We start from the raw sequence: 72089 nt of genomic DNA, 5'->3' as shown, positions 1-72089 counted from the left end.
CATGTATTCTATTTCTTGAACGGGATTTTTTCATCTGTTCGTAAATGATCCTACCGTTAGATGCTAGAATAGAAACCATGCTTATTTTCACTTCCGCAATATTCGCAAGCTATTGCCATTGCGATACTCGTGGTGTGGTATTGTTTTCTCTCCCCGATTGAACCGTGAAAATGTCCAGGCTACGTATTTCGAAACAGTATTGCGGTGGAGTGTTGTGTTAAGTATTTCGATTGTCACAACTTCTGCAAGTTTGCAAGCCGGTAATGATGTTATAACCGACACAATCTGTCAGTGTACTACGTCATAGCTAGCATTGTCATAGATTAGGAATAAAATCATATTGCAATCATTAGAACTTTCTTTTCCGTTCGATATTTGATATTTCATGGTTCTTGGAATACCATTTCTGTCTTTCTTGATTATTACTTATTCGAAGCTGGATTGTAGGTCCAGCTTATGTCCACCCATCCCAAACTGTCCAAACACTTCATCATATCCCCTTGTAGAATACTGTTCAAACTACATTGTTGTAATCTCGACATTTGCATCGTTGTTAGACTGAAATTGTTTTAAAATTTCCAATTCTAAATCCATACGGTTTAAGATCATCGCCACGAAATCGTTGATCTAAATTAAAAAAAAGAGCACGAAAAAAGATACTTGAAAAAATCAAGTATGCATTGATATAAAAACGATGTGTTCAGTGAAGAACCTATCATAGTAGTCGTACTAAAACATTGTCGTGCGTGCTGAAAGCGGTCTCGTTTTTTGCATTGAAAACTCAGTTTGTTTGAGAAAAATTAGTGAGAGCTTTGTGGTGTTGTAAACCTATAATTTGCTACTGACTATCAAATTGTGCATGAGGAGCACGTAGTGTATTTCATACTGATGTAAATGTGACGAAATGAACGCAAGTGTCTTCACAATGAGCGAAGAGATCGGCCCAGAAATTCTTGGATTTCTTGACGCACGGATAACCGACCTAAATTTGGAGCATCAAACTTCATACGCGAAGATCAAGCGAACGATCGAAATTCACATTAATATGTGCATGGCCACGAGAGTTGACAAATTTGTCCAATGACCAAATAAACTGGGCAACTGTGAAAACCACCATACCGTAGCCGCGCACACTATTGTTTTCAGATGTCCGATACCAGGGGAGCATGTTTTTTCAAAGGTGACATCTGCAGCTTGGGACAAATTCGCCCATCACAATTGCTAATGCATACTATCAAACACGTGAGAACGATCGCTAATAAGTAATATCAATAAAACTGAAAGCATCCTTCATCTCGCTCAAACTTTCCGTCGGCTGGTACGAAATTCCATACAAAACCAGCTGTTTTCCGATTTCCCATACCAGGAGAGCATCCACGGAAGAGGTAGCACCTTGTACAGCAATTTTGGTCGAAAACCGCCGAAAGGTATGCAATGTTTAAACATAAACTATCCCGTTGGTCGAGTAAAACTTTGCAGCAATTTTGCTCAAAAAGCGCCGAACGTTATGCAATGTTTAAACACTACCTTTCCCGATGGTCGTGAAAAATTTCTTCGAAAACTACCAGTTTTTGAATTTATAAAACCAGGAGAGCATCCACGAAAGAGGTAGCTCCTGGTACTGCGCCGGAAGGTATGCAATCAATTTGCAATGCAATGCGCCGTAAGGTATGCAATGTTTATACACTATCTTTGCAACCAATTTTCCGCCGTAAGGTATGCAATGTTTATACACTAACTTTTCATTCAAATCAGCTGTTTTCAGATTTCCGATACCAGGAGAGCATGTTGTTCAAGAGGTGGCATCTTCCATCCCCCTTCCCCCCCTTCCCCTCAAGAGGTCGACCAAGATGGCGGCCAGAGATGGCGGCCAAGATGGCGGCCAAGATGGCGGCCAAGATGGCGGCCAAGATGGCGGCCAAGATGGCGGACAAAATGGCGGACAAGATGGTGGACAAGATGGCGGACAAGATGGCGGACACAAGATGGCGGACAAGATGGCGGACAAAATGGCGGACACAAGATGGCGGCCAAGATGGCGGCCAAGATGGCGGACAAGATGGCGGACAAGATGGCGGACAAGATGGCGGACAAGATGGCGGACAAGATGGCGGCCAAGATGGTGGACAAGATGGCGGACAAGATGGCGGACAAGATGGCGGACAAATTGGCGGCCAAGATGGCAGCCAAGATGGCGGCAAAGATGGCGGACCCAAGATGGCGGACAAGATGGCGGACAAGATGGCGAACAAGATGGCGGCCAAGATGGCGGACACAAGATGGCGGCCAAGATGGCGGACAAGATGGCGGCCAAGATGGCGGACAAGATGGCGGACAAGATGGCGGCCAAGATGGCGGCCAAGATGGCGGACAAGATGGCGGACAAGATGGCGGACAAGATGGCGGACAAGATGGCGGACAAGATGGCGGCCAAGATGGTGGACAAGATGGCGGACAAGATGGCGGCCAAGATGGCGGACAAGATGGTGGCCAAGATGGCGGCCAAGATGGCGGCCAAGATGGCGGCCAAGATGGCGGACAAGATGGCATACAAGATGGCGGACAAGATGGCGGACAAGATGGCGGACAAGATGGCGGACAAGATGGCGGACAAGATGGCGGCCAAGATGGCGGACAAGATGGCGGCCAAGATGGCGGCCAAGATGGAGGACAAGATGGCGGACAAGATGGCGAACAAGATGGCGGACAAGATGGCGGACAAGATGGCGGCCAAGATGGTGGACAAGATGGCGGACAACATGGCGGACAAGATGGTGGACAAGATGGAGAACAAGATGGCGGACAAGATGGCGGACACAAGATGGCGGCCAAGATGGCGGACAAGATGGCGGCAACAAGATGGCGGCCAAGATGGCAGACAAGATGGCGGACAAGATGGCGGACAAGATGGCGGACAAGATGGTGACCAAGATGGCGGACAAGATGGCGGACAAGATGGCGGACACAAGATGGCGGACAAGATGGCGGACAAGATGGCGGCCAAGATGGTGGACAAGATGGCGGACAAGATGGCGGACAAGATGGCGGACAAGATGGCGGACAAGATGGCGGACAAGATGGTGGACAAGATGGCGAACAAGATGGCGGACAAGATGGCGGACACAAGATGGCGGCCAAGATGGCGGACAAGATGGCGGCAACAAGATGGCGGCCAAGATGGCGGACAAGATGGCGGCCAAGATGGCGGACACAAGATGGCGGCCAAGATGGCGGACAACATGGCGGACAAGATGGCGGACAAGATGGCGGACAAGATGGCGGACAAGATGGCGGACAAGATGGCGGACAAGATGGCGGCCAAGATGGCGGACAAGATGGCGGCCAAGATGGCGGACAAATTGGCGGCCAAGATGGCAGCCAAGATGGCGGCAAAGATGGCGGACCCAAGATGGCGGACAAGATGGCGGACAAAATGGCGAACAAGATGGCGAACAAGATGGCGGACACAAGATGGCGGACAAGATGGCGGCCAAGATGGCGGACAAGATGGCGGACAAGATGGCGGACAAGATGGCGGACAAGATGGCGGCCAAGATGGCGGCCAAGATGGCGGAAGAGATGGCGGACAAGATGGCGGCCAAGATGGCGGCCAAGATGGCAGACAAGATGGCGGACAAGATGGCGCACAAGATGGCGGACAAGATGGCGGACAAGATGGCGGACAAGATGGCGGACAAGATGGCGGACAAGATGGCGGCCAAGATGGTGGACAAGATGGCGGACAAGATGGCGGCCAAGATGGCGGACAAGATGGTGGCCAAGATGGCGGCCAAGATGGCGGCCAAGATGGCGGCCAAGATGGCGGACAAGATGGCATACAAGATGGCGGACAAGATGGCGGACAAGATGGCGGACAAGATGGCGGACAAGATGGCGGACAAGATGGCGAACAAGATGGCGGCCAAGATGGCGGCCAAGATGGCGGCCAAGATGGCGGACAAGATGGCGGACAAGATGGCGGACAAGATGGCGGACAAGATGGCGGCCAAGATGGCGGACAAGATGGCGGCCAAGATGGCGGACAAGATGGCGGCCAAGATGGCGGCCAAGATGGCGGACAAGATGGCGGACAAGATGGCATACAAGATGGCGGACAAGATGGCGGACAAGATGGCGGACAAGATGGCGGACAAGATGGCGGACAAGATGGCGGACAAGATGGCGGCCAAGATGGCGGACAAGATGGCGGACAAGATGGCGGACAAGATGGAGGACAAGATGGCGGACAAGATGGCGAACAAGATGGCGGACAAGATGGCGGACAAGATGGCGGCCAAGATGGTGGACAAGATGGCGGACAAGATGGCGGACAAGATGGCGGACAAGATGGCGGCCAGGATGGAGGACAAGATGGCGGACAAGATGGCGGACAAGATGGCGGCCAAGATGGCGGACAAGATGGCGGCAACAAGATGGCGGCAAAGATGGCAGACAAGATGGCGGACAAGATGGCGGACAAGATGGCGGACAAGATGGTGACCAAGATGGCGGACAAGATGGCGGACAAGATGGCGGACACAAGATGGCGGACAAGATGGCGGACAAGATGGCGGCCAAGATGGTGGACAAGATGGCGGACAAGATGGCGGACAAGATGGCGGACAAGATAGTGGACAAGATGGCGAGCAAGATGGCGGACAAGATGGCGGACACAAGATGGCGGCCAAGATGGCGGACAAGATGGCGGCAACAAGATGGCGGCCAAGATGGCGGCCAAGATGGCGGGCACAAGATGGCGGCCAAGATGGCGGACAAGATGGCGGACAAGATGGCGGACAAGATGGCGGACAAGATGGCGGACAAGATGGCGGACAAGATGGCGGACAAGATGGCGGACAAGATGGCGGCCAAGATGGCGGACAAGATGGCGGACAAATTGACGGCCAAGATGGCGACCAAGATGGCGGCAAAGATGGCGGACCCAAGATGGCGGCAAAGATGGCGGACCCAAGATGGCGGACAAGATGGCGGACAAGATGGCGAACAAGATGGCGAACAAGATGGCGGACACAAGATGGCGGCCAAGATGGCGGACAAGATGGCGGACAAGATGGCGGACAAGATGGCGGACAAGATGGCGGCCAAGATGGTGGACAAGATGGCGGACAAGATGGCGGACAAGATGGCGGACAAGATGGTGGACAAGATGGCGGACAAGATGGCGGCCAAGATGGCGGACAAGATGGCGGACAAGATGGCGGACAAGATGGCGGACAAGATGGCGGACAAGATGGCGGACAAGATGGCGGACAAGATGGCGGACAAGATGGCGGACAAGATGGCGGACAAGATGGCGGACAAGATGGCGGACAAGATGGCGGACAAGATGGCGGACAAGATGGCGGCCAAGATGGCGGACAAGATGGCGGCCAAGATGGCGGCCAAGATGGCGGCCAAGATGGCGGCCAAGATGGCGGACACAAGATGGCGGACAAGATGGCGGACAAGATGGCGGACAAGATGGCGGACAAGATGGTGGACAAGATGGCGGACAAGATGGCGGACACAAGATGGCGGACAAGATGGCGGCCAAGATGGCGGACAAGATGGCGGCCAAGATGGCGGACACAAGATGGCGGACAAGATGGCGGCCAAGATGGTGGACAAGATGGCGGACAAGATAGCGACCAAGATGGCGGACAAGACGGCGACCAAGATGGCGACCAAAAAGGCGGACAAGATGGCGGACAAGATGGCGGACAAGATGGCGAACAAGATGGCGGACAAGATGGCGGACACAAAATGGCGGACAAGATGGCGACCAAGATGGCGGACACAAGATGGCGGACAAGATGGCGGACAAGATGGCGGACAAGATGGCGGCCAAGATGGCGGACAAGATGGCGGCCAAGATGGCGGACAAGATGGCGGCCAAGATGGCGGACAAGATGGCGGCCAAGATGGCGGACACAAGATGGCGGACAAGATGGCGGACAAGATGGCGGACAAGATGGCGGACAAGATGGCGGACAAGATGGCGGACAAGATGGCGGCCAGGATGGAGGACAAGATGGCGGACAGGATGGCGGACAAGATGGCGGACAAGATGGCGGACAAGATGGCGGACAAGATGGCGGCCAAGATGGTGGACAAGATGGCGGACAAGATGGCGGACAAGATGGCGGACAAGATGGTGGACAAGATGGCGAACAAGATGGCGGCCAAGATGGCGGACACAAGATGGCGGCCAAGATGGCGGCCAAGATGGCGGACAAGATGGCGGCAACAAGATGGCGGCCAAGATGGCAGACAAGATGGCGGACAAGATGGCGCACAAGATGGCGGACAAGATGGTGACCAAGATGGCGGCCAAGATGGCGGACAAGATGGCAGACACAAGATGGCGGACAAGATGGCGGACAAGATGGCGGACAAGATGGCGGCCAAGATGGCGGACACAAGATGGCGGACAAGATGGCGGACAAGATGGCGGACACAAGATGGCGGCCAAGATGGTGGACAAGATGGCGAACAAGATGGCGGACAAGATGGCGGACAAGATGGCGGACAAGATGGCGGCCAAGATGGCGGACACAAGATGGCGGACAAGATGGCGGCCAAGATGGTGGACAAGATGGCGGACAAGATGGCGAACACAAGATGGCGGACAAGATGGCGGCCAAGATGGCGGACAAGATGGCGGCCAAGATGGCGGACACAAGATGGCGGACAAGATGGCGGCCAAGATGGTGGACAAGATGGCGGACAAGATAGCGACCAAGATGGCGGACAAGATGGCGACCAAGATGGCGGACAAGATGGCGGACAAGATAGCGACCAAAATGGCGGACAAGATGGCGGACAAGATGGCGGACAAGATGGCGAACAAGATGGCGGACAAGATGGCGGACAAGATGGCGGACACAAAATGGCGGACAAGATGGCGACCAAGATGGCAAACACAAGATGGCGGACAAGATGGCGGACAAGATGGCGGCCAAGATGGCGGACAAGATGGCGGCCAAGATGGCGGACAAGATGGCGGACAAGATGGCGGCCAAGATGGCGGACAAGATGGCGGCCAAGATGGCGGACACAAGATGGCGGACAAGATGGCGGACAAGATGGCGGACAAGATGGCGGACAAGATGGCGGCCAAGATGGCGGACAACATGGTGAACAAGATGGCGGACAAGATGGCGGCCAAGATGGTGGACAAGATGGCGGACAAGATGGCGGACAAGATGGCGGACACAAGATGGCGAACAAGATGGCGGACAAGATGGCGGCCAAGATGGTGGACAAGATGGCGGACAAGATGGCGAACAAGATGGCGGACAAGATGGCGGACAAGATGGCGGCCAAGATGGCGGCCAAGATGGCGGACAAGATGGCGGCCAAGATGGTGGACACGATGGCGGACAAGATGGCGGACACAAGATGGCAGACAAGATGGCGGCCAAGATGGCGGCCAAGATGGCGGACAAGATGGCGGCCAAGATGGCGGACACAAGATGGCGGACAAGATGGCGGACAACATGGTGGACAAGATGGCGGACAAGATGGCGACCAAGATGGCGTCCAAGATGGCGGACAAGATGGCGGCCAAGATGGCGGCCAAGATGGCGGCCAAGATGGTGGACAAGATGGCGGACAAGATGGCGGACAAGATGGCGACCAAGATGGTGGACAAGATGGCGAACAAGATGGCGGACAAGATGGCGGCCAAGATGGCGGACAAGATGGCGGACAAGATGGCGGACAAGATGGCGGACAAGATTGCGGCCAAGATGGCGGACAAGATGGCGGACACAAGATGGCGGCCAAGATGGTGGACAAGATGGCGGACAAGATGGCGGACAAGATGGCGGCCAAGATGGCGGACAAGATGGCGGCAGAAATGGCGGACACAAGATGGCGGACAAGATGTCGGACAAGATGGCGAACAAGATGGCGGCCAAGATGGCGGCCAAGATGGCGGACACAAGATGGCGGCCAAGATGGCGGACAAGATGGCGGACAAGATGGCGGACAAGATGGCGGCCAAGATGGTGGACAAGATGGCGGACAAGATGGCGGACAAGATGGCGGCCAAGATGGCGGACAAGATAGCGGCCAAGATGGCGGACACAAGATGGCGGCCAAGATGGTGGACAAGATGGCGGACAAGATGGCGGACAAGATGGCGGCCGAAAAGGCGGCCAAGATGGCGGACAAGATGGCGGCCAAGATGGCGGACACAAGATGGCGGACAAGATGGCGGACAAGATGGCGAACAAGATGGCGGCCAAGATGACGGACACAAGATGGCGGCCAAGATGGCGGACAAGATGGCTGCCAAGATGGCGGACAAGATGGCGGACAAGATGGCGAACAAGATGGTGGACAAGATGGCGGCCAAGATGGCGGACAAGATGGCGGACACAAGATGGAGGACAAGATGGCGGACAAGATGGCGGCCAAGATGGCGGCCAAGATGGCGGCCAAGATGGCGGACAAGATGGCGGACAAGATGGCGGACAAGATGGCGGACAAGATGGCGGACAAGATGGCGACCAAGATGGCGGACAAGATGGCGGACAAGATGGCGGACAAGATGGCGGACAAGATGGCGGACAAGATGGCGGACAAGATGGCGAACAAGATGGCGGACAAGATGGCGGACAAGATGGCGGACAAGATGGCGGCCAAGATGGCGGACAAGATGGCGGACAAGATGGCAAACGCAATATTTCGGCCAAGATGGCGGACAAGATGGCGGCCAAGATGGTGGACAAGATGGCGGACAAGATGGCGGCCAAGATGGCGGACAAGATGGCGGACAAGATGGCGGCCAAGATGGCGGCCAAGATGGCGGCCAAGATGGCGGACAAGATGACGGCCAAGATGGCGGACAAGATGGCGGACAAGATGGCGGACAAAGATGGCGGACAAGATGGTGGACAAGATGGCGGACACAAGATGGCGGACAAGATGGCGGACAAATTGGCGGCCAAGATGGCGGACAAATTGGCGGCCAAGATGGCGGCCAAGATGGCGGTCAAGATGGTGGCCAAGATGGCGGACATAAGATGGCGTACAAGATGGCGGACTAGATGGCGGACACAAGATGGCGGACAAGATGGCGGACAAGATGGCGGACACTAGATGACGGATAAGATGGCGGTTAAGAGGGCAAACAAGATGGCGGACAAAATGGCGGACACAAGATGGCGAACAAGATGGCGGACAAGATGGCGGACAAGATGGCGGACAAAATGGCGGACAAGATGGCGGCCAAGATGGCGGACACAAGATGGCGGCCAAGATGGCGGACAAGATGGCGGACAAGATGGCGGACAAGATGGCGGCCAAGATGGCGGACAAGATGGCGGACAAGATGGCGGACAAGATGGCGGACAAGATGGCGGCCAAGATGGCGGACAAGATGGCGGCCAAGATGGCGGACAAGATGGCGGCCAAGATGGCGGCCAAGATGGCGGACAAGATGGCGGACAAGATGGCGGACAAGATTGCGGCCAAGACGGCGGCCAAGATGGCGGCCAAGATGGCGGACAAGATGGCAGACAAGATGGCGGACACGATGGCGGACAAGATGGCGGCCAAGATGGCGGACAAGATGGCGGACAAGATGGCGGACAAGATGGCGGACAAGATGGCGGACAAGATGGCGGACAAGATGGCGGCCAAGATGGCGGACAAGATGGCGGACAAGATGGCGGACAAGATGGCGGACACAAGATGGTGGCCAAGATGGCGGACAAGATGGCGGCCAAGATGGCGGACAAGATGGCGGACAAGATGGCGGCCAAGATGGCGGACAAGATGGCGGACACAAAATGGCGGCCAAGATGGCGGACAAGATGGCGGACACAAGATGGCGGACAAGATGGCGGCCAAGATGGCGGACAAGATGGCGGACACAAAATGGCGGACAAGATGGCGGCCAAGATGGCGGCCAAGATGGTGGCCAAGATGGCGGCCAAGATGGCGGACAGGATGGCGGACACAAGATGGCGGACAAGATGGCGGACACAAGATGGCGGCCAAGATGGCGGACAAGATGGCGGCAACAAGATGGCGGCCAAGATGGCAGACAAGATGGCGGACAAGATGGCGGACAAGATGGCGGCCAAGATGGTGGCCAAGATGGCGGCCAAGATGGCGGACAGGATGGCGGACACAAGATGGCGGACAAGATGGCGGACAAGATGGCGGCCAAGATGGCGGACACAAGATGGCGGACAAGATGGCGGACAAGATGGCGGACAAGATAGCGACCAAGATGGCGGACAAGATGGCGACCAAGATGGCAAACACAAGATGGCGGACAAGATGGCGGACAAGATAGCGGACAAGATGGCGGCCAAGATGGCGGACAAGATGGCGGACAAGATGGCGGACAAGATGGCGGACAAGATGACGGCCAAGATGGCGGACACAAGATAGCGGCCAAGATGGCGGACAAGATGGCGGACAAAATGGCGGCCAAGATGGCGGACAAGATGGCGGACAAGATGGCGGACAAGATGGCGGACAAGATGGCAGACACAAGATGGCGGACAAGATGGCGACCAAGATGGCGTCCAAGACGGCGGACAAGATGGCGGCCAAGATGGCGGACAAGATGGCGACCAAGATGGCGGACAAGATGGCGACCAAGATGGCGACCAAGATGGCGACCAAGATGGCGACCAAGATGGCGGCCAAGATGGCGGCCAAGATGGCGGCCAAGATGGCGGACAAGATGGCGGACAAGATGGCGGACAAGATGGCGGACAAGATGGCGACCAAGATGGCGGACAAGATGGCGGACAAGATGGCGGACAAGATGGCGGACAAGATGGCGGACAAGATGGCGGACAAGATGGCGAACAAGATGGCGGACAAGATGGCGGACAAGATGGCGGACAAGATGGCGGCCAAGATGGAGGACAAGATGGCGGACAAGATGGCGGACACAAGATAGCGGCCAAGATGGCGGACAAGATGGCGGCCAAGATGGTGGACAAGATGGCGGACAAGATGGCGGCCAAGATGGCGGACAAGATGGCGGACAAGATGGCGGCCAAGATGGCGGCCAAGATGGCGGACAAGATGGCGGCCAAGATGGCGGACAAGATGGCGGCCAAGATGGCGGACAAGATGGCGGACAAGATGGTGGACAAGATGGCGGACAAGATGGCGGACAAGATGGCGGACAAGATGGCGGACAAATTGGCGGCCAAGATGGCGGACAAATTGGCGGCCAAGATGGCGGCCAAGATGGCGGTCAAGATGGTGGCCAAGATGGCGGACATAAGATGGCGTACAAGATGGCGGACAAGATGGCGGACACAAGATGGTGGACAAGATGGCGGACACTAGATGACGGATAAGATGGCGGTTAAGATGGCAAACAAGATGGCGGACAAGATGGCGGACACAAGATGGCGAACAAGATGGCGGACAAGATGGCGGACAAGATGGCGGACAATATGGCGGCCAAGATGGCGGACACAAGATGGCGGCCAAGATGGCGGACACAAGATGGCGGCCAAGATGGCGGACAAGATGGCGGACAAGATGGCGGACACAAGATGGCGGACAAGATGGCGGACAAGATGGCGGCCAAGATGGCGGCCAAGATGGCGGACAAGATGGCGGCCAAGATGGCGGACAAGATGGCGGCCAAGATGGCGGCCAAGATGGCGGACAAGATGGCGGACAAGATGGCGGACAAGATTGCGGCCAAGACGGCGGCCAAGATGGCGGCCAAGATGGCGGACAAGATGGCGGACAAGATGGCGGACAAGATGGCGGCCAAGATGGCGGACAAGATGGCGGACAAGATGGCGGACAAGATGGCGGACAAGATGGCGGACAAGATGGCGGACAAGATGGCGGACAAGATGGCGGACAAGATGGCGGACAAGATGGCGGACAAGATGGCGGACAAGATGGCGGCCAAGATGGCGGACAAGATGGCGGCCAAGATGGCGGACAAGATGGCGGACAAGATGGCGGACAAGATGGCGGACAAGATGGCGGACAAGATGGCGGACACAAGATGGCGGCCAAGATGGCGGACAAGATGGCGGACAAGATGGCGGACAAGATGGCGGCCAAGATGGCGGACAAGATGGCGGACAAATTGGCGGCCAAGATGGCGGACAAATTGGCGGCCAAGATGGCGGCCAAGATGGCGGTCAAGATGGTGGCCAAGATGGCGGACATAAGATGGCGTACAAGATGGCGGACAAGATGGCGGACAAGATGGCGGACAAGATGGCGGACAAGATGGTGGCCAAGATGGCGGCCAAGATGGCGGACAAGATGGCGGATACAAGATGGCGGACAAGATGGCGGACAAGATGGCGGACAAGATGGCGGACAAGATGGCGGACAAGATGGCGGCCAAGATGGCGGACACAAGATGGCGGCCAAGATGGCGGCCAAGATGGCGGCCAAGATGGAGGACAAGATGGCGGACAAGATGGCGTCCAAGATGGCGGACAAGATGGCGGCCAAGATGGCGGCCAAGATGGCGGACAAGATGGAGGACAAGATGGCGGACAAGATGGCTGACAAGATGGCGGACAAGATGGCGGACACAAGATGGTGGCCAAGATGGCGGACAAGATGGCGGACAAAATGGCGGCCAAGATGGCGGACAAGATGGCGGACAAGATGGCGGACAAGATGGCTGACAAGATGGCAGACACAAGATGCCGGACAAGATGGCGAACAAGATGGCGAACAAGATGGCGGACAAGATGGCGGCCAAGATGACGGACAATATTTCGGCCAAGATGGCGGACAAGATGGCGGCCAAGATGGTGGACAAGATGGCGGACAAGATGGCGGACAAGATGGCGGACACAAGATGGCGGACAAGATGGCGGACAAGATGGCGGACACAAGATGGCGGCCAAGATGGCGGACAAGATGGCGGCCAAGATGGCGGACACAAGATGGCGGACAAGATGGCGGCCAAGATGGTGGACAAGATGGCGGACAAGATGGCGGACAAGATGGCGGACACAAGATGGCGGACAAGATGGCGGACAAGATGGCGGACACAAGATGGCGGCCAAGATGGTGTACAAGATGGCGAACAAGATGGCGGACAAGATGGCGGACAAGATGGCGGCCAAGATGGCGGACACAAGATGGCGGACAAGATGGCGGACACAAGATAGCGGCCAAGATGGCGGACAAGATGGCGGACAAAATGGCGGCCAAGATGGCGGACAAGATGGCGGACAAGATGGCGGACAAGATGGCGGACAAGATGGCAGACACAAGATGCCGGACACAAGATGGCGGACAAGATGGCGGACAAGATGGCGACCAAGATGGCGTCCAAGATGGCGGACAAGATGGCGGCCAAGATGGCGGACAAGATGGCGGCCAAGATGGTGGACAAGATGGCGGACAAGATGGCGGACAAGATGGCGGATAAGATGGCGGACAAGATGGCGGACAAGATGGCGGACACAAGATGGCGGCCACGATGGTGGACAAGATGGCGAACAAGATGGCGGACAAGATGGCGGACAAGATGGCGGCCAAGATGGCGAACAAGATGGCGGACAAGATGGCGGACAAGATGGCGGCCAAGATGGTGGACAAGATGGCAAACACAAGATGGCGTCCAAGATGGTGGACAAGATGGCGAACAAGATGGCGGACAAGATGGCGGACAAGATGGCGGACAAGATGGCGGCCAAGATGGCGGACACAAGATGGCGGCCAAGATGGTGGACAAGATGGCGGACAAGATGGCGGCCAAGATGGCGGACACAAGATGGCGGCCAAGATGGCGGACAACATGGCGGACAAGATGGCGGACAAGATGGCGGACAAGATGGCGGACACAAGATGGCGGACAAGATGGCAAACACAAGATGGCGTCCAAGATGGCGGCCAAGATGGCGGCCAAGATGGCGGCCAAGATGGTGGACAAGATGGCGGACAAGATGGCGGACAAGATGGCGGACACAAGATGGCGGCCAAGATGGCGGCCAAGATGGCGGCCAAGATGGAGGACAAGATGGCGGACAAGATGGCGGCCAAGATGGCGGACACAAGATGGCGGCCAAGATGGTGGACAAGATGGCGGACAAAATGGCGGCCAAGATGGCGGACACAAGATGGCGGCCAAGATGGCGGACAACATGGCGGACAAGATGGCGGACAAGATGGCGGACAAGATGGCGGACACAAGATGGCGGACAAGATGGCAAACACAAGATGGCGTCCAAGATGGCGGCCAAGATGGCGGCCAAGATGGCGGCCAAGATGGTGGACAAGATGGCGGACAAGATGGCGGACAAGATGGCGGACACAAGATGGCGGCCAAGATGGCGGCCAAGATGGCGGCCAAGATGGTGGACAAGATGGCGAACAAGATGGCGGACAAGATGGCGGACAAGATGGCGGACAAGATGGCGGCCAAGATGGCGAACAAGATGGCGGACAAGATGGCGGACAAGATGGCGGCCAAGATGGTGGACAAGATGGCGGACAAGATGGCGGACAAGATGGCGGATAAGATGGCGGACAAGATGGCGGACAAGATGGCGGACACAAGATGGCGGCCACGATGGTGGACAAGATGGCGAACAAGATGGCGGACAAGATGGCGGACAAGATGGCGGACAAGATGGCGGCCAAGATGGCGAACAAGATGGCGGACAAGATGGCGGACAAGATGGCGGACAAGATGGCGGACAAGATGGCAGACACAAGATGCCGGACACAAGATGGCGGACAAGATGGCGGACAAGATGGCGACCAAGATGGCGTCCAAGATGGCGGACAAGATGGCGGCCAAGATGGCGGACAAGATGGCGGCCAAGATGGTGGACAAGATGGCGGACAAGATGGCGGACAAGATGGCGGATAAGATGGCGGACAAGATGGCGGACAAGATGGCGGACACAAGATGGCGGCCACGATGGTGGACAAGATGGCGAACAAGATGGCGGACAAGATGGCGGACAAGATGGCGGACAAGATGGCGGCCAAGATGGCGAACAAGATGGCGGACAAGATGGCGGACAAGATGGCGGCCAAGATGGTGGACAAGATGGCAAACACAAGATGGCGTCCAAGATGGTGGACAAGATGGCGGCCAAGATGGTGGACAAGATGGCGGACAAGATGGCGGACAAGATGGCGGACACAAGATGGCGGCCAAGATGGCGGCCAAGATGGCGGCCAAGATGGTGGACAAGATGGCGAACAAGATGGCGGACAAGATGGCGGACAAGATGGCGGACAAGATGGCGGCCAAGATGGCGAACAAGATGGCGGACAAGATGGCGGACAAGATGGCGGCCAAGATGGTGGACAAGATGGCGGACAAGATGGCGGACAAGATGGCGGATAAGATGGCGGACAAGATGGCGGACAAGATGGCGGACACAAGATGGCGGCCACGATGGTGGACAAGATGGCGAACAAGATGGCGGACAAGATGGCGGACAAGATGGCGGACAAGATGGCGGCCAAGATGGCAAACAAGATGGCGGACAAGATGGCGGCCAAGATGGCAAACAAGATGGCGGACAAGATGGCGGACAAGATGGCGGACAAGATGGCGGACAAGATGGCGGACAAGATGGCGACCAAGATGGCGTCCAAGATGGCGGACAAGATGGCGGCCAAGATGGCGGACAAGATGGCGGCCAAGATGGTGGACAAGATGGCGGACAAGATGGCGGACAAGATGGCGGATAAGATGGCGGACAAGATGGCGGACAAGATGGCGGACACAAGATGGCGGCCACGATGGTGGACAAGATGGCGAACAAGATGGCGGACAAGATGGCGGACAAGATGGCGGACAAGATGGCGGCCAAGATGGCGAACAAGATGGCGGACAAGATGGCGGACAAGATGGCGGCCAAGATGGTGGACAAGATGGCAAACACAAGATGGCGTCCAAGATGGTGGACAAGATGGCGAACAAGATGGCGGACAAGATGGCGGACAAGATGGCGGACAAGATGGCGGCCAAGATGGCGGACACAAGATGGCGGCCAAGATGGTGGACAAGATGGCGGACAAGATGGCGGCCAAGATGGCGGACACAAGATGGCGGCCAAGATGGCGGACAACATGGCGGACAAGATGGCGGACAAGATGGCGGACAAGATGGCGGACACAAGATGACGGACAAGATGGCAAACACAAGATGGCGTCCAAGATGGCGGCCAAGATGGCGGCCAAGATGGCGGCCAAGATGGTGGACAAGATGGCGGACAAGATGGCGGACAAGATGGCGGACACAAGATGGCGGCCAAGATGGCGGCCAAGATGGCGGCCAAGATGGAGGACAAGATGGCGGACAAGATGGCGGCCAAGATGGCGGACACAAGATGGCGGCCAAGATGGTGGACAAGATGGCGGACAAGATGGCGGACACAAGATGGCGGCCAAGATGGCGGACAACATGGCGGACAAGATGGCGGACAAGATGGCGGACAAGATGGCGGACACAAGATGGCGGACAAGATGGCAAACACAAGATGGCGTCCAAGATGGCGGCCAAGATGGCGGCCAAGATGGCGGCCAAGATGGTGGACAAGATGGCGGACAAGATGGCGGACAAGATGGCGGACACAAGATGGCGGCCAAGATGGCGGCCAAGATGGCGGCCAAGATGGCGAACAAGATGGCGGACAAGATGGCGGACAAGATGGCGGACAAGATGGCGGCCAAGATGGCGAACAAGATGGCGGACAAGATGGCGGACAAGATGGCGGCCAAGATGGTGGACAAGATGGCAAACACAAGATGGCGTCCAAGATGGTGGACAAGATGGCGAACAAGATGGCGGACAAGATGGCGGACAAGATGGCGGACAAGATGGCGGCCAAGATGGCGGCCAAGATGGAGGACAAGATGGCGGACAAGATGGCGGCCAAGATGGCGGCCAAGATGGAGGACAAGATGGCGGACAAGATGGCGTCCAAGATGGTGGACAAGATGGCGGACAAGATGGCGGCCAAGATGGCGGACACAAGATGGCGGCCAAGATGGCGGACAACATGGCGGACAAGATGGCGGACAAGATGGCGGACAAGATGGCGGACACAAGATGGTGGACAAGATGGCAAACACAAGATGGCGTCCAAGATGGTGGACAAGATGGCGGCCAAGATGGCGGCCAAGATGGAGGACAAGATGGCGGACAAGATGGCGGCCAAGATGGCGGACACAAGATGGCGGCCAAGATGGTGGACAAGATGGCGGACAAGATGGCGGACACAAGATGGCGGCCAAGATGGCGGACAACATGGCGGACAAGATGGCGGACAAGATGGCGGACAAGATGGCGGACACAAGATGGCGGACAAGATGGCAAACACAAGATGGCGTCCAAGATGGCGGCCAAGATGGCGGCCAAGATGGCGGCCAAGGTGGTGGACAAGATGGCGGACAAGATGGCGGACAAGATGGCGGACACAAGATGGCGGCCAAGATGGCGGCCAAGATGGCGGCCAAGATGGCGAACAAGATGGCGGACAAGATGGCGGACAAGATGGCGGACAAGATGGCGGCCAAGATGGCGAACAAGATGGCGGACAAGATGGCGGACAAGATGGCGGCCAAGATGGTGGACAAGATGGCAAACACAAGATGGCGTCCAAGATGGTGGACAAGATGGCGAACAAGATGGCGGACAAGATGGCGGACAAGATGGCGGACAAGATGGCGGCCAAGATGGCGGACACAAGATGGCGGCCAAGATGGCGGCCAAGATGGCGGCCAAGATGGAGGACAAGATGGCGGACAAGATGGCGTCCAAGATGGCGGACAAGATGGCGGCCAAGATGGCGGACAAGATGGCGGCCAAGATGGTGGACAAGATGGCGAACAAGATGGCGGACAAGATGGCGTCCAAGATGGCGGACAAGATGGCGGCCAAGATGGCGGACAAGATGGCGGCCAAGATGGTGGACAAGATGGCGAACAAGATGGCGGACAAGATGGCGGACAAGATGGCGAACAAGATGGCGGACAAGATGGCGGACAAGATGGCGGACAAGATGGCGGCCAAGATGGCGGCCAAGATGGAGGACAAGATGGCGGACAAGATGGCGTCCAAGATGGCGGACAAGATGGCGGCCAAGATGGCGGACAAGATGGCGGCCAAGATGGAGGACAAGATGGCGGACAAGATGGCGTCCAAGATGGCGGACAAGATGGCGGCCAAGATGGCGGACAAGATGGCGGCCAAGATGGTGGACAAGATGGCGAACAAGATGGCGGACAAGATGGCGGACAAGATGGCGGACAAGATGGCGGCCAAGATGGCGGACACAAGATGGCGGCCAAGATGGCGGACAACATGGCGGACAAGATGGCGGACAAGATGGCGGACAAGATGGCGGACACAAGATGGCGGCCAAGATGGCGGACAAGATGGCGGCCAAGATGGTGGACAAGATGGCGAACAAGATGGCGGACAAGATGGCGGACAAGATGGCGAACAAGATGGCGGACAAGATGGCGGACAAGATGGCGGACAAGATGGCGGCCAAGATGGCGGCCAAGATGGAGGACAAGATGGCGGACAAGATGGCGTCCAAGATGGCGGACAAGATGGTGGACAAGATGGCGAACAAGATGGCGGACAAGATGGCGGACAAGATGGCGGACAAGATGGCGGCCAAGATGGCGGACACAAGATGGCGGCCAAGATGGCGGACAACATGGCGGACAAGATGGCGGACAAGATGGTGGACAAGATGGCGGACAAGATGGCGGACAAGATGGCGGACACAAGATGGCGGCCAAGATGGCGGCCAAGATGGCGGCCAAGATGGAGGACAAGATGGCGGACAAGATGGCGGCCAAGATGGCGGACACAAGATGGCGGCCAAGATGGTGGACAAGATGGCGGACAAGATGGCGGACACAAGATGGCGGCCAAGATGGCGGACAACATGGCGGACAAGATGGCGGACAAGATGGCGGACAAGATGGCGGACACAAGATGGCGGACAAGATGGCAAACACAAGATGGCGTCCAAGATGGCGGCCAAGATGGCGGCCAAGATGGCGGCCAAGATGGTGGACAAGATGGCGGACAAGATGGCGGACAAGATGGCGGACACAAGATGGCGGCCAAGATGGCGGCCAAGATGGCGGCCAAGATGGCGAACAAGATGGCGGACAAGATGGCGGACAAGATGGCGGACAAGATGGCGGCCAAGATGGCGAACAAGATGGCGGACAAGATGGCGGACAAGATGGCGGCCAAGATGGTGGACAAGATGGCAAACACAAGATGGCGTCCAAGATGGTGGACAAGATGGCGAACAAGATGGCGGACAAGATGGCGGACAAGATGGCGGACAAGATGGCGGCCAAGATGGCGGCCAAGATGGAGGACAAGATGGCGGACAAGATGGCGTCCAAGATGGCGGACAAGATGGCGGCCAAGATGGCGGACAACATGGCGGACAAGATGGCGGACAAGATGGCGGACAACATGGCGAACAAGATGGCGGACAAGATGGCGGACAAGATGGCGGACACAAGATGGTGGACAAGATGGCAAACACAAGATGGCGTCCAAGATGGTGGACAAGATGGCGGCCAAGATGGCGGCCAAGATGGAGGACAAGATGGCGGACAAGATGGCGGCCAAGATGGCGGCCAAGATGGAGGACAAGATGGCGGACAAGATGGCGTCCAAGATGGTGGACAAGATGGCGGACAAGATGGCGGCCAAGATGGCGGACACAAGATGGCGGCCAAGATGGCGGACAACATGGCGGACAAGATGGCGGACAAGATGGCGGACAAGATGGCGGACACAAGATGGTGGACAAGATGGCAAACACAAGATGGCGTCCAAGATGGTGGACAAGATGGCGGCCAAGATGGCGGCCAAGATGGAGGACAAGATGGCGGCCAAGATGGTGGACAAGATGGCGAACAAGATGGCGGACAAGATGGCGTCCAAGATGGCGGACAAGATGGCGGCCAAGATGGCGGACAAGATGGCGGCCAAGATGGTGGACAAGATGGCGAACAAGATGGCGGACAAGATGGCGGACAAGATGGCGAACAAGATGGCGGACAAGATGGCGGACAAGATGGCGGACAAGATGGCGGCCAAGATGGCGGCCAAGATGGAGGACAAGATGGCGGACAAGATGGCGTCCAAGATGGCGGACAAGATGGCGGCCAAGATGGCGGACAAGATGGCGGCCAAGATGGAGGACAAGATGGCGGACAAGATGGCGTCCAAGATGGCGGACAAGATGGCGGCCAAGATGGCGGACAAGATGGCGGCCAAGATGGTGGACAAGATGGCGAACAAGATGGCGGACAAGATGGCGGACAAGATGGCGGACAAGATGGCGGCCAAGATGGCGGACACAAGATGGCGGCCAAGATGGCGGACAACATGGCGGACAAGATGGCGGACAAGATGGCGGACAAGATGGCGGACACAAGATGGCGGCCAAGATGGCGGACAAGATGGCGGCCAAGATGGTGGACAAGATGGCGAACAAGATGGCGGACAAGATGGCGGACAAGATGGCGAACAAGATGGCGGACAAGATGGCGGACAAGATGGCGGCCAAGATGGCGGCCAAGATGGAGGACAAGATGGCGGACAAGATGGCGTCCAAGATGGCGGACAAGATGGCGGCCAAGATGGCGGACAACATGGCGGACAAGATGGCGGACAAGATGGCGGACAACATGGCGGACAAGATGGCGGACAAGATGGCGGACAAGATGGCGGACACAAGATGGTGGACAAGATGGCAAACACAAGATGGCGTCCAAGATGGTGGACAAGATGGCGGCCAAGATGGCGGCCAAGATGGAGGACAAGATGGCGGACAAGATGGCGGCCAAGATGGCGGCCAAGATGGAGGACAAGATGGCGGACAAGATGGCGTCCAAGATGGTGGACAAGATGGCGGACAAGATGGCGGCCAAGATGGCGGACACAAGATGGCGGCCAAGATGGCGGACAACATGGCGGACAAGATGGCGGACAAGATGGCGGACAAGATGGCGGACACAAGATGGTGGACAAGATGGCAAACACAAGATGGCGTCCAAGATGGTGGACAAGATGGCGGCCAAGATGGCGGCCAAGATGGAGGACAAGATGGCGGCCAAGATGGTGGACAAGATGGCGAACAAGATGGCGGACAAGATGGCGTCCAAGATGGCGGACAAGATGGCGGCCAAGATGGCGGACAAGATGGCGGCCAAGATGGTGGACAAGATGGCGAACAAGATGGCGGACAAGATGGCGGACAAGATGGCGAACAAGATGGCGGACAAGATGGCGGACAAGATGGCGGACAAGATGGCGGCCAAGATGGCGGCCAAGATGGAGGACAAGATGGCGGACAAGATGGCGTCCAAGATGGCGGACAAGATGGCGGCCAAGATGGCGGACAAGATGGCGGCCAAGATGGAGGACAAGATGGCGGACAAGATGGCGTCCAAGATGGCGGACAAGATGGCGGCCAAGATGGCGGACAAGATGGCGGCCAAGATGGTGGACAAGATGGCGAACAAGATGGCGGACAAGATGGCGGACAAGATGGCGGACAAGATGGCGGCCAAGATGGCGGACACAAGATGGCGGCCAAGATGGCGGACAACATGGCGGACAAGATGGCGGACAAGATGGCGGACAAGATGGCGGACACAAGATGGCGGCCAAGATGGCGGACAAGATGGCGGCCAAGATGGTGGACAAGATGGCGAACAAGATGGCGGACAAGATGGCGGACAAGATGGCGAACAAGATGGCGGACAAGATGGCGGACAAGATGGCGGACAAGATGGCGGCCAAGATGGCGGCCAAGATGGAGGACAAGATGGCGGACAAGATGGCGTCCAAGATGGCGGACAAGATGGTGGACAAGATGGCGAACAAGATGGCGGACAAGATGGCGGACAAGATGGCGGACAAGATGGCGGCCAAGATGGCGGACACAAGATGGCGGCCAAGATGGCGGACAACATGGCGGACAAGATGGCGGACAAGATGGTGGACAAGATGGCGGACAAGATGGCGGACAAGATGGCGGACACAAGATGGCGGCCAAGATGGCGGCCAAGATGGCGGCCAAGATGGAGGACAAGATGGCGGACAAGATGGCGGCCAAGATGGCGGACACAAGATGGCGGCCAAGATGGTGGACAAGATGGCGGACAAGATGGCGGACACAAGATGGCGGCCAAGATGGCGGACAACATGGCGGACAAGATGGCGGACAAGATGGCGGACAAGATGGCGGACACAAGATGGCGGACAAGATGGCAAACACAAGATGGCGTCCAAGATGGCGGCCAAGATGGCGGCCAAGATGGCGGCCAAGATGGTGGACAAGATGGCGGACAAGATGGCGGACAAGATGGCGGACACAAGATGGCGGCCAAGATGGCGGCCAAGATGGCGGCCAAGATGGCGAACAAGATGGCGGACAAGATGGCGGACAAGATGGCGGACAAGATGGCGGCCAAGATGGCGAACAAGATGGCGGACAAGATGGCGGACAAGATGGCGGCCAAGATGGTGGACAAGATGGCAAACACAAGATGGCGTCCAAGATGGTGGACAAGATGGCGAACAAGATGGCGGACAAGATGGCGGACAAGATGGCGGACAAGATGGCGGCCAAGATGGCGGCCAAGATGGAGGACAAGATGGCGGACAAGATGGCGTCCAAGATGGCGGACAAGATGGCGGCCAAGATGGCGGACAACATGGCGGACAAGATGGCGGACAAGATGGCGGACAACATGGCGGACAAGATGGCGGACAAGATGGCGGACAAGATGGCGGACACAAGATGGTGGACAAGATGGCAAACACAAGATGGCGTCCAAGATGGTGGACAAGATGGCGGCCAAGATGGCGGCCAAGATGGAGGACAAGATGGCGGACAAGATGGCGGCCAAGATGGCGGCCAAGATGGAGGACAAGATGGCGGACAAGATGGCGTCCAAGATGGTGGACAAGATGGCGGACAAGATGGCGGCCAAGATGGCGGACACAAGATGGCGGCCAAGATGGCGGACAACATGGCGGACAAGATGGCGGACAAGATGGCGGACAAGATGGCGGACACAAGATGGTGGACAAGATGGCAAACACAAGATGGCGTCCAAGATGGTGGACAAGATGGCGGCCAAGATGGCGGCCAAGATGGAGGACAAGATGGCGGACAAGATGGCGGCCAAGATGGCGGACACAAGATGGCGGCCAAGATGGTGGACAAGATGGCGGACAAGATGGCGGACACAAGATGGCGGCCAAGATGGCGGACAACATGGCGGACAAGATGGCGGACAAGATGGCGGACAAGATGGCGGACACAAGATGGCGGACAAGATGGCAAACACAAGATGGCGTCCAAGATGGCGGCCAAGATGGCGGCCAAGATGGCGGCCAAGATGGTGGACAAGATGGCGGACAAGATGGCGGACAAGATGGCGGACACAAGATGGCGGCCAAGATGGCGGCCAAGATGGCGGCCAAGATGGCGAACAAGATGGCGGACAAGATGGCGGACAAGATGGCGGACAAGATGGCGGCCAAGATGGCGAACAAGATGGCGGACAAGATGGCGGACAAGATGGCGGCCAAGATGGTGGACAAGATGGCAAACACAAGATGGCGTCCAAGATGGTGGACAAGATGGCGAACAAGATGGCGGACAAGATGGCGGACAAGATGGCGGACAAGATGGCGGCCAAGATGGCGGACACAAGATGGCGGCCAAGATGGCGGCCAAGATGGCGGCCAAGATGGAGGACAAGATGGCGGACAAGATGGCGTCCAAGATGGCGGACAAGATGGCGGCCAAGATGGCGGACAAGATGGCGGCCAAGATGGTGGACAAGATGGCGAACAAGATGGCGGACAAGATGGTGTCCAAGATGGCGGACAAGATGGCGGCCAAGATGGCGGACAAGATGGCGGCCAAGATGGTGGACAAGATGGCGAACAAGATGGCGGACAAGATGGCGGACAAGATGGCGAACAAGATGGCGGACAAGATGGCGGACAAGATGGCGGACAAGATGGCGGCCAAGATGGAGGACAAGATGGCGGACAAGATGGCGTCCAAGATGGCGGACAAGATGGCGGCCAAGATGGCGGACAAGATGGCGGCCAAGATGGAGGACAAGATGGCGGACAAGATGGCGTCCAAGATGGCGGACAAGATGGCGGCCAAGATGGCGGACAAGATGGCGGCCAAGATGGTGGACAAGATGGCGAACAAGATGGCGGACAAGATGGCGGACAAGATGGCGGACAAGATGGCGGCCAAGATGGCGGACACAAGATGGCGGCCAAGATGGCGGACAACATGGCGGACAAGATGGCGGACAAGATGGCGGACAAGATGGCGGACACAAGATGGCGGCCAAGATGGCGGACAAGATGGCGGCCAAGATGGTGGACAAGATGGCGAACAAGATGGCGGACAAGATGGCGGACAAGATGGCGAACAAGATGGCGGACAAGATGGCGGACAAGATGGCGGACAAGATGGCGGCCAAGATGGCGGCCAAGATGGAGGACAAGATGGCGGACAAGATGGCGTCCAAGATGGCGGACAAGATGGTGGACAAGATGGCGAACAAGATGGCGGACAAGATGGCGGACAAGATGGCGGACAAGATGGCGGCCAAGATGGCGAACAAGATGGCGGACAAGATGGCGGACAAGATGGCGGCCAAGATGGTGGACAAGATGGCAAACACAAGATGGCGTCCAAGATGGTGGACAAGATGGCGAACAAGATGGCGGACAAGATGGCGGACAAGATGGCGGACAAGATGGCGGCCAAGATGGCGGCCAAGATGGAGGACAAGATGGCGGACAAGATGGCGTCCAAGATGGCGGACAAGATGGCGGCCAAGATGGCGGACAAGATGGCGGCCAAGATGGTGGACAAGATGGCGAACAAGATGGCGGACAAGATGGCGGACAAGATGGCGGACAAGATGGCGGCCAAGATGGCGGACACAAGATGGCGGCCAAGATGGCGGCCAAGATGGCGGCCAAGATGGAGGACAAGATGGCGGACAAGATGGCGTCCAAGATGGCGGCCAAGATGGCGGCCAAGATGGAGGACAAGATGGCGGACAAGATGGCGTCCAAGATGGCGGACAAGATGGCGGCCAAGATGGCGGACAAGATGGCGGCCAAGATGGAGGACAAGATGGCGGACAAGATGGCGTCCAAGATGGCGGACAAGATGGCGGCCAAGATGGCGGACAAGATGGCGGCCAAGATGGTGGACAAGATGGCGAACAAGATGGCGGCCAAGATGGCGTACAAGATGGCGGACAAGATGGCGGCCAAGATGGTGGACAAGATGGCGAACAAGATGGCGGACAAGATGGCGGACAAGATGGCGGACAAGATGGCGGCCAAGATGGCGGACACAAGATGGCGGACAAGATGGCGTCCAAGATGGCGGACAAGATGGCGGCCAAGATGGCGGACAAGATGGCGGCCAAGATGGTGGACAAGATGGCAAACAAGATGGCGGACAAGATGGCGGACAAGATGGCGGACAAGATGGCGGCCAAGATGGCGGACACAAGATGGCGGCCAAGATGGCGGACAACATGGCGGACAAGATGGCGGACAAGATGGCGGACAAGATGGCGGACACAAGATGGCGGACAAGATGGCAAACACAAGATGGCGTCCAAGATGGCGGCCAAGATGGCGGCCAAGATGGTGGACAAGATGGCGGACAAGATGGCGGACAAGATGGCGGACACAAGATGGCGGCCAAGATGGCGGCCAAGATGGCGAACAAGATGGCGGACAAGATGGCGGACAAGATGGCGGACAAGATGGCGGCCAAGATGGCGAACAAGATGGCGGACAAGATGGCGGACAAGATGGCGGCCAAGATGGTGGACAAGATGGCAAACACAAGATGGCGTCCAAGATGGTGGACAAGATGGCAAACACAAGATGGCGTCCAAGATGGTGGACAAGATGGCGAACAAGATGGCGGACAAGATGGCGGACAAGATGGCGGACAAGATGGCGGCCAAGATGGCGGCCAAGATGGAGGACAAGATGGCGGACAAGATGGCGTCCAAGATGGCGGACAAGATGGCGGCCAAGATGGCGGACAAGATGGCGGCCAAGATGGTGGACAAGATGGCGAACAAGATGGCGGACAAGATGGCGGACAAGATGGCGGACAAGATGGCGGCCAAGATGGCGGACACAAGATGGCGGCCAAGATGGCGGCCAAGATGGCGGCCAAGATGGCGGCCAAGATGGAGGACAAGATGGCGGACAAGATGGCGTCCAAGATGGCGGACAAGATGGCGGCCAAGATGGCGGACAAGATGGCGGCCAAGATGGCGGACACAAGATGGCGGCCAAGATGGCGGCCAAGATGGCGGCCAAGATGGAGGACAAGATAACGGACAAGATGGCGTCCAAGATGGCGGACAAGATGGCGGCCAAGATGGCGGACAAGATGGCGGCCAAGATGGTGGACAAGATGGCGAACAAGATGGCGGACAAGATGGCGGACAAGATGGCGGACAAGATGGCGGCCAAGATGGCGGACACAAGATGGCGGCCAAGATGGCGGCCAAGATGGCGGCCAAGATGGAGGACAAGATGGCGGACAAGATGGCGTCCAAGATGGCGGACAAGATGGCGGCCAAGATGGCGGACAAGATGGCGGCCAAGATGGTGGACAAGATGGCGAACAAGATGGCGGACAAGATGGCGTCCAAGATGGCGGACAAGATGGCGGCCAAGATGGCGGACAAGATGGCGGCCAAGATGGTGGACAAGATGGCGAACAAGATGGCGGACAAGATGGCGGACAAGATGGCGAACAAGATGGCGGACAAGATGGCGGACAAGATGGCGGACAAGATGGCGGCCAAGATGGCGGCCAAGATGGAGGACAAGATGGCGGACAAGATGGCGTCCAAGATGGCGGACAAGATGGCGGCCAAGATGGCGGACAAGATGGCGGCCAAGATGGAGGACAAGATGGCGGACAAGATGGCGTCCAAGATGGCGGACAAGATGGCGGCCAAGATGGCGGACAAGATGGCGGCCAAGATGGTGGACAAGATGGCGAACAAGATGGCGGACAAGATGGCGGACAAGATGGCGGACAAGATGGCGGCCAAGATGGCGGACACAAGATGGCGGCCAAGATGGCGGACAACATGGCGGACAAGATGGCGGACAAGATGGCGGACAAGATGGCGGACACAAGATGGCGGACAAGATGGCAAACACAAGATGGCGTCCAAGATGGCGGCCAAGATGGCGGCCAAGATGGTGGACAAGATGGCGGACAAGATGGCGGACAAGATGGCGGACACAAGATGGCGGCCAAGATGGCGGCCAAGATGGCGGCCAAGATGGTGGACAAGATGGCGGACAAGATGGCGGACAAGATGGCGGACAAGATGGCGGCCAAGATGGTGGACAAGATGGCGGACAAGATGGCGTCCAAGATGGCGGACAAGATGGCGGCCAAGATGGCGGACAAGATGGCGGACAAGATGGCGGACAAGATGGCGGCCAAGATGGCGGACACAAGATGGCGGCCAAGATGGCGGCCAAGATGGCGGCCAAGATGGAGGACAAGATGGCGGACAAGATGGCGTCCAAGATGGCGGACAAGATGGTGGACAAGATGGCGGACAAGATGGCGGACAAGATGGCGGACACAAGATGGCGGACACAAGATGGCGGCCAAGATGGCGGCCAAGATGGCGGCCAAGATGGCGAACAAGATGGCGGACAAGATGGCGGACAAGATGGCGGACAAGATGGCGGCCAAGATGGCGAACAAGATGGCGGACAAGATGGCGGACAAGATGGCGGCCAAGATGGTGGACAAGATGGCAAACACAAGATGGCGTCCAAGATGGCGGACAAGATGGCGAACAAGATGGCGGACAAGATGGCGGACAAGATGGCGGACAAGATGGCGGCCAAGATGGCGGCCAAGATGGAGGACAAGATGGCGGCCAAGATGGCGGACAAGATGGCGGCCAAGATGGTGGACAAGATGGCGGACAAGATGGCGGACAAGATGGCAAACACAAGATGGCGGCCAAGATGGCGGCCAAGATGGCGGCCAAGATGGAGGACAAGATGGCGGACAAGATGGCGTCCAAGATGGCGGACAAGATGGCGGCCAAGATGGCGGACAAGATGGCGGCCAAGATGGTGGACAAGATGGCGGACAAGATGGCGGACAAGATGGCAAACACAAGATGGCGTCCAAGATGGTGTACAAGATGGCGAACAAGATGGCGGACAAGATGGCGGACAAGATGGCGGACAAGATGGCGGCCAAGATGGCGGACACAAGATGGCGGCCAAGATGGCGGCCAAGATGGCGGCCAAGATGGAGGACAAGATGGCGGACAAGATGGCGGCCAAGATGGCGGACAAGATGGCGGCCAAGATGGCGGACAAGATGGCGGCCAAGATGGTGGACAAGATGGCGGACAAGATGGCGGACAAGATGGCAAACACAAGATGGCGTCCAAGATGGTGGACAAGATGGCGAACAAGATGGCGGACAAGATGGAGGACAAGATGGCGGCCAAGATGGCGGACAAGATGGCGGCCAAGATGGTGGACAAGATGGCGGACAAGATGGCGGACAAGATGGCGTCCAAGATGGCGGACAAGATGGCGGCCAAGATGGCGGACAAGATGGCGGCCAAGATGGTGGACAAGATGGCGGACAAGATGGCGGACAAGATGGCAAACACAAGATGGCGTCCAAGATGGTGGACAAGATGGCGAACAAGATGGCGGCCAAGATGGAGGACAAGATGGCGGACAAGATGGCGTCCAAGATGGCGGACAAGATGGCGGCCAAGATGGCGGACAAGATGGCGGCCAAGATGGTGGACAAGATGGCGGACAAGATGGCGGACAAGATGGCGGACAAGATGGCGGCCAAGATGGTGGACAAGATGGCGGACAAGATGGCGTCCAAGATGGCGGACAAGATGGCGGCCAAGATGGCGGACAAGATGGCGGACAAGATGGCGGACAAGATGGCGGCCAAGATGGCGGACACAAGATGGCGGCCAAGATGGCGGCCAAGATGGCGGCCAAGATGGAGGACAAGATGGCGGACAAGATGGCGTCCAAGATGGCGGACAAGATGGCGGCCAAGATGGCGGACAAGATGGCGGCCAAGATGGTGGACAAGATGGCGGACAAGATGGCGGCCAAGATGGCGGCCAAGATGGCGGCCAAGATGGCGGCCAAGATGGCGGCCAAGATGGCGGCCAAGATGGAGGACAAGATGGCGGACAAGATGGCGTCCAAGATGGCGGACAAGATGGCGGCCAAGATGGCGGACAAGATGGCGGCCAAGATGGTGGACAAGATGGCGGACAAGATGGCGGACAAGATGGCAAACACAAGATGGCGTCCAAGATGGTGGACAAGATGGCGAACAAGATGGCGGACAAGATGGCGGACAAGATGGCGGACAAGATGGCGGCCAAGATGGCGGACACAAGATGGCGGCCAAGATGGCGGCCAAGATGGCGGCCAAGATGGAGGACAAGATGGCGGACAAGATGGCGGCCAAGATGGCGGACAAGATGGCGTCCAAGATGGCGGACAAGATGGCGGCCAAGATGGCGGACAAGATGGCGGCCAAGATGGTGGACAAGATGGCGGACAAGATGGCGGACAAGATGGCAAACACAAGATGGCGTCCAAGATGGCGGCCAAGATGGCGGCCAAGATGGCGGCCAAGATGGTGGACAAGACGGCGGACAAGATGGCGGACAAGATGGCGGACACAAGATGGCGGCCAAGATGGCGGCCAAGATGGCGGCCAAGATGGCGGACAAGATGGCGGACAAGATGGCGTCCAAGATGGCGGACAAGATGGCGGCCAAGATGGCGGACAAGATGGCGGCCAAGATGGTGGACAAGATGGCGGACAAGATGGCGTCCAAGATGGCGGACAAGATGGCGGCCAAGATGGCGGACAAGATGGCGGCCAAGATGGTGGACAAGATGGCGGACAAGATGGCGGACAAGATGGCAAACACAAGATGGCGTCCAAGATGGTGGACAAGATGGCGGACAAGATGGCGGCCAAGATGGCGGCCAAGATGGAGGACAAGATGGCGGACAAGATGGCGTCCAAGATGGCGGACAAGATGGCGGCCAAGATGGCGGACACAAGATGGCGGCCAAGATGGCGGCCAAGATGGCGGCCAAGATGGAGGACAAGATGGCGGACAAGATGGCGGACAAGATGGCGGCCAAGATGGCGGACACAAGATGGCGGCCAAGATGGCGGACAACATGGCGGACAAGATGGCGGACAAGATGGCGGACAAGATGGCGGACACAAGATGGCGGACAAGATGGCAAACACAAGATGGCGTCCAAGATGGCGGCCGAGATGGCGGCCAAGATGGCGGCCAAGATGGTGGACAAGATGGCGGACAAGATGGCGGACAAGATGGCGGACACAAGATGGCGGCCAAGATGGCGGCCAAGATGGCGGCCAAGATGGAGGACAAGATGGCGGACAAGATGGCGTCCAAGATGGCGGACAAGATGGCGGCCAAGATGGCGGACAAGATGGCGGCCAAGATGGTGGACAAGATGGCGGACAAGATGGCGGACAAGATGGCAAACACAAGATGGCGTCCAAGATGGTGGACAAGATGGCGAACAAGATGGCGGACAAGATGGCGGACAAGATGGCGGACAAGATGGCGGCCAAGATGGCGGACAAGATGGCAAACACAAGATGGCGTCCAAGATGGCGGCCAAGATGGCGGCCTAGATGGAGGACAAGATGGCGGACAAGATGGCGTCCAAGATGGCGGACAAGATGGCGGCCAAGATGGTGGACAAGATGGCGGACAAGATGGCGGACAAGATGGCAAACACAAGATGGCGGCCAAGATGGCGGCCAAGATGGCGGCCAAGATGGAGGACAAGATGGCGGACAAGATGGCGTCCAAGATGGCGGACAAGATGGCGGCCAAGATGGCGGACAAGATGGCGGCCAAGATGGTGGACAAGATGGCGGACAAGATGGCGGACAAGATGGCAAACACAAGATGGCGTCCAAGATGGTGGACAAGATGGCGAACAAGATGGCGGACAAGATGGCGGACAAGATGGCGGACAAGATGGCGGCCAAGATGGCGGACACAAGATGGCGGCCAAGATGGCGGACAAGATGGCGGCCAAGATGGTGGACAAGATGGCGGACAAGATGGCGGACAAGATGGCAAACACAAGATGGCGGACAAGATGGCGGCCAAGATGGCGGACACAAGATGGCGGCCAAGATGGCGGCCAAGATGGCGGCCAAGATGGAGGACAAGATGGCGGACAAGATGGCGGACAAGATGGCGGACAAGATGGCGGCCAAGATGGCGGACAAGATGGCGGCCAAGATGGTGGACAAGATGGCGGACAAGATGGCGGACAAGATGGCGGACAAGATGGCTGCCAAGATGGCGGACAAGATGGCGGACAAGATGGCGGCCAAGATGGCGGCCAAGATGGCGGCCAAGATGGTGGACAAGATGGCGGACAAGATGGCGGACAAGATGGCGGACAAGATGGCGGACAAGATGGCGTACACAAAACGGCGGACAAGATGGCGACCAAGATGGCGGACAAGATGGCGAACAAGATGGCGACCAAGATGGCGGACAAGATGGTGGACACAAAATGGCGGACAAGATGGCGACCAAGATGGCGGACAAGATGGTGGACAAGATGGCGGACAAGATGGCGGACAAGATGGCTTACAAGATGGCGGACAAGATGGCGGACAAGATGGCGGCCAAGATGGCGGACAAGATGGCGGACAAGATGGCGAACAAGATGGCGGCCAAGATGGCGAACAAGAAGGCGGCCAAGATGGCGGACAAGATGGCGGACAAGATGGCGGACAAGATGGCGGCCAAGATGGCGGACACAAATTGGCGGACAAGATGGCGGACAAGATGGAGGACAAGATGGCGGACAAGATGGCGGCCAAGATGGCGGACAAGATGGCGGCCAAGATGGCGGACAAGATGGAGGACAAGATGGCGGACAAGATGGCGGCCAAGATGGCGGACAAGATGGCGGACAAGATGGCGGACAAGATGGCGGACTAGATGGCGGCCAAGATGGTGGACAAGATGGCGGACAAGATGGCGGACAAGATGGCGGACACAAGATGGCGGCCAAGATGGCGGCCAAGATGGCGGCCAAGATGGCGGCCAAGATGGAGGACAAGATGGCGGACAAGATGGCGTCCAAGATAGCGGACAAGATGGCGGACAAGATGGCGGCCAAGATGGCGGACAAGATGGCGGCCAAGATGGTGGACAAGATGGCAAACACAAGATGGCGTCCAAGATGGTGGACAAGATGGCGAACAAGATGGCGGACAAGATGGCGGACAAGATGGCGGACAAGATGGCGGCCAAGATGGCGGACACAAGATGGCGGCCAAGATGGTGGACAAGATGGCGGACAAGATGGCGGACAAGATGGCAAACACAAGATGGCGGCCAAGATGGCGGACAACATGGCGGACAAGATGGCGGACAAGATGGCGGACAAGATGGCGGACAAGATGGCGTCCAAGATGGCGGACAAGATGGCGGCCAAGATGGCGGACAAGATGGCGGCCAAGATGGTGGACAAGATGGCAAACACAAGATGGCGTCCAAGATGGTGGACAAGATGGCGAACAAGATGGCGTCCAAGATGGCGGCCAAGATGGCGGACAAGATGGCGGCCAAGATGGTGGACAAGATGGCAAACACAAGATGGCGTCCAAGATGGTGGACAAGATGGCGAACAAGATGGCGGACAAGATGGCGGACAAGATGGCGGACAAGATGGCGGCCAAGATGGCGGACAAGATGGTGGACAAGATGGCGGACAAGATGGCGGACAAGATGGCGGACACAAGATGGCGGCCAAGATGGCGGCCAAGATGGCGGCCAAGATGGAGGACAAGATGGCGGACAAGATGGCGTCCAAGATGGCGGACAAGATGGCGGCCAAGATGGCGGACAAGATGGCGGACAAGATGGCGGACAAGATGGCGGCCAAGATGGTGGACAAGATGGCGGACAAGATGGCGGACAAGATGGCGGACACAAGATGGCGGCCAAGATGGCGGCCAAGATGGAGGACAAGATGGCGGACAAGATGGCGTCCAAGATGGCGGACAAGATGGCGGCCAAGATGGCGGACAAGATGGCGGCCAAGATGGTGGACAAGATGGCGGACAAGATGGCGGACAAGATGGCAAACACAAGATGGCGTCCAAGATGGTGGACAAGATGGCGAACAAGATGGCGGACAAGATGGCGGACAAGATGGCGGCCAAGATGGCGGACACAAGATGGCGGACAAGATGGCGGCCAAGATGGTGGAGAAGATGGCGGACAAGATGGCGGCCAAGATGGCGGACACAAGATGGCGGCCAAGATGGCGGACAACATGGCGGACAAGATGGCGGACAAGATGGCGGACAAGATGGCGGACAAAAGATGGCGGACAAGATGGCAAACACAAGATGGCGTCCAAGATGGCGGCCAAGTTGGCGGCCAAGATGGCGGCCAAGATGGTGGACAAGATGGCGGACAAGATGGCGGACAAGATGGCGGACACAAGATGGCGGCCAAGATGGCGGCCAAGATGGCGGCCAAGATGGAGGACAAGATGGCGGACAAGATGGCGTCCAAGATGGCGGACAAGATGGCGGCCAAGATGGCGGACAAGATGGCGGCCAAGATGGTGGACAAGATGGCGGACAAGATGGCGGACAAGATGGCAAACACAAGATGGCGTCCAAGATGGTGGACAAGATGGCGAACAAGATGGCGGACAAGATGGCGGACAAGATGGCGGACAAGATGGCGGCCAAGATGGCGGACAAGATGGCAAACACAAGATGGCGTCCAAGATGGTGGACAAGATGGCGAACAAGATGGCGGACAAGATGGCGGACAAGATGGCGGACAAGATGGCGGCCAAGATGGCAAACACAAGATGGCGGACAAGATGGCGGCCAAGATGGTGGACAAGATGGCGGACAAGATGGCGGCCAAGATGGCGGACACAAGATGGCGGCCAAGATGGCGGACAACATGGCGGACAAGATGGCGGACAAGATGGCGGACAAGATGGCGGACAAGATGGCGGACAAGATGGCAAACACAAGATGGCGTCCAAGATGGCGGCCAAGATGGCGGCCAAGATGGCGGCCAAGATGGTGGACAAGATGGCGGACAAGATGGCGGACAAGATGGTGGACACAAGATGGCGGCCAAGATGGCGGCCAAGATGGCGGCCAAGATGGAGGACAAGATGGCGGACAAGATGGCGGACAAGATGGTAAACACAAGATGGCGTCCAAGATGGCGGCCAAGATGGCGGCCAAGATGGCGGCCAAGATGGTGGACAAGATGGCGGACAAGATGGCGGACAAGATGGCGGACACAAGATGGCGGCCAAGATGGCGGCCAAGATGGCGGCCAAGATGGAGGACAAGATGGCGGACAAGATGGCGTCCAAGATGGCGGACAAGATGGCGGCCAAGATGGCGGACAAGATGGCGGCCAAGATGGTGGACAAGATGGCGGACAAGATGGCGTCCAAGATGGCGGACAAGATGGCGGACAAGATGGCGGACAAGATGGCGGACAAGATGGCGGACAAGATGGCGGACAAGATGGCGGCCAAGATGGCGGACACAAGATGGCGGCCAAGATGGCGGCCAAGATGGCGGCCAAGATGGAGGACAAGATGGCGGACAAGATGGCGTCCAAGATGGCGGACAAGATGGCGGCCAAGATGGCGGACAAGATGGCGGCCAAGATGGTGGACAAGATGGCGGACAAGATGGCGGACAAGATGGCAAACACAAGATGGCGTCCAAGATGGTGGACAAGATGGCGAACAAGATGGCGGACAAGATGGCGGACAAGATGGCGGACAAGATGGCGGCCAAGATGGCGGACACAAGATGGCGGCCAAGATGGCGGCCAAGATGGCGGCCAAGATGGAGGACAAGATGGCGGACAAGATGGCGTCCAAGATGGCGGACAAGATGGCGGCCAAGATGGCGGACAAGATGGCGGCCAAGATGGGGGACAAGATGGCGGACAAGATGGCGGACAAGATGGCAAACACAAGATGGCGTCCAAGATGGTGGACAAGATGGCGAACAAGATGGCGGACAAGATGGCGGACAAGATGGCGGACAAGATGGCGGCCAAGATGGCGGACACAAGATGGCGGCCAAGATGGCGGCCAAGATGGCGGCCAAGATGGCGGCCAAGATGGAGGACAAGATGGCGGACAAGATGGCGTCCAAGATGGCGGACAAGATGGCGGCCAAGATGGCGGACAAGATGGCGGCCAAGATGGTGGACAAGATGGCGGACAAGATGGCGGACAAGATGGCAAACACAAGATGGCGTCCAAGATGGCGGCCAAGATGGCGGCCAAGATGGCGGCCAAGATGGTGGACAAGATGGCGGACAAGATGGCGGACAAGATGGCGGACACAAGATGGCGGCCAAGATGGCGGCCAAGATGGCGGCCAAGATGGAGGACAAGATGGCGGACAAGATGGCGTCCAAGATGGCGGACAAGATGGCGGCCAAGATGGCGGACAATATGGCGGCCAAGATGGTGGACAAGATGGCGGACAAGATGGCGGACAAGATGGCAAACACAAGATGGCGTCCAAGATGGTGGACAAGATGGCGAACAAGATGGCGGACAAGATGGCGGACAAGATGGCGGACAAGATGGCGGCCAAGATGGCGGACACAAGATGGCGGCCAAGATGGCGGCCAAGATGGCGGCCAAGATGGAGGACAAGATGGCGGACAAGATGGCGTCCAAGATGGCGGACAAGATGGCGGACAAGATGGCGGCCAAGATGGCGGCCAAGATGGTGGACAAGATGGCGGACAAGATGGCGGACAAGATGGCAAACACAAGATGGCGTCCAATATGGTGGACAAGATGGCGGACAAGATGGCGGCCAAGATGGCGGACACAAGATGGCGGCCAAGATGGCGGACAACATGGCGGACAAGATGGCGGACAAGATGGCGGACAAGATGGCGGACACAAGATGGCGGACAAGATGGCAAACACAAGATGGCGTCCAAGATGGCGGCCAAGATGGCGGCCAAGATGGCGGCCAAGATGGTGGACAAGATGGCGGACAAGATGGCGGACAAGATGGCGGACACAAGATGGCGGCCAAGATGGCGGCCAAGATGGCGGCCAAGATGGTGGACAAGATGGCGGACAAGATGGCGGACAAGATGGCGGACACAAGATGGCGGCCAAGATGGCGGCCAAGATGGCGGCCAAGATGGCGGCCAAGATGGAGGACAAGATGGCGGACAAGATGGCGTCCAAGATGGCGGACAAGATGGCGGCCAAGATGGCGGACAAGATGGCGGCCAAGATGGTGGACAAGATGGCGGACAAGATGGCAAACACAAGATGGCGTCCAAGATGGTGGACAAGATGGCGAACAAGATGGCGGACAAGATGGCGGACAAGATGGCGGCCAAGATGGCGGACACAAGAAGGCGGCCAAGATGGCGGCCAAGATGGCGGCCAAGATGGAGGACAAGATGGCGGACAAGATGGCGTCCAAGATGGCGGACAAGATGGCGGCCAAGATGGCGGACAAGATGGCGGCCAAGATGGTGGACAAGATGGCGGACAAGATGGCGGACAAGATGGCAAACACAAGATGGCGTCCAAGATGGTGGACAAGATGGCGGACACAAGATGGCGGCCAAGATGGCGGACACAAGATGGCGGCCAAGATGGCGGACAAGATGGCGGCCAAGATGGCGGACACAAGATGGCGGCCAAGATGGCGGACAAGATGGCGGCCAAGATGGCGGACACATGATGGCGGACAAGATGGCGAACAAGATGGCGGACACAAGATGGCGAACAAGATGGCGGACAAGATGGCGGACAAGATGGCGGACAAGATGGCGGCCAAGATGGTGAACAAGATGGCGGACAAGATGGCGGACAAGATGGCGGATTGTCCGCCATCTTGTCCGCCATCTTGACCGCCATCTTGGCCGCCATCTTGGCCGCCATCTTGTCCGCCATCTTGTTTCCGCCATCTTGTCCGCCATCTTGTCCGCCATCTTGTCCGCCAATTTGTGTCCGCCACCTTGGCCGCCATCTTGTCCGCCATCTTGTCCGCCATCTTGTCCGCCATCTTGGCCGCCTTCTTGTTCGCCATCTTGGCCGCCATCTTGTTCGCCATCTTGTCCGCCATCTTGTCCGCCATCTTGGCCGCCATCTTGTCCGCCATCTTGTCCACCATCTTGTCCGCCATCTTGTCCGCCATCTTGTCCGCCATCTTGTCCACCATCTTGTCCGCCATCTTGGTCGCCATCTTGTCCGCCATTTTGTGTCCACCATCTTGTCCGCCATCTTGGTCGCCATCTTGTTCGCCATCTTGTCCGCCATCTTGGTCGCCATCTTGTCCGCCGTTTTGTGTACGCCATCTTGTCCGCCATCTTGTCCGCCATCTTGTCCGCCATCTTGTCCGCCATCTTGTCCACCATCTTGGCCGCCATCTTGTCCGCCATCTTGGCCGCCATCTTGTCCGCCATCTTGTCCGCCATCTTGGCAGCCATCTTGTCCGCCATCTTGTCCGCCATCTTGTCCGCCATCTTGTCCACCATCTTGGCCGCCATCTTGTCCGCCATCTTGTCCGCCATCTTGTCCGCCATCTTGTCCACCATCTTGTCCACCATCTTGGCCGCCAATTTGTCCGCCATCTTGTCCGCCATCTTGGTCGTCATCTTGTCCGCCATCTTGTCCGCCATCTTGGCCGCCATCTTGGTCGCCATCTTGGTCGCCATCTTGTCCGCCATCTTGGTCGCCATCTTGTCCGCCGTTTTGTGTACGCCATCTTGTTCGCCATCTTGTCCGCCATCTTGTCCGCCATCTTGGCAGCCATCTTGTCCGCCATCTTGGCCGCCATCTTGTGTCCGCCATCTTGTCCGCCATCTTGTTCGCCATCTTGTCCACCATCTTGTCCGCCATCTTGTCCGCCATCTTGTCCGCCATCTTGTCCGCCATCTTGTCCGCCATCTTGTCCACCATCTTGGCCGCCATCTTGTCCGCCATCTTGGCCGCCATCTTGTCCGCCATCTTGTCCGCCATCTTGTCCGCCATCTTGTTCGCCATCTTGTGTCCGCCATCTTGTTCGCCATCTTGTCCGCCATCTTGTCCGCCATCATGTGTCCGCCATCTTGGCCGCCATCTTGTCCGCCATCTTGGCCGCCATCTTGTGTCCGCCATCTTGGCCGCCATCTTGACCGCCATCTTGGCCGCCATCTTGTCCACCATCTTGGCCGCTATCTTGGCCGCCATCTTGGCCGCCATCTAGGCCACCATCTTGTGTCCGCCATCTTGGCCGCCATCTTGTGTCCGCCATCTTGTCCGCCATCTTGTACGCCATCTTGGCCGCCATCTTGTCCGATATCTTGTCCGCCATCTTGGCCGCCATCTTGTCCGCCATCTTGTCCGCCATCTTGTCCGCCATCTTGTCCGCCATCTTGTCCACCATCTTGGCCGCCATCTTGGCCGCCATCTTGGCCGCCATCTTGGCCACCATCTTGTGTCCGCCATCTTGTATGCCATCTTGTTCACCATCTTGGCCGCCATCTTGACCGCCATCTTGGCCGCCATCTTGTCCGCCATCTTGTGTCCGCCATCTTGTCCGCCATCTTGTCCGCCATCTTGGTCGCCATCTTGTCCGCCATCTTGTTCGCCATCTTGTCCGCCATCTTGTCCGCCATCTTGTCCGCCATCTTGGCCGCCATCTTGACCGCCATCTTGGCCGCCATCTTGTCCACCATCTTGTCCGCCATCTTGTCCGCCATCTTGGCCGCCATCTTGACCGCCATCTTGGCCGCCATCTTGTGTCCGCCATCTTGGCCGCCATCTTGTGTCCGCCATCTTGGCCGCCATCTTGTCCGCCATCTTGTTCACCATCTTGGCCGCCATCTTGTCCGCCATCTTGTCCGCCATCTTGTCCGCCATCTTGTCCGCCATCTTGTCCGCCATCTTGTCCACCATCTTGGCCGCCATCTTGGCCGCCATCTTGGCCGCCATCTTGGCCGCCATCTTGTGTCCGCCATCTTGTATGCCATCTTGTTCACCATCTTGGCCGCCATCTTGACCGCCATCTTGGCCGCCATCTTGTCCGCCATCTTGTGTCCGCCATCTTGTCCGCCATCTTGTCCGCCATCTTGTCCGCCATCTTGTTCGCCATCTTGTCCGCCATCTTGTCCGCCATCTTGTCCGCCATCTTGTCCGCCATCTTGGCCGCCATCTTGTCCGCCATCTTGGCCGCCATCTTGTCCACCATCTTGTCCGCCATCTTGTCCGCCATCTTGTCCGCCATCTTGTCCGCCATCTTGGCCGCCATCTTGTCCGCCATCTTGTCCGCCATCTTGTCCGCCATCTTGTCCGCCATCTTGTCCGCCATCTTGTGTCCGCCATCTTGTCCGCCATCTTGTCCGCCTTCTTGTCCGCCATCTTGTTCGCCATCTTGTCCGCCATCTTGTCCGCCATCTTGTCCGCCATCTTGGCCGCCATCTTGTCCGCCATCTTGGCCACCATATTGTGTCCGCCATCTTTTCCGCCATCTTGTCCGCCATCTTGTTCACCATCTTGGCCGCCATCTTGTCCGCCATCTTGTTCACCATCTTGGCCGCCATCTTGGCCGCCATCTTGTCCGCCATCTTGTATGCCATCTTGTTCACCATCTTGGCCGCCATCTTGTCCGCCATCTTGTCCGCCATCTTGTCCGCCATCTTGTCCGCCATCTTGTCCGCCATCTTGTCCGCCATCTTGTCCGCCATCTTGTTCGCCATCTTGTCCGCCATCTTGTCCGCCATCTTGTCCGCCATCTTGTCCGCCATCTTGGCCGCCATCTTGTTCACCATCTTGTCCGCCATCTTGGCCGCCATCTTGTCCGCCATCTTGTCCGCCATCTTGTCCGCCATCTTGTTCACCATCTTGTCCGCCATCTTGGCCGCCATCTTGTCCGCCATCTTGGCCACCATCTTGTGTCCGCCATCTTGTCCGCCATCTTGTCCGCCATCTTGTTCACCATCTTGGCCGCCATCTTGTCCGCCATCTTGTCCGCCATCTTGTCCGCCATCTTGTCCGCCATCTTGTCCGCCATCTTGTTCGCCATCTTGTCCGCCATCTTGTCCGCCATCTTGTCCGCCATCTTGTCCGCCATCTTGGCCGCCATCTTGTCCGCCATCTTGTCCGCCATCTTGTTCACCATCTTGTCCGCCATCTTGGCCGCCATCTTGTCCGCCATCTTGGCCACCATCTTGTGTCCGCCATCTTGTCCGCCATCTTGTCCGCCATCTTGTTCACCATCTTGGCCGCCATCTTGTCCGCCATCTTGTTCACCATCTTGGCCGCCATCTTGGCCGCCATCTTGGCCGCCATCTTGTCCGCCATCTGGGCCGCCATCTTGTCCGCCATCTTGGCCGCCATCTTGTGTTCGCCATCTTGTCCGCCATCTTGGCCGCCATCTTGTCCGCCATCTTGTCCGCCATCTTGTCCGCCATCTTGTCCGCCATCTTGTCCGCCATCTTGGCCGCCATCTTGTCCGCCATCTTGGCCACCATCTTGTCCGCCATCTTGTCCGCCATCTTGTCCGCCATCTTGGCCGCCATCTTGTCCGCCATCTTGTCCGCCATCTTGTTCACCATCTTGTCCGCCATCTTGGCCGCCATCTTGTCCGCCATCTTGGCCACCATCTTGTGTCCGCCATCTTGTCCGCCATCTTGTCCGCCATCTTGTTCACCATCTTGGCCGCCATCTTGTCCGCCATCTTGTTCACCATCTTGGCCGCCATCTGGGCCGCCATCTTGGCCGCCATCTTGTCCGCCATCTGGGCCGCCATCTTGTCCGCCATCTTGGCCGCCATCTTGTGTCCGCCATCTTGTCCGCCATCTTGTCCGCCTTCTTGTCCGCCATCTTGTTCGCCATCTTGTCCGCCATCTTGTCCGCCATCTTGTCCGCCATCTTGGCCGCCATCTTGTCCGCCATCTTGGCCACCATATTGTGTCCGCCATCTTTTCCGCCATCTTGTCCGCCATCTTGTTCACCATCTTGGCCGCCATCTTGTCCGCCATCTTGTTCACCATCTTGGCCGCCATCTTGGCCGCCATCTTGTCCGCCATCTTGTATGCCATCTTGTTCACCATCTTGGCCGCCATCTTGTCCGCCATCTTGTCCGCCATCTTGTCCGCCATCTTGTCCGCCATCTTGTCCGCCATCTTGTCCGCCATCTTGTCCGCCATCTTGTCCGCCATCTTGTTCGCCTCTTGTCCGCCATCTTGTCCGCCATCTTGTCCGCCATCTTGTCCGCCATCGTGGCCGCCATCTTGTTCACCATCTTGTCCGCCATCTTGGCCGCCATCTTGTCCGCCATCTTGTCCGCCATCTTGTCCGCCATCTTGTTCACCATCTTGTCCGCCATCTTGGCCGCCATCTTGTCCGCCATCTTGGCCACCATCTTGTGTCCGCCATCTTGTCCGCCATCTTGTCCGCCATCTTGTTCACCATCTTGGCCGCCATCTTGTCCGCCATCTTGTCCGCCATCTTGTCCGCCATCTTGTCCGCCATCTTGGCCGCCATCTTGTTCGCCATCTTGTCCGCCATCTTGTCCGCCATCTTGTCCGCCATCTTGTCCGCCATCTTGGCCGCCATCTTGTCCGCCATCTTGGACGCCATCTTGTCCGCCATCTTGTTCACCATCTTGTCCGCCATCTTGGCCGCCATCTTGTCCGCCATCTTGGCCACCATCTTGTGTCCGCCATCTTGTCCGCCATCTTGTCCGCCATCTTGTTCACCATCTTGGCCGCCATCTTGTCCGCCATCTTGTTCACCATCTTGGCCGCCATCTTGACCGCCATCTTGGCCGCCATCTTGTCCGCCATCTGGGCCGCCATCTTGTCCGCCATCTTGGCCGCCATCTTGTGTTCGCCATCTTGTCCGCCATCTTGGCCGCCATCTTGTCCGCCATCTTGTCCGCCATCTTGTCCGCCATCTTGTCCGCCATGTTGGCCGCCATCTTGTCCGCCATCTCGTCCGCCATCTTGTCCACCATCTTGTCCGCCATCTTGTCCGCCATCTTGTCCGCCATCTTGTCCGCCATCTTGTCCGCCATCTTGTCCGCCATCTTGGCCGCCATCTTGGCCGCCATCTTGTCCGCCATCTTGTCCGCCATCTTGTCCGCCATCTTGTCCGCCATCTTGTCCGCCATCTTGTGTCCGCCATCTTGTCCGCCATCTTGTCCGCCATCTTGTCCGCCATCTTGTCCGCCATCTTGTTCGCCATCTTGGCCGCCATCTTGTGTCCGCCATCTTGGCCGCCATCTTGTCCGCCATCTTGTTCACCATCTTGTCCGCCATCTTGTTCACCATCTTGGCCGCCATCTTGGCCGCCATCTTGTCCGCCATCTTGTCCGCCATCTTGTCCGCCATCTTGGCCGCCATCTTGTCCGCCATCTTGGCCACCATCTTGTGTCCGCCATCTTGTCCGCCATCTTGTCCGCCATCTTGTTCACCATCTTGGCCGCCATCTTGTCCGCCATCTTGTTCACCATCTTGTCCGCCATCTTGTCCGCCATCTTGTCCGCCATCTTGTCCGCCATCTTGGCCGCCATCTTGTCCGCCATCTTGTCCGCCATCTTGTCCGCCATCTTGGCCGCCATCTTGTCCGCCATCTTGTCCGCCATCTTGTCCGCCATCTTGTCCGCCATCTTGTTTGCCATCTTAACCGCCATCTTGTCCGCCATCTTGTCCGCCATCTTGTCCGCCATCTTGTCCGCCATCTTGTTCGCCATCTTGGCCGCCATCTTGTGTCCGCCATCTTGGCCGCCATCTTGTCCGCCATCTTGTTCACCATCTTGTCCGCCATCTTGTTCACCATCTTGGCCGCCATCTTGGCCGCCATCTTGTCCGCCATCTTGTCCGCCATCTTGTCCGCCATCTTGGCCGCCATCTTGTCCGCCATCTTGGCCACCATCTTGTGTCCGCCATCTTGTCCGCCATCTTGTCCGCCATCTTGTTCACCATCTTGGCCGCCATCTTGTCCGCCATCTTGTTCACCATCTTGTCCGCCATCTTGTCCGCCATCTTGTCCGCCATCTTGTCCGCCATCTTGGCCGCCATCTTGTCCGCCATCTTGTCCGCCATCTTGTCCGCCATCTTGTTCGCCATCTTGTCCGCCATCTTGTTCGCCATCTTGTCCGCCATCTTGTCCGCCATCTTGTTTGCCATCTTAACCGCCATCTTATCCGTCATCTAGTGTCCGCCATCTTGTCCGCCATCTTGTCCGCCTTCTTGTCCGCCATCTTGTTCGCCATCTTGTCCGCCATCTTGTCCGCCATCTTGTCCGCCATCTTGGCCGCCATCTTGTCCGCCATCTTGGCCACCATCTTGTGTCCGCCATCTTGTCCGCCATCTTGTCCGCCATCTTGTTCACCATCTTGGCCGCCATCTTGTCCACCATCTTGTTCACCATCTTGTCCGCCATCTTGTCCGCCATCTTGTCCGCCATCTTGTCCGCCATCTTGTCCGCCATCTTGTTCACCATCTTGGCCGCCATCTTGTCCGCCATCTTGGCCGCCATCTTGTCCGCCATCTTGTCCGCCATCTTGGCAGCCATCTTGTCCGCCATCTTGTCCGCCATCTTGTCCGCCATCTTGTTCACCATCTTGGCCGCCATCTTGTCCGCCATCTTGTCCGCCATCTTGTCCGCCATCTTGTCCACCATCTTGTCCACCATCTTGGCCGCCAATTTGTCCGCCATCTTGTCCGCCATCTTGGTCGTCATCTTGTCCGCCATCTTGTCCGCCATCTTGGCCGCCATCTTGGTCGCCATCTTGGTCGCCATCTTGTCCGCCATCTTGGTCGCCATCTTGTCCGCCGTTTTGTTTACGCCATCTTGTTCGCCATCTTGTCCGCCATCTTGGCCGCCATCTTGTGTCCGCCATCTTGTCCGCCATCTTGTTCGCCATCTTGTCCACCATCTTGTCCGCCATCTTGTCCGCCATCTTGTCCGCCATCTTGTCCGCCATCTTGTCCGCCATCTTGTCCGCCATCTTGTCCGCCATCTTGTCCACCATCTTGGCCGCCATCTTGTCCGCCATCTTGGCCGCCATCTTGTCCGCCATCTTGTCCGCCATCTTGTCCGCCATCTTGTTCGCCATCTTGTGTCCGCCATCTTGTTCGCCATCTTGTCCGCCATCTTGTCCGCCATCATGTGTCCGCCATCTTGGCCGCCATCTTGTCCGCCATCTTGGCCGCCATCTTGTGTCCGCCATCTTGGCCGCCATCTTGACCGCCATCTTGGCCGCCATCTTGTCCACCATCTTGGCCGCCATCTTGGCCGCCATCTTGGCCGCCATCTTGGCCACCATCTTGTGTCCGCCATCTTGGCCGCCATCTTGTGTCCGCCATCTTGTCCGCCATCTTGTACGCCATCTTGGCCGCCATCTTGTCCGCCATCTTGTCCGCCATCTTGTCCGCCATCTTGGCCGCCATCTTGTCCGCCATCTTGTCCGCCATCTTGTCCGCCATCTTGTCCGCCATCTTGTCCACCATCTTGGCCGCCATCTTGGCCGCCATCTTGGCCGCCATCTTGGCCACCATCTTGTGTCCGCCATCTTGTATGCCATCTTGTTCACCATCTTGGCCGCCATCTTGACCGCCATCTTGGCCGCCATCTTGTCCGCCATCTTGTGTCCGCCATCTTGTCCGCCATCTTTTCCGCCATCTTGGTCGCCATCTTGTCCGCCATCTTGTTCGCCATCTTGTCCGCCATCTTGTCCGCCATCTTGTCCGCCATCTTGTCCGCCATCTTGTCCGCCATCTTGGCCGCCATCTTGTCCGCCATCTCGTCCGCCATCTTGTCCACCATCTTGGCCGCCATCTTGTCCGCCATCTTGTCCGCCATCTTGTCCGCCATCTTGGCCGCCATCTTGACCGCCATCTTGGCCGCCATCTTGTGTCCGCCATCTTGGCCGCCATCTTGTGTCCGCCATCTTGGCCGCCATCTTGTCCGCCATCTTGTTCACCATCTTGGCCGCCATCTTGTCCGCCATCTTGTCCACCATCTAGTGTCCGCCATCTTGTCCGCCATCTTGTCCGCCATCTTGTCCACCATCTTGGCCGCCATCTTGGCCGCCATCTTGGCCGCCATCTTGGCCGCCATCTTGTGTCCGCCATCTTGTATGCCATCTTGTTCACCATCTTGGCCGCCATCTTGACCGCCATCTTGGCCGCCATCTTGTCCGCCATCTTGTGTCCGCCATCTTGTCCGCCATCTTGTCCGCCATCTTGTCCGCCATCTTGTCCGCCATCTTGTCCGCCATCTTGGCCGCCATCTTGTCCGCCATCTTGTCCGCCATCTTGGCCGCCATCTTGTCCGCCATCTTGGCCGCCATCTTGTCCGCCATCTTGTCCGCCATCTTGGACGCCATCTTGTCCGCCATCTTGTCCGCCATCTTGTCCGCCATCTTGTCCGCCATCTTGTCCGCCATCTTGTGTCCGCCATCTTGTCCGCCATCTTGTCCGCCTTCTTGTCCGCCATCTTGTTCGCCATCTTGTCCGCCATCTTGTCCGCCATCTTGTCCGCCATCTTGGCCGCCATCTTGTCCGCCATCTTGGCCACCATATTGTGTCCGCCATCTTGTCCGCCATCTTGTCCGCCATCTTGTTCACCATCTTGGCCGCCATCTTGTCCGCCATCTTGTTCACCATCTTGGCCGCCATCTTGGCCGCCATCTTGTCCGCCATCTTGTCCGCCATCTTGTCCGCCATCTTGGCCGCCATCTTGTCCGCCATCTTGGCCACCATCTTGTGTCCGCCATCTTGTCCGCCATCTTGTCCGCCATCTTGTTCACCATCTTGGCCGCCATCTTGTCCGCCATCTTGTTCACCATCTTGGCCGCCATCTTGGCCGCCATCTTGGCCGCCATCTTGTCCGCCATCTGGGCCGCCATCTTGTCCGCCATCTTGTGTTCGCCATCTTGTCCGCCATCTTGGCCGCCATCTTGTCCGCCATCTTGTCCGCCATCTTGTCCGCCATCTTGTCCGCCATCTTGTCCGCCATCTTGCCCGCCATCTTGTCCGCCATCTCGTCCGCCATCTTGTCCACCATCTTGTCCGCCATCTTGTCCGCCATCTTGTCCGCCATCTTGTCCGCCATCTTGTCCGCCATCTTGTCCGCCATCTTGTTCGCCATCTTGTCCGCCATCTTGTCCGCCATCTTGTCCGCCATCTTGTCCGCCATCTTGGCCGCCATCTTGTCCGCCATCTCGTCCGCCATCTTGTCCACCATCTTGTCCGCCATCTTGTCCGCCATCTTGTCCGCCATCTTGTCCGTCATCTTGGCCGCCATCTTGTCCGCCATCTTGTCCGCCATCTTGTCCGCCATCTTGTCCGCCATCTTGTCCGCCATCTTGTGTCCGCCATCTTGTCCGCCATCTTGTCCGCCATCTTGTCCGCCATCTTGTCCGCCATCTTGTCCGCCATCTTGGCCGCCATCTTGTGTCCGCCATCTTGGCCGCCATCTTGTCCGCCATCTTGTTCACCATCTTGGCCGCCATCTTGTCCGCCATCTTGTTCACCATCTTGGCCGCCATCTTGGCCGCCATCTTGTCCGCCATCTTGTCCGCCATCTTGGCCGCCATCTTGTCCGCCATCTTGGCCACCATCTTGTGTCCGCCATCTTGTCCGCCATCTTGTTCACCATCTTGGCCGCCATCTTGTCCGCCATCTTGTTCACCATCTTGGCCGCCATCTTGGCCGCCATCTTGGCCGCCATCTTGTCCGCCATCTTGGCCGCCATCTTGTGTTCGCCATCTTGTCCGCCATCTTGGCCGCCATCTTGTCCGCCATCTTGTCCGCCATCTTGGCCGCCATCTTGTCCGCCATCTTGGCCGCCATCTTGTCCGCCATCTTAACCGCCATCTTGTCCGCCATCTTGTCCGCCATCTTGTCCGCCATCTTGTCCGCCATCTTGGCCGCCATCTTGTCCGCCATCTCGTCCGCCATCTTGTCCACCATCTTGTCCGCCATCTTGTCCGCCATCTTGTCCGCCATCTTGTCCGCCATCTTGGCCGCCATCTTGTCCGCCATCTTGTCCGCCATCTTGTCCGCCATCTTGTCCGCCATCTTGTCCGCCATCTTGTGTCCGCCATCTTGTCCGCCATCTTGTCCGCCATCTTGTCCGCCATCTTGTCCGCCATCTTGTTCGCCATCTTGGCCGCCATCTTGTGTCCGCCATCTTGGCCGCCATCTTGTCCGCCATCTTGTTCACCATCTTGGCCGCCATCTTGTCCGCCATCTTGTTCACCATCTTGGCCGCCATCTTGTCCGCCATCTTGTCCGCCATCTTGTTCACCATCTTGGCCGCCATCTTGTCCGCCATCTTGTTCACCATCTTGGCCGCCATCTTGGCCGCCATCTTGTCCGCCATCTTGTCCGCCATCTTGGCCGCCATCTTGTCCGCCATCTTGGCCACCATCTTGTGTCCGCCATCTTGTCCGCCATCTTGTCCGCCATCTTGTTCACCATCTTGGCCGCCATCTTGTCCGCCATCTTGTTCACCATCTTGTCCGCCATCTTGTCCGCCATCTTGTCCGCCATCTTGTCCGCCATCTTGGCCGCCATCTTGTCCGACATCTTGTCCGCCATCTTGTCCGCCATCTTGGCCGCCATCTTGTCCGCCATCTTGGCCACCATCTTGTCCGCCATCTTGTCCGCCATCTTGTCCGCCATCTTGTTCACCATCTTGTCCGCCATCTCGTCCGCCATCTTGTCCACCATCTTGTCCGCCATCTTGTCCGCCATCTTGTCCGCCATCTTGTTCGCCATCTTGTCCGCCATCTTGTCCGCCATCTTGTCCGCCATCTTGTCCGCCATCTTGGCCGCCATCTTGTCCGCCATCTCGTCCGCCATCTTGTCCACCATCTTGTCCGCCATCTTGTCCGCCATCTTGTCCGCCATCTTGTCCGCCATCTTGGCCGCCATCTTGTCCGCCATCTTGTCCGCCATCTTGTCCGCCATCTTGTCCGCCATCTTGTCCGCCATCTTGTGTCCGCCATCTTGTCCGCCATCTTGTCCGCCTTCTTGTCCGCCATCTTGTTCGCCATCTTGTCCGCCATCTTGTCCGCCATCTTGTCCGCCATCTTGGCCGCCATCTTGTCCGCCATCTTGTCCGCCATCTTGGCCGCCATCTTGTCCGCCATCTTGTCCGCCATCTTGTCCGCCATCTTGGCCGCCATCTTGTCCGCCATCTTAGCCGCCATCTTGTCCGCCATCTTGTCCACCAACTTGGCCACCATCTTGGCCGCCATCTTGTGTCCGCCATCTTGGTCGCCATCTTGTCCGCCATCTTGGCCGCCATCTTGGCCACCATCTTGTGTCCGCCATCTTGTCCGTCATCTTGATCACCATCTTGGCCGCCATCTTGTCCGCCATCTTGTTCACCATCTTGGCCGCCATCTTGTCCGCCATCTTGGCCGCCATCTTGGCCGCCATCTTGTCCGCCATCTTGTCCGCCATCTTGTCCGCCATCTTGTCCGCCATCTTGTCCGCCATCTTGTGTCCGCCATCTTGTCCGCCTTCTTGTCCGCCATCTTGTTCGCCATCTTGTCCGCCATCTTGTCCGCCATCTTGTCCGCCATCTTGGCCGCCATCTTGTCCGCCATCTTGGCCACCATCTTGTGTCCGCCATCTTGTCCGCCATCTTGTCCGCCATCTTGTTCACCATCTAGGCCGCCATCTTGTCCGCCATCTTGTTCACCATCTTGGCCGCCATCTTGGCCGCCATCTTGTCCGCCATCTTGTCCGCCATCTTGTTCGCCATCTTGGCCGCCATCTTGTCCGCCATCTTGGCCACCATCTTGTGTCCGCCATCTTGTCCGCCATCTTGTTCACCATCTTGGCCGCCATCTTGTCCGCCATCTTGTTCACCATCTTGGCCGCCATCTTGGCCGCCATCTTGGCCACCATCTTGTCCGCCATCTTGGCCGCCATCTTGTGTTCGCCATCTTGTCCGCCATCTTGGCCGCCATCTTGTCCGCCATCTTGTCCGCCATCTTGTCCGCCATCTTGTCCGCCATCTTGGCCGCCATCTTGTCCGCCATCTCGTCCGCCATCTTGTCCGCCATCTTGTCCGCCATCTTGTCCGCCATCTTGTCCGCCATCTTGTCCGCCATCTTGTCCGCCATCTTGTCCGCCATCTTGTTCGCCATCTTGTCCACCATCTTGTCCGCCATCTTGTCCGCCATCTTGTCCGCCATCTTGGCCGCCATCTTGTCCGCCATCTCGTCCGCCATCTTGTCCACCATCTTGTCCGCCATCTTGTCCGCCATCTTGTCCGCCATCTTGTCCGCCATCTTGGCCGCCATCTTGTCCGCCATCTTGTCCGCCATCTTGTCCGCCATCTTGTCCGCCATCTTGTCCGCCATCTAGTGTCCGCCATCTTGTCCGCCATCTTGTCCGCCTTCTTGTCCGCCATCTTGTTCGCCATCTTGCCCGCCATCTTGTCCGCCATCTTGTCCGCCATCTTGGCCGCCATCTTGTCCGCCATCTTGGCCACCATCTTGTGTCCGCCATCTTGTCCGCCATCTTGTCCGCCATCTTGTTCACCATCTTGGCCGCCATCTTGTCCGCCATCTTGTTCACCATCTTGGCCGCCATCTTGGCCGCCATCTTGTCCGCCATCTTGTCCGCCATCTTGTCCGCCATCTTGGCCGCCATCTTGTCCGCCATCTTGGCCACCATCTTGTGTCCGCCATCTTGTCCGCCATCTTGTCCGCCATCTTGTTCACCATCTTGGCCGCCATCTTGTCCGCCATCTTGTTCACCATCTTGGCCGCCATCTTGGCCGCCATCTTGTCCGCCATCTTGTCCGCCATCTTGTCCGCCATCTTGTCCGCCATCTTGGCCGCCATCTTGTCCGCCATCTTGTCCGCCATCTTGTCCGCCATCTTGGCCGCCATCTTGTCCGCCATCTTAGCCGCCATCTTGTCCGCCATCTTGTCCACCAACTTGGCCACCATCTTGGCCGCCATCTTGTGTCCGCCATCTTGGTCGCCATCTTGTCCGCCATCTTGGCCGCCATCTTGGCCACCATCTTGTGTCCGCCATCTTGTCCGTCATCTTGATCACCATCTTGGCCGCCATCTTGTCCGCCATCTTGGCCGCCATCTTGTGTTCGCCATCTTGTCCGCCATCTTGGCCGCCATCTTGTCCGCCATCTTGTCCGCCATCTTGGCCGCCATCTTGGCCGCCATCTTGTCCGCCATCTTGTCCACCATCTTGGCCGCCATCTTGGCCGCCATCTTGTCCGCCATCTTGACCGCCATCTTGTGTCCGCCATCTTGGTCGCCATCTTGTCCGCCATCTTGGCCGCCATCTTGGCCACCATCTTGTGTCTGCCATCTTGTCCGCCATCTTGTTCACCATCTTGGCCGCCATCTTGCCCGCCATCTTGCCCGCCATCTTGTCCGCCATCTTGTCCGCCATCTTGTCCGCCATCTTGGCCGCCATCTTGTCCGCCATCTTGTCCACCATCTTGGCCACCATCTTGGCCGCCATCTTGGCCGCCATCTTGTCCGCCATCTTGGCCGCCATCTTGGCCGCCATCTTGTCCGCCATCTTGTCCGCCATCTTGGCCGCCATCTTGGTCGTCAATTTTGAGGGGAAGAGGGGAGGGGGATGGAAGATGTTACCTCTTGAACAACATGCTCTCCTGGTATCGGAAATCTGAAAACAGCTGGTTTGTATGAAAAGTTAATGTATAAACATTGCATACCTTACGGCGCATTGCATTGCAAGTTGATTGCATACCTTTCGGCGCAGTACCAGGAGCTACCTCTTCCGGTATTATACATTCCTCTTCCTGGTATTATACATTCAAAAACTGGTAGTTTTCGAAGAAATTTTTCACGACCAACGGGAAAGGTAGTGTTTAAACATTGCATAACTTTCGGCGCTTTTTGAGCAAAATTGCTGCAAAGTTTTACTCGACCAACGGGAAAGTTAGTGTTTAAATATTGCATACCTTTCGGCTGTTTTTGACCAAAATTGCTGTACAAGGTGCTACCTCTTCCGTGGATGCTCTCCTGGTATGGGAAATCGGAAAACAGCTGGTTTTGTATGGAATTTCGTACCAGCCGACGGAAAGTTTGAGCGAGATGAAGGATTCTTTCAGTTTTATTGATAGTACTTATTAGCGATCGTTCTCACGTGTTTGATAGTATGCATTAGCAATTGTGATGGGCGAATTTGTCCCAAGCTGCAGATGTCACCTCTGGAAAAACATGCTCTCCTGGTATCGGAAATCTGAAAACAATAGTGTGCGCGGCTACGGTATAGTGGTTTTCACAGTTGCCCAGTTTATTTGGTCATTGGACAAATTTGTCAACTCTCGTGGCCATGCACATATTAATGTGAATTTCGATCGTTCGCTTGATCTTCGCGTATGAAGTTTGATGCTCCAAATTTAGGTCGGTTATCCGTGCGTCAAGAAATCCAAGAATTTCTGGGCCGATCTCTTCGCTCATTGTGAAGACACTTGCGTTCATTTCGTCACATTTACATCAGTATGAAATACACTACGTGCTCCTCATGCACAATTTGATAGTCAGTAGCAAATTATAGGTTTACAACACCACAAAGCTCTCACTAATTTTTCTCAAACAAACTGAGTTTTCAATGCAAAAAACGAGACCGCTTTCAGCACGCACGACAATGTTTTAGTACGACTACTATGATAGGTTCTTCACTGAACACATCGTTTTTATATCAATGCATACTTGATTTTTTCAAGTATCTTTTTTCGTGCTCTTTTTTTTAATTTAGATCAACGATTTCGTGGCGATGATCTTAAACCGTATGGATTTAGAATTGGAAATTTTAAAACAATTTCAGTCTAACAACGATGCAAATGTCGAGATTACAACAATGTAGTTTGAACAGTATTCTACAAGGGGATATGATGAAGTGTTTGGACAGTTTGGGATGGGTGGACATAAGCTGGACCTACAATCCAGCTTCGAATAAGTAATAATCAAGAAAGACAGAAATGGTATTCCAAGAACCATGAAATATCAAATATCGAACGGAAAAGAAAGTTCTAATGATTGCAATATGATTTTATTCCTAATCTATGACAATGCTAGCTATGACGTAGTACACTGACAGATTGTGTCGGTTATAACATCATTACCGGCTTGCAAACTTGCAGAAATTGTGACAATCGAAATACTAAACACAACACTCCACCGCAATACTGTTTCGAAACACGAAGGCTGGACATTTTCACGGTTCAATCGGGGAGAGAAAACAATACCACACCACGAGTATCGCAATGGCAATAGCTTGCGAATATTGCGGAAGTGAAAATAAGCATGGTTTCTATTCTAGCATCTAACGGTAGGATCATTTACGAACAGATGAAAAAATCCCGTTCAAGAAATAGAATACATGAATAGCTTGAAGTTATAGGGCATATAAGGGTTCACGGGGCGGCCAGACGGTGTATTGGTAGCGCAGTCGATCTGTACAAGACAGAACCACGGAAAAATTTCATTTGGACCACCAAACCTCCGTACGCAGCACTGACTATCCTACGGGTAAATAAAGTAAAAAAAAATAGAAATGGTAGGCTTAAACATCCTGAAGATGTCGTGCCGATAAAGAAGAAGGAGTTTGAGTACACTGCATACTTCTCTTGCGTAGCTGTGTAACCGGGCCGATATAGCTAATCAAACAAAAAAAAAATATCTATCAAGGATAATAAATTTTCTACCTTTTTAATTAGATTTTGTGCTATAAATTAACTCTGCTGCAAAATTTCCAAAAAATCGCACAATCGGCAAAAGTTGTTTGGGGCCCCCAACACGGCGAGGCCCTAGGCGACCGCCTATTCCCTCCTGCATCGTTTTTAAAATTAGAGGCCCCAACTATAATTCCGCCCTGGGCCTCCAAGGGGATTGATCCTCCACTGGAGTAAAGTACTTGTTTAGATTCGAGAATAATATAATCCGCGAAAGATCTCGAACTGCCTCTAAAGTCGAATTCGGGAGTAAAATCGTTCATATTTCAAAGTTACATTGAAGACTTCCTTCTCTGAACTTAATTTATTCGCCTTAATCTTAAAGTCGCCTGATTTGCTGACTTTTTGAAAGAATCCATAAAAAAAATAAATTAAAAACAAATGTTTAATATGACAAAGGCAGGTATTTTAAACAAAATGTATCACCTTTTTGTAGAAATTTTATGCTATAAATTAACTCAGCTGTCAAATTTCCAAAAACCGTGTATCTCGAGGCCTGTAATTACAATTATGAAGTCTCCTTTCAAATAAACTAAAACTACAAGAATAAAATAGATATTATTATCAACTAAACCCGTTGTCATCGGCAGCTAGTCGTTGTTACTCTTTCCTGTTACTGATAACGAGATATGCTACAAAAAAAACAAACATATATAAACCGTCGCTCAAATCGTTTCGAAGGTGGTCTACGGTTTTGGAGTTAACAGGTAACATTCCTCAACCCAACCATGATCCACGTAAGCACAAAACAGTAATAAATCTTCTCGCTTACCGTAGCTTGGCAGCATGATTTAGACGAGTTCCAAACATTAAAAAAACACACGCACAGAGCGAGAGATAGACGAAATGAAGACAACCGCCCATGATTGAGGCGAACACACTGTCCCGTTTGGGATGACAGAGCAGTGGACGAAGAGACGACAAAACACGGATAGCACAGAAGAGGGATGATGAGGGATCTGAAACGAATTGCTTTTCACTTGACGCGATTTGAATAGCTAATCAATTATAGAACTATTTCGTTTGCTGTTTAGCTCGATGCTAGAAGAGCCTTCTGAATGTTTGGAGCTTTTTTTTGTGCTGTCGCAGAATTGGTCTTCGTCAGCAACGACAGATCGATGACAGGATCCGCTTTAGACGTGAATTCTCCTACCCCTAGCAATATAGTACTTGATGTTCAATTAAAAAAGCAATAAAAACATGTCGGTGTTATAGCCCCGAGAGTTCAAAATAGCGACGGATTTTACATGCAATTAGAAGAAGCAAAGCAATTTACGCAGCATTTTGAAAACATCTCACGACAATTATGATCCAGCCAGACATTTGTTCGAAGAAATAATACGCATGCAGGACGAGAAAACACAAATTCTCCCGCGTACCGTACAATATAATCATAATGCATTACTTCCGATGTTTATGTTCCTGCGCATCCGTTTTCCTACGTTTCCCTCTTGAAAAGGTTCATGGTTTGTCACAGAGAAACAATCACGCCAGTTTACCGAAAATAAAACGCCCCAACTGCTGCATACAGGTGCTGGATTTTTTACGCTTATTATTACACCTTTCATTCGCTTATGTTTCGTTGCTGTTGTTGTGTGTGAGCATCTTGACTTCTTCAGCAGCTCAGCAAGGGCAGGAAAGACGATCTTCGGCGATCCCGCCTTACGGTGCCGCGATCGGATGTGGGATAAAAAATGTGCATAATAAACGATTGTCAAATTTCTATAATTGAAATTCATTACCGTTGTACCGTTTTGGCGTGAACCGATGGCAACAGTATATTGAAGCCTTCGGTGTTTCTTCGCCGGGAGCGAGTATCTTTTTCCCGTGCACGGTGACAATATCCCGGTGGTTTGATCGATCGAGCACTTTTTTTTTCCTGGCCGTGGTGTGGGATTTCGTTCGTTGCATCGTTGGAATGGCACGATCGTTTGTGCAACTTTGGCTTGGCTGCTGTACACCGTGGAATTCGATAGCGACAAATTCTGGCAAATGCCATTAATCTTGCTGGTAATTTATAAATCAAACAGCCAGTCAGTGGCAGAAACGGATGTCGTTAATGATGTTTTTTCTTGTTCGTCAGACATTCAATGAAAATTGTTTGTCAATTTGAGATTTTGACTAACTAATAAATATTACACGAATAAGAACGAGAAAAACAAGCTCTATTAATGGTTTAAGGTATGGTTAAGGTAAGATGGACGAAATGAGTTGTTGCTGATTAAATTTGGTATAAGAGTCATTTCTGTTAAGCCATAGATTATCATAATTAAACGCACAAAACAAAGCATTCCAACTCGCACATCCAAACGCACGACTACTTCAGGAAAATTGTTTCACCTCGAACATCATAACATCACATCATTTACACTGCTAGCATAATGCTTTTCGATGATTGACGTATGTTTTTCTTCTAAATATTTCCGATAGACGATTCCAAACTACATTCCCGCACAGCAACGCAAATAAGTGAGGCAGACACACAATTACTGGCAGAAAATGGAACGCTTTGCCACAGTTTTGTCTATGCTTAAAAACCATGGGTTCGACTTTCACCGCGCTGTTATTAAACGATCGTTTCCTATTCCGTATTAAAGCATATCGCGCCAAGCGTCACGGCGTTCTGACACCAGCCGCGGCAAGCAAATCTCATCCAGGATGAAGTGGCATTAAATCGAAATCAAACATTTGTTATTAATCAAATCCGTACAATCGGCCGTAAAATCGATCCAATTAAATGTGCCTCGTCATCGATCGTCTATCAATCACCGGCTGACTGGCTCGCACCTGAATGATCCTCGAAAAGGTAGATTAAGATGATTATGGCATTACCGGAGCTAACGATCAGCGAGCCGATACGACAACTTGGCGTGGAGAAAAAATCTTCTGGCGTCGATAAATGACAATGCGATAGGTTTTACTTGAGCCATTGTTAGAACGAAAAATGCGAATGTAATCTCCCAATTCGTTCGAACAACTTAATAGTTTAATAGTACACAATGGGTTATAATCGAAAATAATAAAACTAATGTTCCAAATATAAACAGCAGCTTTTAAATTTTTATCTTTTTAACAAACTTTAAAAGAATTGTTATTTAGTAAAATGGATGACACTCTGCGGTATGATACGATGATAAAGTATAAGTACAGCAAGAACCTACATCGTACATAATGTCGTCATATGTTATTTTACCGAAGTAATTAACCGAAAACAGTAACGAAAGCCAATAACAACGAGCTCAACTCAAATCTAACAATATATCGTTCTCTATGGATTGTTTGACATTCGGATTGTAGACACCATTTTTCTGCCATACAAAAAAAAAATCGCTATCCTCTTTGTTTGATTTATTCTTTTTTAATATATGATTTGCGTTATAATTTTATGGTTGTCAATATATACACTTCAACTTCTATTGGTTGTTATTATTGGTATCAAGATAGTTACTACTTTTCCCCTTCCCGCAGCAATGTTGATTTACTTTTGCTTTTGTTGTTACGAACGCCACTTTACCACTTTCTTTCTCTATCTCTCTTTCTTGTCTTAGCCAGTGTTTGTTCCTTTTTTTCATATTTCAAATCGCTACTATCTAACTGTTCCTTTTTCAAGTTTAGATTACTTTTTTTAAATTATGTACTGAATTTTTATTCGTGACGGTGATTGCGCAACACTCGCCATTATCACGACAACTCAGGGAAATCGTGTTTGTGTTGTATCTTGTTTTGGGTAGATAGTATAGCATCATGGTAATATAATGTATTCTATTTGAAAGGTTAACAAAATTATACATATACAAATCACAAGAGATGGAAAACAAAATTACATGGATCATGAATCATGACCTCGGCACGATTTCAAAATATGGTTCGGTTGCACAATACACAAATTAAATAAAATTTCAGAAGAAAAACAATAATCGAAAGCATTGGATGGAAATAATTACGTCTAGTCTTAGAAGTAAAATTCAAAGATGGAAACAAAATAACTCCCTGTTTGTTCACTTCGAACCAGACGAGAACTGTGCAAAACTGAACACCACTCGGTTAACTCTGATTGCTTCAAACCCAGTTTTAACAGAAAACGTAAGATTAATTTTGTTTTGCGATTATTTGGGTTAGCTTATATATCGCGTTTCGTTTTATCTATTTTCAAATGAAACATATTTCTCTAGCAGATGCTCACACAAATTCATTCATTCGTTACGATTCGCACTTACACTTACGCTCTAATATCATTCGCTCATTCTACATTCACGCTTTTGTCTCACTGCTTTGCGTAGGTATTCATACGGTGAAACTGCTACTAGTTCGCATTAAAAAGAACTGGCATACGCTGCTAATTAATTCAATGTAACATTTCAGTAACTTTCCACTTAGTTCTAGCACGGTGAAACTCTTGGTTTGGAAATCATCTCGAATATCTCGATAGATCTCCTATCCTTTCGCCTAATAACCCATTGATTCGGAAGCAAACATGAATATCGGTTAACAACCGCGGCAAATGGCGAATCAGCACATTGTGATTGAATATACATTGCACTTCTATTGTGCTTGTAGCGACAAATTCTGCATTGCACTGACGATCACAATGTGCGATTGGCGCACAACAGCCTAACGATAACAATGCTGCGCTAAATTGGTTCCGGCACTACTATCTGACTAATCAGTGTTATCGCAGCAGTTTCGCTTTTCTGTTTGTTTTGTCTTTGTCTAGGCGTCGGGATTTTCTAGTGGATTTTCGTTAGCTTAGCAAAATCGCGTTGTTCTTGTGTTGGTGATGGTTGAGAGCAATTGCTACGATTTCTAGTTTTAGGCGTCTGGCGATGGCGAACTACAGTACTTCACATCACCACAATCTGTACCGATAATACAAATCTAGTGCAATACGGATCCGTGGATAGGATCCGTTGCGCCGCAGGGACTGTTTTAATTTTTACACCAGCATAGTGCCTTTAAAGCATAACTGTGCTATGCCAAAACAAAACTGCATACGCTTACCTCACAGAACACTAAGCCCACGAGATAGCTGCTAATGATTGATCTTCTCTCCACCACGTTGCACCCAAATCCATTTGGTAATTCCTTTGTTGCGATCTGCAGCATATTACTATTAGCTGTTAACGGTTGAGACAGGCGCCTCGACGGTGTACAATATGAGATTTTTCTGTTGGTTGGTTGGATTTGTGTGTTCCTCTTGCAGATTGTTACGACCCAGAAGTTTACCCCAAGGGTTGGCCTAACAGCACATACACACATACACGCACGCACATACACTTTAGAGCTTATTTTGATTCTAGTACCACTGTTTAACGACTTTGGCTCTTCGAGTGGGCGATTAACCACTGCAGGGTGATGTCGATGTTATCCTTTTCTTTGCAAGAAATACTATAACAACAGATCTCCCGATCTTGTATGCTAGACAAATTCCTGCAATTGTTGATAAGAAGAAAGTGGTGTAAAAATGGGGGGAACTGGGACCTAATATGCGTAAAGTAACGATTAAATGCGGTCCAACTTAGATGGGACTTGGCTCCGGCTCTGGCGTGTAAAGGTCAAATAGGATACCTCAATATCATAAGGCTGCAAATAAAAAAAAACTTACATTCTATCGATCAGCCCAGTCTCCTCCAGTGCACCGGGAATGTCCCGCTTGTTACCAAGCACTAACACAGGAATGCCGGCTAGCTGCGGTTTATCGAGCAGCGAGTGCAGTTCATTGCGCGATGCTTCCATTTTATCCAAATCCGCTGCATCCACCATGTACCTAAAACCGAAGCAGAGAGTAATCAGAAAATGAAAAGATAAATTACGGCCCACTTGACAACGCGGGCGACGCAAAAATTACTTACACGATTGCATTCACACCCCGGCAGTACCGTTCCCACATGGACCGGAAACGTGGCTGGCCGCCGATATCCCACACCTTAATCGTGACGTTTCCCTTCGTTACTTTCCGCATGTTGAAGCCAACGGTTGGAATCATGTCCTCACAGAACTGTCCTGACTGGGAAGTACACAAACATGAAACAAAGGCAATCAGCAACAATAGAGTACATTGCCGCGATATAAACATATGAGCGTGACACGTTCAGTGTACTCTGATAAGGCATGGTTGGAACATTTGCTAACGGCGCAAGCTGCTGGGTTCGACGTACGAGATAATCTCCAGCCACCGAAATGTGTTATTCATGAACATTTTTCGCACCATCCTTCTGTGCCGCCCCCGTTGCGCATTTCGCCTTCTTTTCTAACGTTGGTAAATATTTTCCGAAGTCTCTAGAGCGGCCGGATGCGATGACATTGTCGCTACTTAAATAGCAGCATTCCGCGGCCCAATCATTGCGGTCGCGTTCGACACCGGATCGAGAAAAGCATCCACTCATCCAGAAGGAAACGGCGCGTGCACCAGCATGGAAAAATAAATCGATAATTGACTCTGACGTCCGCAGCGGGCCAAAGTGTGTCATCTTTTCGGCGAAGGGAGAGCTTCCAAGCAACAGCCAAAAGCGAGCAACAATTCACGGTGTACGCTTTTGTGCTGATACCGCGCGTTAAGGCATACTGTGAATCATCTCGTTCGGCACATATTAATCCGCGACGATGATAACAGACTAGCAGCGCAACGGGAGATGCTTGTAGCTTGTGTATGTGTGTACAATGAGCAATCCGACTCACTGCCCACAGCGGACGCGCTTGGATCAACTTTGCAGCGGCTGGCAGACAAAAGGCGAACGGTGCGGGACGTTATAGGGGATCGGAAAGTAGCCAGAGCCAGACACTTACGGCGATTACGTTGACAAAGGTTGTCTTGCCGGAATACTGCAAACCGACGAGTGTTAGCTCCATCTCCTCCTTCCAGAAGAGACTTTTGAACCAGTCCAGGATGCGATTGAGAAGAGCTAACATTTTGCAGCGCTTTTCTTCTTATGTATTATGCTGGTCGCACTGATCACCTTCTTCTCCGCAGCGTTGTGGTCAATTTGCTCAATACGGTTCACCTGCTGCTAGCGTATCCGCCCCACCTGGCACTGGCGGTGACACCCGATGACAAAGATTGTTTGCAGCAACGCAACTTGTTTTGGAATCCGTCGAGCTACGGTCGAAGGCACTGGGCTGAATATGGTACGTATGGGAAAAGGCTAGCACGCACGGCAACGCACCCAAACACAATCAATCAAAAACCCAGCCACACAACATACGGCGCAACACACGTTCGCAAAGAATTCACTACACCCCGTTATGCGGAGGACACTTTCCTTCCTCGACGGAAAATTGCTAGAGCTGCGCCAACAAGATGCACCTTTTGGATACACACACACACAAAATGTTGCTTGCTTTTGCACTATCACCTCCCAGACATTCAGCACATACGTCAAATGTGCCAGGCTGTGAAATATTTCACCAACTGTATTCAGCATCGGAAATTCGGAAGTTATTATTTATTTTCAACAATTAATTTGCAACAATAGTGTACATCTCATTGACGTAATATTTTTGCAAAATTGTTCTTACTAAAGTATTATATTCTGTGCAAAATGTACACAACTATTCGTAAAATTTTTGACTAGGCATGAAATATTTCACCATGCTGTCAAACCGATTGTCAAAGTTGTGTACAAAGATATGTGTGGGTGTGTGTGCGCCTGATTGGAAATGTTTTCCCTGCCGTTGTCACTCTCTGGGTACGAGAAGAGAAAAAATATTCCTTAATTTCCGTACAATGGAATGAAAGTTTGTTAGTGCGACTGCTGTAGAACAAGCGCCCCGTGTGTTTATTTCGAACGATTAGCAATATCACCAGCAACACCATGATTCGCTAGCTAAAGCTGGTTTTCATCTTTCCACAATTGCTTCGAAAGCCGATGCATGTCGCGGATTCAATCTGTTGTGGTACAGTGCAGAAGAAAGAAATACCCCTAATTCTTACCATTCTAGTGCAACCAACCGTCTAGATGGAAACAATGGAAGCAGAAAACTCCAACAAATACCAGAAACTAGCCACCGAATACTCAAAAGTAAGTATTGGTTTGCTTTACTAGCTGGTCGTCTGGTACAAAGCATTGGGGGCGTGTTTTGATAGCCGCTATCAGTGAAGGGCCGCTTGCGACACTAATTTAATCTGATTATCGTTCCGGTTTGTATACAACAGCTGCGTGCCCAGGCAAGCGTACTGAAGCGGGCCGTCCTCGATGAACAAAACAAAAACTCAACCCTACGGGAATCTTTGCGCCTGAAAGAGGCTACGCTCCGAAAGTCGGAACAGGAGGTGGACAGTTTGGGGTTCCGTAATAAGCAGCTGGAGCGGCGGGTTGCAGCATTGCAGGAAAATCTAGAACATGAGCTAAAGAAAGGATCCGGCGGAAAAGCGCTTAAAACGAAATCATCCAACAACGACTTGAATGTGGTGCCGGGTTCGGAGGCTGGCGTGATTGCGGAAGAATTGCAGCAAAAAATTCTCGAAAATGCACAGCTGTCCAACAGTGTTGAAGACAAGAATGCCGAAGTGAAACAGTTGCAAAATCGCATCGATAGTCTGAACCGTGAACTCCAGCAACAGGCAACTGTTGAGCAAAAGCTGCGGAAAGAGCTCGAGCTGGTGACTGTTAGGAATTCGGAGCTTGAATCTAAAGTTTCCGAAGCAGCCAGCACGGTAAACCATCGATCGGATGTCCTTTTGCGATGTGTGTCAAAGATGGTTCGGGGTTTCTTTTTCTTTCTCCTTAGATTGGAAGTGAGGATGGACTGAGCGTTACGACCGATGTTGAAAATCATTACAACCACTTTACCGCCAGCTCGAACAGTGCGTCCCAGGTGCAAAACAATGGTACCAATAATAACAACAATACGACGGCCGTCAGCCAGGACGATCGGGTGGTGTTTCTCGAAAAGGAGCTGAATCATTGGCGGGCCCAGTATGAGCTGCTGAAAATAGAAACCTCTAGTCACATTCGAATAGCGCCAAAGGTTGAACAAAAGGAGGACATTTTTAGTCAGGGAGCCGATGGCATTAATAGGTAAGGGCACCATGCAACCTTTTCCAAAGCGTGTACATTAAAATCGAACGAATTACGTTACAGAACACTGGAGGACAATCAGCAGCAAAATGAGATACAAACACGGGAACAGAAGCTGACCGCGTGTTTTACGAAAAGTATCGAAGATCTGTTCCATGACAAATGTCGCGCAGAATCGAAACTGGCTTCACATTTCATTGAAGTGAGTAAACCAAGTTCATTTAGTCTTACGTTCCACAATGTCCCACGTGTACCTTCTTTCCACAGTGTCAAAGACTGCAAACCCATTTGGATGTTTTAAAAAATCGTCTAAAGGAACGAGAAGAGGCCAATAGAGAGGAAGAACGCCGCTACCGCATCATCGAAGATGAATTGGTAAGATAGGTTTACGAAAGAATTTGGACCGCTTATCTAACGATATTTCTCTTAACTCACTGTAGTCCCGCACGCGGCTCAACTACGAGGAACAAATCAGTGTCCTGACCGAGCAAGTGATAAGCTTAAGTGATCAGTTAGCCAAGGCCAAGTAGTCCGGGAAGAAGAAACAAGGGACAGATGGAGCTTCTTTCCCGTTTGTATTGCAGCAACATACCCGAGGTTAGCGGGCGTGTGCTACTCTCAGAGAGATGTGAATATCATTCAATATCCTTTCTTGTGCTGGAAAGGAATTCGCATATACTCGTGTGTGTGCGCGCATTATGCAATGAGTTAGAAAGTGCAACCGTGTTGAAACGTTTACTGAATGTGTAATAATAAATTCTTATAAAACGATATAATTTGCTTTTGTTGTCTTATCATTACTTCCTTTATTCATCTTCCTCAATGCCGTACTTTTTCATTAGTTCTTGTTTTCGCTTCTTCAACAAGGCAGCTTCAATGTCCTTCTGGCTCGGGACGGGCACGTGAGCTGTAAACCGTGGACCTAACAAACCCATCGGATCTTCCTTTGTTTGCTTTTCCGGATCGCGTGTAATGTACGCATCTGATCCGTAAATATCTGGCTCATCGTCCTCTTTTTCTGTTGACTTTTGCGTACCTTTCGCACTATTCCACTCTTCCACTGCACGCTGAATCGCAAGCTTTTCAGCCTTTTCTTCCAGCGGTAGTAGGATACCATCATCATCATCTCGATAGCCGTAGTAGTCTGCATCGATGTCTTTCATCAATTCGGCACGAGTTTTCTTGGGTGGTGGTGGTGGTTCCTGCTCGAACAGCTCTCGCACCCCGGGAAGATCTTTGGCAGCACCGAAATATTTGTATCCGCGATTGCCGGGCACTTCGCGTCCCTCTGCATCGAACATCCGTGGCCCATAGCGCCGGTAATGTGGCCCTCCGAGATCGGATATCTGATTCTCCCAGTGGCGTTTCTCACGGAGCAGTTTGTTAATTTCATCGTTTAAATCACGGATGCGAAATTCACCCAAACCGGCTAAAACGAACAGAAAGACGCGTTAACAACCTGTGGAATATGTGGACAGAAAGCGATAAAGCATACCATTTTGAATTTGTGCTACTTTTTTCGATATTTCTCGAATGATTTCCAAGCGCCACTTTTCGCATTGTCCCAAATCGCGACATTCAGACGCTAGGTACGGACGGCGTTCCTGTTTTCCCGTTTCCGTTTCTTTTGCCGCCCGCCACCGAGCCAGTGTTGTCCTGCAAGAAAAACAAACCGTATAAAACAGCCTAAATTCGCTTAAAGCATCCCTTCAATCCTGTAACTTACATCGCTTTTTCCGCATTTCGAGCCTGAAAGGCACAAGAGACAAATAAATGAATATAAAAGCGAAAAAGCAGCAAAAACTCTTGCTAAACTTACCATTTTGGACCTGCTGCGTGCTGTGCTGTTGCTGAATCCACTGTAAACAAAATAATGCTCCTGTTTGACAGCGGAATAAACTGCCAACCACAGCACAGCTGTCACACCGCGCACTGACAGTTTCGAAACAATTTTTCCGTGACTGCAGATTCCGTACGCAATTTATTTACGTCGCTGGCGAAGAGTAAATAAACAAGAGGCGATCGGTGGTACGGGATTTACGCGACGCAAACGGTAGTGCGCTTTCAATTGAATTAAATCCATTTTTACGATCTACCTCGATCGAAAATTGTCATTATTTAGTGTACCTAGCGGTCGGTTTGCAGTGATTCCAGTCGTCCCAGAACCTGTCAGTGCCATCAAGGTAAGTGAGTAATCTGCGACGAAGGCACGAAATTATCGACCGATGGTGCGTTGGATCAGCTGATAAGTGATATTTCTGGCTGCCGCGATAGTTCAGGAATCGGTGAAGCTATAGTGTGCCGAAGGTTTGATGCTGTTGTGAACAGCGCTCTAGCCCGAGTCCCGATGGAACGTGCGTGGACCACGAAACAGTTCCCGTACGACGCGACTACAACGAATACCTACCACCATAACCGATCCAGGCGTGCCCGGAGCGAACGGGCGAGGCGACAAGCGGAAAGATAAGCCGCGAGTGTAAGATAAACCTCAGCCCACCTCGCCAGCAATTCCGAAATACCTGACGCGAGCAGTGTGCGACGAGTGTGTCCCGGATGACGACCACGGCAACGATTACGATGGCTAACGGCACGGTGCCAGACGGTGAAGCGATGGCAGCGAACGGGTCCATCAGCAAGATTTGCAGCGTTTGCGGAGACAAGGCGCTCGGTTACAACTTCAACGCGGTAACCTGCGAAAGCTGTAAGGCATTTTTCCGCCGCAATGCACTGTCGACGAAGGGTTTTACGTGTCCGTTTAATGAAAATTGCGACATAACCGTCGTAACGCGACGCTTCTGCCAAAAGTGCCGTTTGGAAAAGTGTTTCCGGATCGGTATGAAGAAGGAATACATCATGTCGGAGGAGGACAAGGTGTTGAAGCGTAAGAAAATCGAACAGAATCGTGCCAAAAAGAGGCTCAGCAATGGAAGTGCATCGGAAACGGGAAATGGGACGAGCGAACGTGAAACAACCCCGGGCAGGAACAGTGTACCCACCAAGATTAAGCGAGAAAAGTCACTAGAATCGTTCGATGGTGGAGATTGTTGGAACAATTCTTCGTCCTCTGAGTATGGACCGAGCGAAGTGCTGCAGACGAGTGGCACGGGTAGTTCGACGACGATGTTCCCGATGGCAACGATCCATGATGTTCCCTCCAACTCCTCCAATCAATCGATGCTATCGAATGGTACGTCGAATGATTATAGCCGAATTGCTTCTCCGTCGGAACTAAGCAATACGCCCAGCTCTTCAGCGTACAACCCGCACAGTTCACTTTCCTCCGATGCTGAACTACTCTCCTCTGCTGTTGCCTCACTACAATCATCATCTAGTGGTGGATCGAAACCATCAGAAACGGTACAGCTTCAATCGAACGGACGTACGGGAAGCAATGACGAAAAGCTCCCTCCAGTTACGATCGATTCCAGTGCGGAGGATATCGTAAATCGGATCGTCAACTATCCTACCCGTGCCAGCCAAACAATTGCTTCACTGATGAAAAGCCCTAAGGATGCAGTATTCATAATGTCAAAGATAATCAACTCGCAGTGTGATGCGCTGAAGCTGATAAGCCATTTCATTACCGCACCGGGCGATGCGTTACAGATCATTAGCAAGATCATGAACTCTCCGCTGGATGCGTTGACCGTGTTCGCCCAGTTCATGAGTTCGCCGACGGATGCGCTACAGCTGATCGGAAAGATCGTCAGCTCGCCTGCCGATGTGCTACAGTTTATGCAGCAGCTTATGAACCAACCCGAAGATGCCCTTCAGGTAATGAACAAATTTATGAGCTCACCAGCTGAAGCGCTGCAGATGATCAACAAGATGATGAACCATTCCGATATTGTAAAAACGATCAAAGAAGCGGCCGATACATCCCAAAAGGATGAGGACGAACAGCAACAACAGCGACAAGAACAGCAAGAACTGCTTCAAACTACACAACAGCCAACTCAGCAACAAATGCACCATACGGATGTACCGTTGGGTTCGCCTCACATTGATTCGGCGGCAAACGATCCGCATCAGATGATTCGCTCGATAATGCAAGAACCGACCATCGTTACGGAACCAGTCGGAACGATCAGTGCAGCCGCTTCTCCTTCATCGACGTCCAACTACGAGCCACCCTACACCTCGATGTTGGACCCATTGCTTTCGAGCACAACCACCTCGCTAGTACATTCCCATAATTACCATCACAACCATCCGCTGCAAATGAGCGCCACTATCCAGCCAGGTTCACCGAGCTGCTCGAGCGATATAGCAGATGTAGTGTTTGCGGCGACGTCTACGTTTGGTCACGATCCACCAATAATCGTACCACCCACGGATGATTTGGGCATCTTTCAAGACATCGAAGCAAAACCGGTAATGCCACACACGCTGGAATCGGTCCTCATGCAAGCGATAAAGCTCGAGTACGAAGGATATAACAGTAGCCCGATTGGCACGAGCACGAGCCAGCAGTCAACCGTCCATCATCCGACGGTCGGTAGCAATAGCATCGAGCTAAATGATGCTGAAAGAGCCAAGCTGAATGAGTTGATTGTGGCCAATAAAGCACTGTACGCACCGGTTGACGATGATCTCGCGTCGCTCATCTCGGACGACTGCCGGATAAAGGTGAGTTGGTGGTATGATGATGATAACGAATTCCAATGATGGTAGAATAGTCGGTTACCGCTCAAGTATCTCCATAGATTTGTGAATGTGTTTTAAATAAATTTTTAGCATTGCTCGGAATTACAACATTCAACATTCTTTTCTTTTCTTTTTGCGATAGTTCCTTTTGGTCGCTAACCTATTCCTTTGCATACTTTCGGCTGAAGATTATTTTTTTGCAAATCGTACCCATATTTTATAACCCGTCACCATTTGGATGCCTCAACGATTTTATTGCCCCATTTGACTTATCACCCAGCAAATCGTGGGCAGATTAAAGTTGGTTACATGGACCGTATCGGCCGATGGGACCAGGCAATAGAGTGTCGGAATGTCCGGCGGTGGCCCGTTCGAACAGCCGATAACGAAGGGCAACCGACTGATTAGCGATAATCAATGCAGCACACCTGTTCCACCCGGTGTACCGAAAATGTACTTGAAACTCCACCAACCGTCCCATCGATTGTTGTATTTGTTTTGTGTATTTTTGTTACGTGTGTTTGCATTTTGGACAAAGTATCTTTAGATTAAGATGGTCGCGAGCACGCGTTTGTACGATAACGAATGGTTTGTCAAGTTCGTAACCGTAGACGTTCGGAACGGAAGTTCGATGATTAGTCATGCGTGCTGATGTAATCGCTATCATTGAACGCATATTAATGGCATGATACTTTGTCTATTTTATCGCATTACGCAGAGCAATCAAACGAAGCAAGATCCACAGTTACTGAAGGTGATCAACCTAACCGCCATTGCCATCCGTCGCCTGATAAAGATGTCGAAGAAGATCAGCGCCTTCAAGAATATGTGCCAGGAGGATCAGCTAGCATTGCTGAAGGGTGGCTGCACGGAGATGATGATCCTCCGTTCCGCTATGCAGTACGACTGTGATCGAGCGACATGGAAGGTAAGCGGTACGGTGTGTGACTGTTTCCTAATCCAATCTACTAACTTACTCCATTCGGATGTGCTTGCAGATACCTCACAGTCAGGAGGAAATGTCCAACATACGGGCGGATGTGCTCAAACTTGCCAAGGGTAATGTGTATCAGGAGCACGAACGGTTCATACGCACGTTCGACAAGAAATGGCGCTCGGACGAGAACATCATATTAATCATGTGTGCCATCACACTGTTTTCACCGGATCGTCCCAAAACGATTCATTCGGATGTGATCAAACTAGAACAGGTATGTATAAAGGGCCGACTGGATAAATAGTGTTCATTAGACATGAATTTTTATTTGGTTTCTCACTCCATTTTACAGAATTCATACTACTATTTGCTACGTCGCTACTTGGAAAGTATCTATCCCGGTTGTGAGGCCCGCTCGGTATTTCTGAAGCTGATGCAGAAGATATCGGAATTACACTTTTTGAACGACGAAATAATCAGCGTCTATTTGAATGTTAATCCGTCGGAAGTGGAACCGCTGTTGCGTGAAATATTTGACCTAAAGGTGCACTAAGCGAAGCACTTCTGTCTGTTTGTGGGTAGAACAAATTTATGTCTCTTCTTGCGCGGTATTTTTGTCACGCTGCTAACTATATATTGGATTGTGCAATATTTTTAATTGATTTCTCGTTTAAAATGATCCCTAATGGCGTTACGTTTAATTAAGCATTTATTTTGCTTATAGCTTTTTGCATTATCTAGTTTGTGTTAGGATGCTACAATATGCTACCAGTGCTATGTAGAATATAAATTATAATTGAGGCAATTCGATTGTAAGAAAATTGTATAGTTTATTTCATTTTCAGCGAACTGCTCCGAGAGAGGCACCACACCTATTTGTAAGTTAGCCAGGTTTATGCTATATAAAGTGTATGCCGAGGTTGTTTAAGGTTCAATTGTCATGTCATTTAGATGCGCCATTCTGCATGGAACAAAGCTTAGAATTAGATGTTTGCTGTACTAGCACCAATGTACAGTTCAACTGAAATGTCAGCATGAAGAAGCTTTAATTTAAGTTGCTATAACAGCTGTGCTAAATCTAATGGTGAGCACATATAATCCTAAACGAATAGGACAAAGCATCCTAAAAATCGAGGGTGTTAAAACAGGTAAAACGATGATGTTTTGAAAATATTGGCCTTATAGAAATGTGATGAACCAGCTTTAGCAAAAATGTAGTGTCCGAAGATAACCAATTTTGTTTTCTTCTTCTATAGCATCGTTTGTGTGTGGAGGCACGCGTAATAGCAATACCGAATGTGAACATATTGAACTAGCAGCATTAAACATCACTTTTGCAATAAGTAGCACATTTGTAACGTAACCTTTCCTCCCCTTTTACTGAAAGTAAAACCACAATCGACCACAAATAGTTCAAATTACAGTTAGCCAGACGATGAAGCATAGCTTCGTATTTTATTTACCTTACGTATTGCAACATTTGTAATGTGTGCGGTGTAACAGCAAACTGGGAACACGTTGGCTTTCGTGCTGTGTTTGTTTCATCCTATGCATTGTTACACAATGAATGTATTGTTTTTATGCTTTTGAACAAATTCAAAATAGAGTGTAAATAAAATATATCTGTTTCCCTTACATTTAATGAAGTTCTCTAGTTCGTCACGTTTATCGATTAAAGCCGCTGACAAAAGAAAAAGTAAAAGTTGCATCGTGCGTAAATATCACAATTCCCAGTGGGTTAGGCAACGATGGAGGTGCATGGTCGTTTACACTGATGAACAAAGTACCAGGCGTCTCCATTATTAAGCGCCAAGCTGCAGTTCCAACACTTCGATTTGTTGTTGTTAGACTGTCAACACCAACTAATTATCATAATACAATGTCACATCCAATGGATTATTCATGTTGTTACAGTGCTGGTACGAATGGTGATACGGGAGAGTTAAACAATTATTACACTCATTTTGCGTGTACCAGTCTTACGCTTATGAACACGGCTGATGGTCATCTGCTCCGTTACCGATTATTGGTACAGCTGTGCTAACGAGCACATATGCTAAAATATGCATACCAATCATGTTTACTTGTCACACATGTGAAAAAGCCGGTGCCGGAAGCGACCCAAGACATAAAACCCTTATCAAAGGCACGACATTGTTGGTAATGCGATTAAGGCTGGCAAAGCGCAAGTAAAGCGCCTTTTGATGTTTCGGAAACGTCATCTTCGGGGTGGTGGTACAACTTTGTCGGCGGGATACTTGTGGAGTGGATGAGAGTGTTTTGTTTTCTTTTTTCGCTCTCTCCCGGAAAGGTAGGTACGGTTAACATTAACCACCCAAACAAAGGAAAGTTGCGGCACGTTGGGGGCTATGGTGTGTTTCTGTGTAAGGATCAAGTATTGGTTCATTGTTATAAAAATGGACGCGTTAAAGTGCGTTGAGTAAATTACACGGGTTTATGAATGTTTGCGTTCAGTTTGACAATGAAGCTGGTCAAGTATTCATTACTAATCATATTTATCTACGTAATCGGATAAGACTTGTTTGGAGGTGTCGAGGTAGATTGGATGCGGTACACATGAGGGTGTGATATGCTGTAAAATTGGCCCGATATTATAGAAGTTTCATTCTCTCTCTTAATTACTCTTTTATCTGCAAGAGAACTCCAAACTGCTTACGACTGAGCTACATGGTTTGTCAATCAAAAGTCCTATTTATTCTGTCGGTACACGCCAACACCTTCGTTCCGTGTCAATTTTGGCCACCAACGTCTCCTCTGTTCATGTGGAAAATTTAAACAGGCTTTAAGAATTTGGTGATTCAATGTCATCCATATGATATGAACACTCCATCAGTCAGTCTAGCACTAGAGAGGTTGATTCGTTGATCAAGCATATGAAATATTTTAGACAAATGTCCGTGGTTTCCTCTGGAAAATAGCTCTGAGGATCTAGTGATGAAGAGATTCCTGAGGAGATTCCCTGGAAAGGAATTCTTCAAGAGGTTGAACGCTATTTTCCACACCAAACGTACAATGGTCCTCAGTCGCCTGGTCCTCGGCAACAAGGTTATCGTCAATTTTGACAAACTTCCATTTTTCGAAACCGTTTGTGAGTATTGGAACTTGAGAACGTGCTAAATAATACCAATTTTCCTTTAAGCGAAGATCTCTCTTTCTCTATATATGCACTATTTTTAACTGTTTTAATCTTCAAGCTAAATTTAATATTTCAAGACGACAGCGGTACCTACTAATAGCAACAATGCTCCAAAAATACATTACGGTTCGATTTCATTTTCATGATCCATTTGGTGAATGTAGCCTGGTCTTGGTCTGGATAAGGATCAGCTCAGTAAGGGGATGCTTTGGATGACCCTGTAGCGACCAGGACGCCACCTGGCGCAAACAAAACGTAACAGGAGAAAAGATCCTTGGGTATTAGGAGACAGGGCAAGGGATAATATAAGAATAGGACAGCTAGTGGTGCACGTTCGCACCAGGATATAAAAGCGTTGGCGAGCTTAATCTCGCTCTCTGCTCCTGCCAACGTCCAGCACGTCGTTACGATCGAAACCACTACGCACCGCGTGTGCCCACCGAAAAGTAATTATAAATTAGCAATAAAACGAGTAAATACTCGCCACGAAGCTAAAACCCAAATATCTTTAAATCGCGCCTTTTTTGTTTCTATATCTAATCTGAATAGTGAGGATCATTGTCGTATCTTTAAATGAACAGCTACGTGCAACATTCAACATCTTCCCGAACTTCAAATAAGCAACAGCAACAGTAACATTGTATGTATGTATAGCACGTACACAAACTTAATACACCCAAAGCAGAACAATCTCGAATAACAAATTGTGCCATTGCAGCGTAATAAAATCAACGTCTTCCAATATTTACCATTGCAAACCCTTGTAATACAACGCACACTGTCATTATATCTGACAAGTATATTTTTTTTACAAGCATTCCTCTGGTACATGCATATCATTTATTTGTTTCGCCTCAAATTATGCTCAACCTACGCTCGGCAAACGGAACGGATTAGCACGGTCTCATTTACACCTGCTCCGCAAGAACCCGACCCGGGCTGCAAGCCTGCGAAATGGTTGCCGAAAGCGTGTTCACTATACACCTTCCCTAATCAAGATTGATTACCAGCCAGCAAAATCTTACCATTCCGAAGCTCACCTCCTTACCGTGCGTCAGAAAGGAGGCTTTTATTCTTTGCTGGCCAAACATTTTACACCGTCCACATCCGTTTCACCGGTGCGGTACGGCCCGGAAAGTGGTTTGGCCTTCGCGGCTAACAAAACAGTGAAAGTGCTGTTGCATGGTACGCACATTAAGCGGTACCGCCCGAACCGTTACCCCGGCTGCCAAGTGCACCCGAAATGCCAGCTGTACATACATTTGCCGGTTCGCACGGTTGCTTTCGTTGCGTGGGTGCGAACACGCAGCGCCTAAAGTCAGTGGGAAAGCAACAAAACGATATAAATAATGTAGCTCTAAAGCGGAGCGGGAAAGCGCCGCTCCGGGCGTT

The 72089-nt window shown here is 53.4% G+C and overlaps 4 protein-coding genes across 4 annotated transcripts; 2 read left to right on the top strand and 2 right to left on the bottom strand.

Moving 5' to 3' along the window:
* Positions 1-56285: 56285 nt before the first annotated feature.
* On the bottom strand, positions 56286-60222 carry LOC128309510 (ADP-ribosylation factor-like protein 8). Its single transcript, XM_053045918.1, has 4 exons — positions 59726-60222; positions 58792-58946; positions 58545-58706; positions 56286-58369 (listed from the first exon to the last, which is right to left on the bottom strand). The coding sequence occupies exons 1-4, from the start codon at positions 59846-59848 to the stop codon at positions 58249-58251; spliced, it is 561 nt and encodes a 186-aa protein (XP_052901878.1). The 5' UTR covers positions 59849-60222; the 3' UTR covers positions 56286-58248.
* Positions 60223-60599: 377 nt separating this feature from the next.
* Positions 60600-62719, top strand: LOC128310336 (myosin-13). Its single transcript, XM_053046954.1, has 6 exons — positions 60600-60957; positions 61092-61592; positions 61667-61956; positions 62020-62158; positions 62224-62331; positions 62397-62719. The coding sequence occupies exons 1-6, from the start codon at positions 60895-60897 to the stop codon at positions 62484-62486; spliced, it is 1191 nt and encodes a 396-aa protein (XP_052902914.1). The 5' UTR covers positions 60600-60894; the 3' UTR covers positions 62487-62719.
* Positions 62720-62750: 31 nt separating this feature from the next.
* On the bottom strand, positions 62751-63885 carry LOC128310335 (pre-mRNA-splicing factor ISY1 homolog). Its single transcript, XM_053046953.1, has 4 exons — positions 63776-63885; positions 63683-63705; positions 63452-63612; positions 62751-63385 (listed from the first exon to the last, which is right to left on the bottom strand). The coding sequence occupies exons 1-4, from the start codon at positions 63776-63778 to the stop codon at positions 62763-62765; spliced, it is 810 nt and encodes a 269-aa protein (XP_052902913.1). The 5' UTR covers positions 63779-63885; the 3' UTR covers positions 62751-62762.
* Positions 63886-64230: 345 nt separating this feature from the next.
* LOC128309421 (nuclear hormone receptor HR96) lies at positions 64231-69135 on the top strand. Its single transcript, XM_053045802.1, has 4 exons — positions 64231-66585; positions 67322-67531; positions 67602-67814; positions 67893-69135. Exons 1-4 carry the CDS (start codon positions 64510-64512, stop codon positions 68091-68093), a joined length of 2700 nt encoding a protein of 899 aa, XP_052901762.1. The 5' UTR covers positions 64231-64509; the 3' UTR covers positions 68094-69135.
* The last annotated feature ends 2954 nt before the right edge of the window (positions 69136-72089 follow it).

This window comes from Anopheles moucheti, chromosome 2 (genome assembly GCF_943734755.1).
Source record: "Anopheles moucheti chromosome 2, idAnoMoucSN_F20_07, whole genome shotgun sequence".
NCBI lineage: Eukaryota > Metazoa > Arthropoda > Insecta > Diptera > Culicidae > Anopheles > Anopheles moucheti.
This window is presented reverse-complemented; position numbering and strand designations above follow the sequence as displayed.

Bases quoted from the DNA above. Each gene is read 5' to 3' on its own strand.
- LOC128309510 (XM_053045918.1), bottom strand. From the start codon at position 59,848: ATGTTAGCTCTTCTCAATCGCATCCTGGACTGGTTCAAAAGTCTCTTC. The intron at 58,947-59,725 runs GTAAGTGTCTGG...TGTACTTCCCAG, and splicing joins CCTTTGTCAACGTAATCGCC to TCAGGACAGTTCTGTGAGGA. The intron at 58,370-58,544 runs GTAAGTTTTTTT...CAACAATTGCAG, and splicing joins ACTGGGCTGATCGATAGAAT to GAATTTGTCTAGCATACAAG.
- LOC128310336 (XM_053046954.1), top strand. From the start codon at position 60,895: ATGGAAACAATGGAAGCAGAAAACTCCAACAAATACCAGAAACTAGCC. The intron at 61,593-61,666 runs GTAAACCATCGA...CTTTCTCCTTAG, and splicing joins TTTCCGAAGCAGCCAGCACG to ATTGGAAGTGAGGATGGACT. The intron at 61,957-62,019 runs GTAAGGGCACCA...ATTACGTTACAG, and splicing joins GGAGCCGATGGCATTAATAG to AACACTGGAGGACAATCAGC.
- LOC128310335 (XM_053046953.1), bottom strand. The intron at 63,613-63,682 runs GTAAGTTACAGG...TTTTTCTTGCAG, and splicing joins CGAAATGCGGAAAAAGCGAT to GACAACACTGGCTCGGTGGC. The intron at 63,386-63,451 runs GTATGCTTTATC...TGTTCGTTTTAG, and splicing joins AGTAGCACAAATTCAAAATG to CCGGTTTGGGTGAATTTCGC.
- LOC128309421 (XM_053045802.1), top strand. From the start codon at position 64,510: ATGACGACCACGGCAACGATTACGATGGCTAACGGCACGGTGCCAGAC. The intron at 66,586-67,321 runs GTGAGTTGGTGG...CGCATTACGCAG, and splicing joins CGGACGACTGCCGGATAAAG to AGCAATCAAACGAAGCAAGA. The intron at 67,532-67,601 runs GTAAGCGGTACG...ATGTGCTTGCAG, and splicing joins GTGATCGAGCGACATGGAAG to ATACCTCACAGTCAGGAGGA.